The sequence below is a fragment of the Pyxicephalus adspersus genome, chromosome 6, assembly GCF_032062135.1.
Source record: "Pyxicephalus adspersus chromosome 6, UCB_Pads_2.0, whole genome shotgun sequence".
Taxonomy (NCBI): domain Eukaryota; kingdom Metazoa; phylum Chordata; class Amphibia; order Anura; family Pyxicephalidae; genus Pyxicephalus; species Pyxicephalus adspersus.
Genome location: NC_092863.1, coordinates 7,036,607 through 7,094,466, shown reverse-complemented (window position 1 = coordinate 7,094,466; position 57,860 = coordinate 7,036,607). Strand labels below are relative to the sequence as shown.

The window sequence follows — 57,860 nt, the reverse complement described above, 5'->3', positions numbered from 1 at the left end:
CCCCCTCCTCCGCAGTGTCTTGGGAGAAAGGGGATCCCCCATCAGAGATCTCCCCGCGGCAGCCGAAGGGAGCCACAACAAGGAGGCTGAAGAGCCGCATGCGGCTCCGGAGCCGCAGGTTGCAGACCCCTGTCCTAGACTCAGCATGCACAGAGATCCAGGGCGCAGGACCTACTAGACTTGGTATGCGAGGAGATCCAGGGGGAAGGACCTACTATACTTGGTATGCAGAGCAAACCAGGGTGCAGAACCTACTAGATTCAGTATGAAAAGGGATCCAGGGCGCAGGACCTACTAGACTCGGTTTGTGGAGGGATCCAGGGTGCAGGACCTACTAGACTCAGTATGCGAGGAGATCCAGGGAGCAGGACCTACTATACTCGGTATGTGGAGGGATCCAGGGGGCAGGACCTACTAGATTCGGTATGAAAAGGGTCTCAGGGCACAGGACCTACTAGACTTGGCATGCGAAGAGATCCAGGACGCAGGACTAGACTCGGTTTGTGGAGGGATCCAGGGCACAGCACCTACTAGACTCAGTATGTGAGGAGATCCAGGGAGCAGGACCTACTATACTCGGTATGCAGAGCAAACCAGGGTGCAGAACCTACTAGATTCGTTATGAAAAGGAATCCAGGGCGCAGGACCTACTAGACTCGGAATACAAAGGGATCCAGGGTGCAGGACCTACTAAATTCTGTTTGTGGAGGGAATCAGGGCACAGCACCTACTATACTCGGTATGTGGAAGGATCCAGGGGGCAGGACCTACTATACTCGGTATGCAGAGCACACCAGGGTGCAGAACCTACTAGATTCGGTATAAAAAAGAAATCCAGGTCGCAGGACCTACTAGATTCGGTTTTGTGGAGGGATCAAGGGTGCAGGACCTACTAGACCTGGTATGCGGACTGAACCAGGGTGCAGAATCTATTAGAATCAGTTTTTGAAGGGGTCCAGGGCTTTTCAGCTGTAAAAGTATTTTTTTTTTACTGAAAGTTCTTCTTTAGGCAAAACTAATAAAGCCTTTTAGCTCGTCTCTCAGGCATCCAATGTGCCTAAAACATTTTCTGCTGCATGAAGGCCAACTTCAGCTAAAATGGTGTTCCCTAGAAGCTGCTGTAAGTTGCACAGAACAACCATTGCTCATCTCCGGCTTCTGATTCACCATCAGATCTGATCAGAGTTTACTGCGTATGTTCACCCTGTTTTAATAAGAAATTATTGAGTAGCACTGCGGTGGTGTAATATACCGTAAACTCTGGAAGAACTGGAAATAAAGTGCAGATTTCACAGGCGAGAAAGATATAAGGATATAAAGGTGAACTTTTGCTTTAAATGAAGCCTTTGCGTACGGCGAGGGCTAAGTCAATACCATCAGCGTGTGATTAATCAGCTAAGGCTGGAACATTGTTCTTTTATGATCAATTTCTTCAAACCTTGCTCTAACAGCCAATGGCGCTTCACCCGCTGGGGAATGCGGGTAACTTGGACGCATTGCAGTAATGAAACACAATAGGGTAATGTATCTGTGATGGTAATGGTCGAAGAGGGGGAGGAGGAATCTGATTAAAGACTAAGGCACAGAGAAAGGATTGTTACCAGTGTAAGTGCGCAGGCCTGTAACCGAAGGAATCGTAGGAACATTTTCCATATCCACTTTAATTCCTGTCAATGAACCTACATGCTGGAAGGCTATGCTTAAAGCTGACCTCCAGCCTTTCGTTCAGTATAGCACACAGGCTCCTCTCGTGTACCTAAATGTCATACTCACCATATCAGCCCATTTTTAACATAGGGGAATCCTTAAAATAATTTTCAGGTCTTGGGGAACCCCTAATATAATAGCTTTATCTACAGCTTACAGTACATTAGTGTTGGGATCAGTAGGAAGACACAATAGGAAGAATGTCACCCTTGTAAGATCAATGGTGTCACTTAAACTCACCCAAGAGGTGCAAACTCATTGCCCAAGGAACTCCCAGCAACCTCTGGAGGAACCCTGGTTGAGAATTGCATTGCATTGTACACTACAAGTTTCTTGCTTGTGGCATTGAGGGTTTTATAAACCTGCCCCCATCATTCTTCCAGCTGATAAATGATCCCATGCCCTTTCTGAATAGGTTCTGAACTGGCAGTCCAGTCCTCTTCACCCTGGAACTGGAATGTGGGTAAGCCCTCCTATGTCATGATGTACAATCCTGGTTCTGCCTCTAATGTAATGACATCAGAGAGTTGGGCAGCAACTGGACCTGGGAAGTAAGGCAGATTTGGGGGTAAAGATATGAAAAATGGAAAGAAAATATGGAGTAATTGCCCTGTATATAGAAAAACAGCGCTGGCCAGAATGGGGGCAATTCTAACAATTTTGGAACTGCTCAGAGACTTTCTGATGCCTGACAGATTACAAAGTCATTTTAAGACACACTGAGCAACAGTGGCAAATGAAGGTAAAACTATAAAAATAGAGACTGATATTACAATATTTGTCTGAATAAATATATATTCTTATGACATCAGCTGGGCTTTCAATTACATTGCAAACAAATATATGGGAATGGGGATGGAGTGTTTGTTCTCAGCATCCATCTATCTTTATCCATGAACTTTTTCACTAATGTATGAGGATTGCTGTAAAGTTCAAGTCACAGAAGATGCAGCTGCAAGAATAATAGGAGTGCAGGATCTCCAATATATTTAATCTGCAGCTGCAGTCCATTGTCACCACTACTTTGCTGCTCTCTAGTTTTACCGGTTGTTAGAGACACATCCTGAAACTGGAGCAGACTCCAGAGGACCAGCGGGAAGCAGAAGATGGAGCATTTGAGCGTTAGGTTTCAATTACAAGGCTGCAATATTCTCAGGTGACAATGTTGAGGTCAGAGTATGGGTTATATCCTGAAAATGATGCTGCAAACATCTCCCAAACCGTCGTTTTTAAAGGGCGACTAATTCCAGAATGCCTTTTCGGTGCCCAAGGTGGATCAACGGCTTGCTGCCACACAAGCTTAGCTGTCTAAAATAATTTCTTTATTTGTAAACTCTATTGTGAACTATTTTCTAATTGCTTACCCCATAAGAGCAATGGTTTCCTATACACTGCATTGCAGATGGTTAACTGGCCATGAAACAGCTGTAGGAGAAATAAATGGCTCCATAATATTTGGCCATATTGGTGGTTCTGAATGCAACCTACCCACCATCCTACCCAACCATAATCCCCAAAAATCCTGAAGCCTGGGGAACCAAAATCTTTTACCCAGTTGGAAGATATACCACTAACCTTTGCCAATCTTTTATGCAATTAGCATATGTTTTGTTTTTTTACATTGTGACCGTGAAGTTACAGCGATTAAGCAAAATCAGGTTTTGCACATGTACAAATTACAGAAAAATGTTCAGTGCATTTTTCAATGACTTATTTTTTTTTATAAAGCATAATTACAGTATAAATTAAATGCTGCCACTTGCTGTTGCTACACATGTTTAATCCATGTTTCTATTATTTAACGTCCCCCTGGGCTTGACGAGTGAATAAACAGGAGCCAGATGATTTATATTCTCCAAAGGCAAATTAGGTTGATGCATGGGCTTGTTTATAAAGATTCATTCTTTTACAACAAACAGCTTGGTTAATTCCTGTGTTTGCTGCACTAAAAGTTCCAGCAAGTCCGTCAATTAAATAATCAAATAGGGGGTTTTGGATAGGGTAAGATTTTGGATAGAGTAGGAAATGTTTACAAGTTATCATATTGCTTTTTGCAGTGTCTTGTTCTGGAGATGCAACAAAAGTGGGAATGCTGTCTGAAACATATGTCTACAATGAAACATGTACCATATATTTCTGTTACGGTGACACTGCCGCCTTCTGATTCAGAGCTGCTTTTTTTAATATTTGGAAGAGGGGGACAGGCTGCATTCAGGAGAATTGTGCACATGTACCCAATCAACATTAGCATAATAGGCCCTTAACAGAATTCTTTTGGTTCTGCAGTTGTGATTGAGATATCATATATAGATCTGTTAAATATAAACTAGTGCATCTGATTACAGGGAATATTTTATTTCCATAGAGTAAATCTCATTAGCTATCCCAGTGCCTGGTTAATTTCTAAGTCCATTTGTGGAATCTATTTCCATTAAGAGGTACAGAGCAACTCCAGCCAATAACTAACACCAATTAATAAACTTTTATGTCAGGCCAGGAAACAATGCTAAAGTTGATAAAACTTAAGTTAGCTAAAATGTTCTTCGAGAAGGGACGGCAGCTTCCTTTTTATATGTTTCTTTGCTCAGTAACCTCCCTTTTATGCTGCAGCGTTCAGGATAAATACAAGGGCTAAAACACAATGATCTATATTTTCATCTGATAAGTTTATTATCTTGCAAGGTGGCCAAGTGCAAAACATAAATCCCAAGCTCCAATGTCTTTAGGCAATGTACATATATATATATATGTATATATATATATATATTGCATAAAGGGAGTATAATTTTAAGTACAAAAGGGCCTTTGTGACTTTTAAAGCTTTACTACCTTTTCACATTCTTCCACCTGTTATGTTGCATGGTATTCTGCAATGTGTTCACCAGAATGGACAAAAAAATGATATGGATATGTTTGCCATCGGAGCACACTGTAATTTAATATAGCACATTGCTATGTGTGCTGCAACCCTTGGGAATCAGCGTTGGAGTGCCACCATAATTCCTTAATACATGCATGATGTGTTGTGTTGCAGTAACATGTACGCCCCTTGCCGGAAAGCAATAAAATGGATGCAGTGGGCCTGATTTATTAAAGCTCTCCAAGGCTGGAGAGGATACACTTTCAGCAGTGAAGCTGGGTGATCCAGCAAAACTGGAATGGATCTCATCCAGGATTGAAAATATTTGTTAACAAATAGCAAATGACTCTTAAGAAATCCATTCCAGGTTTGCTGGATCACCCAGCTTCACTGATAAAAGTATATCTCCTCCAGCCTTGGAGAGCTTTTTTTAAATCAAGCCCAGTGTGCGCAACGCAGCTTGCTGGTTCTCTGGATTTTATAAGACCATCACAGCTAAACAGAACAATTTGGACCCCTTTATTTTCACAATGACCATGAACAGCAGACTAGCAGTGTTCTAGCATTGTTTCTTTTTTTTCTGCACTTCATAAATTATAATCATTTCACGGTACCAATTTGTATCTGTTTAATATTGTGTGAATATTACGCAGCATACACAGGACACTTTATAAATAAATCATCACAAGCAGAAGCGGCTATGGAGTGACATTTCTTGGAAGTCACGTGCTGTTTCCGTCTCACTCAAGAAGCGGCAAAATGTCAGGATGCCTATTTGCCCCAGCATTAGGGCCCCCAGTTAATTGCGTTATTCAGTCATACGCCTGTGAGAGACTAGAGATGGAAAAGGTCAGAGAAAATTGCACAGATCGTCCAGAACCATTACATGTTTATTACATATTTAACGGAACGATACAGGAGGGCACCCCGACTGGCACAGCCAGTGGCACCCCCAGATTCATCCACGTACAGAACAATGCACCTGCATAGCAAGGAGAGAATACGACAGCCCTTAGAATCACATAAGTGCAGTTTAGTAGTTGCAGGAGAAGATAGAGACGGGATCTGCTTCAGGATTAGGGTAATTATAAGGGGACCCTTTGGATATGTAGTTAGAGAAGGGCTGTGATCCTTAAAAGGTCAGCTAAAAATGCATGGAGAAATGGATATGGGCAAGGTAAATCACCACCTGACCCTCTAGAGGAACCCTACAATAAATAAAAATAAAAGGGGGGACACAAACGCATGGATTCTGATTCATCGCCTTTCTCCAGGAGATATAGGTGGATAACTGAATATGTGAGCATCAATCAAAACAATTTTGTGGGTCAAGAAATCTCAACTAACCTAGCCCCAGCCTCACCATATAGGCTCGCTGTTAATGCCAACTGTCTTTGCATGTCAAAACAATAGTCCTAAATCATATAATAGTATTTTTTCCCAGGCCAGTAACTACAGTCAGGAAAATCAGTCACAACGTCCTATAACTACAGTCGAGATGATTATACTAACATAGTCATTAAAGCCAATTATGGCAATTACAGTCACGCAGCCTTTTGGCAACAGTCAAAACAGTCATTCAGCCCTGCAACAGCTATACTGTACAAATATTAGAGCCACACACATAACAGTCATAAAATTCTACAGTTGTGATCAGGCACAATACAATCACTCAGTCCTGTAACTGAAGTCACACAAAGTACAGTTACACGCTCCAGGAACTACAGTCAGAATCAGTACAAAAATCCTATAAATACCAAATGTCTTAAAATACTACTGTCACATAGCCCTTTGACAAATGTTGGGGAGTTGTAGCACAGTCCTGTAATTTTAGAAAAAACCAGTCTAGGTATACAGTACAGTAATTGAATCGGTACAGCCCTCCGACTCAAGTTAGGCACCCTATGGTCACACAAACCCATAACTGTGTCAGGTTCAGTACAGGCACACGGGTCTATTACTTTAATTAGATTTGCTTTAGTCACTGGGGGATTGAAACTACAGTCAGACTTACACCACCATTGCCACCCAAATTTACAACCACAGCCAGGCTCAGTTGAGGATAGTACAGTCGCCAAGCCTCTGTAGTCACGCTCAGTATGGACCACAAATTATAGATAGGATCAGTACAGTCACATAAATTAAAACTACAGTCAGGATAGCTACAGCTTTGAACTCTTGTAAGAACAACCAGTACAACTACACAGCCAAAAAACTACAGTCAGTGCGATGTCAACAAAGTCACACAGTCCTAAAACTACTGTTAGTTATACTGACAGTACAGTCACAAGGCTATTTATCTGTGGTCAAACCAGTGTAGTCAGGGTAAATATAGTACAGTCAAAACTCCTGCAACTACAGTCTCACTTAGCACAGGAAAAGCACTATCGCATATTCCTTGAAAAAAAGGAATCACACCACACAAACCTTCAGTGACAGGTTGAGTAAAGTCAGACAGTCCCATGACTACAGTTAGAATTAGAACAGCCTCAGAGCCCTTTATGTGGGCTCAGTAGGACCCACAAATGTCAGTCGAGTTGGCAAAGTAACATAGTATAGCAAACAAAAACCTACAGTCTTATTAGTACAGGAAAAATTGAGTCATAAAACTACAGTCAGAGTAGGTTCAGTCCTATAGTCCTATAACTACTGTAATAAAGCCCTTTGACTATGTGATGGCTGTAGTCGGGCTTACACCATAACTGCCACAAAGTCCAAGAACTACAGTCAGGCTCACAGTCCTGTAAATGCAGTTAGAATTATTACAGTCGTTTATTTGGATCCAGACTCAGAATTGTCCACAGGGTCAGAATAGGCACATAGCATTAAAACTTTTCTACAGCTAGAAAGTCCTAAAAGTACAGTCATCATTAGTACAGGTAAAAAATAATCACACAGCACTAACTCTACATTCTCAATAAAAGGTCTGTAAAGCTATACAGTCCTTAAATCTCAAAAACAATGACCACACAGACCTAATGCTACAATCACACAGCCCTTTGACAACAGACTAAGGAAATTCACCTAGTGTAGTCCTATAACTACAGTTACCATTCAGATTAGCAGTGGGTATGTAAATCTATTTTAAAACTCATTTGATTTAATATAATGCCTCTTGGATCTCAATGGGCTGTATTATCCAACTCCCTGGAGATCTGACACATTTCCATGCAAAAATATCTGTAAATCGGTCATTTGGTTATGTTAGAAATCACACTAATTGTTGGGGTCTCTGGAAGTTTTCCAGCTTCTACTAAAGTGCATTTATGGCAGCAGGGCACGTGTGCAGCATACATTTCCACCCCCACAGACCCAACATGCGTGGGGAGTGCAACCATGGCACCAGACCCAAAATCTTACAATCTTCCCACCTAAAGCGAATAGTAAAAAAAGTGCTTTGTTAAGATGTACAAGTCAGTTCTCCGAACTTTTAAAAGTTCACAATAATAGTGTAGAGATCGGTTCTGTGCGGACACATTCACCAGTTAGGTTTTGTTTCAATCTGGACTGTCAGATGCGCTTGTTATACTGCAGCTAGGCGACTGTTATTCTTGTGCAATGACTGGTCTGCAATAAAACAAATTTCATGGCTTGTTTTGGCTCTGGATTTTGTTTGAACCTTAATGCAATAAAATATTTTGCACCAACTTTACCACACCAACAAAGTTAATTTAAAATTATCAGTCATTATCAGGACCTGCTAGGATATACTTCTTTAGCTTGAGATGGACAACTCAATGAATGATGGTATAGAAGAAGGAGTTATTTGGTGTAGTTACATAAACATTAGGCTGTCCCGTCCCCACCACCACCAAATAGCCCTTGAATTAATTTAAAGCCCAATCAATCTTTCCATTTAATGCAGCAAAATGCATTACAGATGCATCAAAGCAATCTGTTTTCAAAGTCCATTTCCTTTGGAAAGCAGCCACAGCCTAAGAAGAAAAGCCTGTCCCCTGCTAGCATGTTGCAGAGAAGGGTCCTTGCTTTCTGTGTGTATGCAGAGGTCTGCAATGTTCCCTGACGAGTCAGAGCTTCTCAACATGAGCTTTGCTGATTGCAGGCCCTTAGATCTAACTCAGTAGCGGATGCATTTTAAGCAGTTCCTAAACACGACTTGATATCAGCCTTTTGTAGCCCCTGTACCCCCAACTGGGAGCCAATAATGTTTACTGCAGTGCAAAGAGTATGCTGAGTGACAGAGGTGAACTTAGCAGTCTACTACTTCTCATTTCACTGTTCATTAGGGTGAGGAGGGTGAAATATTTTGGTAAAATTTTATGATATAAAAACGTTAGGACTGAATGGACAGGAATATAATCTATAAGCTCTTTCCCTGGAATTCTGCTTCAAAAAGGATGTTGAAAAAAAGTCCTGAACTCAAAATTAGGAAAATTAGCTTAATTTTGGTGCAAACAGGACGAAAAACATTTCCTTACGCATACTGGCCAACCCAACGGCAGCAACCATGGTCTCCACGGTAGGATTAATTGCCCGCTGACGTGTGGGTAATTTGAGACCCCGCAGGAATTGGCACAGAGCATTGGTCCTCGTTAGGAGCTGGCACTGTACAGGCCGAGGAAACGTGGTCTATCAATTTAAAGAATGAACTTTTAATTAGGCCCTTGGCCTAATTATGATTAATAAGGGATTATTATCGCAGCACATAGACCTGCTACCGCCGAAAGTCTACAGATGTCTGTCTCAATGGCAGAGAGGAAATGACTACATGGTCTCTTGACAAGGAGAGCAGGCGGGAGAGAGAATGACTCTAGAAAACTAATCGGTGCAAGGTAATAAGGGTCGAGGTAATGGGGAGCAGCAATAAGGTTCTGTCTCACTGTCAGCACTGTTTCCGGCCTTAATTAGCAAGAACAACATTATCTGGCTCATCTGCCATGCAGTGCAGTTGAGAAATCTGACATCCGTCTCCTAAAACCAGATAAAATTAGCATCTACCCAGATGTTCAGGGGTCAGCACCTACTCAACGGCTGTTTGCGACGGTGACTTAATTAACAGCTGTCGACTTATAGAGCGATTCCCCAAGTAAAAATAAATCAATGGAATGCAAGTGCTATCTAACAAACAGTGCTGCCATGCTAAAATCAGAAAATCTTCCTGCCTTGCAATGACAATGGTCATGGGACTAATGAAAAGGGTGATTGTCCTCGAGTTTTGTATTAGATACACTTTATTCTACTAAAAAACGATTTATCTGTGGGTGAATTGTCCCTTTAAATAAAACAATAAATGTCAATGGCTACAGAAGCTGCCATAATTGCGAAAAAGCAGCAGCAATCTCTGAGCTAGAACTGCTGTCAATCAGGACAAAGTTGTTCTTCCCAATGGAGTCCCAGAGCTCCAGAAAATGCATTTAACGATGGCAAGGGAAGGGAAGCCCTTCCAAATATGGGGCAGCTTTCCTCATGAAGACGATCCAATTTCAGTGAAAGTACTTAGATTGAATTTGCCAAGCAGAAATTGTCAGCTAATGGTATTAGGGAGATATGCCGTACGGTTTATTAAAATCGGCATTCATACTAAAAAAAAAAGGGAATATTACTGTCTCCATACATGCTGTAATTTCCTGTGCTCACCCTGAGGAGTGTGACAACACTCATCAAACTAGCTTTTGTTCTCCGGTCTATCCCTAAGCTGTGCATTGCCTAAACTAAAACCTGATCTCTTAAATCTGAATTAATGTTATTTCTAAAATCCTTGCAATATTGTCTCTGCAGCTTTCATTAAATAATACCTGTCCTTGTTTACAGAGGGTGTTATAGGGTGATAAAATTGTCTCCCTTTAACGCTCCTGAGTTGTCACCTTGTCACACAGGCTTTTAATGGAAGCTTCTTAACATGCATGGCACGGGTCTTTGTTCTCACCACCAGAAAAACCTGCCCAGACAAATGCCATGTACCTAATGATGGGATGACAGGTAATGGCTGCATATTGCCTGCAGAAGATCAGAAGTATTAAGTTAAACAAACGTGGGGCAATTGTAACAAACACAACCCTTATTGCACGAAGGGGCTCACATACTTTTCCAATGATCTCCCTGCAAAGTCCCCCTGTTGCACCAAAGCTTGAACTTTGTTAAATGCAGCTCGATGAGGCTGATGTATCAGACCTGTGCAGAGTGACCTCTGCATCCACAAAAAGATTAAAAATCTTTCTCTGCACTCACTTTGATTTGGTATTCCTGAGCTAATTTAAGCTAAAACATCACTTGAGCTTCTATGCCACCCCTTTTCTGGCAAAGGACTTATTTAAATCTCCGTCACTGCACATTTTACACCAGCCATCTCTTTATTTCATGATAATAAACTGTACCTTTTTTAATACGTCAAATCTTAACAGAGCCTACTGAGCATGCACAGGCCTGAATCTAGAGCGTGCCTTGAAGGTGAGCGACCTTCACTTCTCGTTTGTAACCACGCTAAAGTCTAGACGCAGGATTTTACCGCTGTGCATAATCCGCTGAACTGCTGCGGGAAAAGGGCGGAAGGCAGAAAAGGGAACAGGACGTGTTGAAAAGATTAATGGCTTCTGTGGATTTTACACATGAAGCATCAGTAATTCTATTAACAAGAAAACAGCATAATTGCATTCATTTGTTCTGCATAACATTAGCTTGATACATGTGCTTGATAATTGGAGCGAAATTATTCCAGCGAGAGCACATCACTTTAAAGCATTATTGTGGAAAAGGGTGACCTTGGTGGGTGAATAGAATGGAAGTTCTAAGCGCAGGCATGGAATTATCTGGGTGTAAAAACCCATCTGTACATAAAGTGTATATAATAAAACATTGATTATGAATGTGGCAATCATATACACTAAAGTGCTGTGAACATTGCAGATCTGCTTGAAGTTACCTTCATCCATTCTAGCCCAGCTTCTTCAAGGTTCCCTCACTTTATATCTGCCATGTGTGAGATAATAAATGAGCCTCTCTAATTAATTTAGCTGTTCCTCTATCTGACAATGAGAAAGGCATGCACTGGAAGGCACCACCTTGCACACATGAGGCATATTAATCACAATTTTGAAGCTTTAGGCTTAGTTCCATCAATGGCTGTGCACTGTAAATTTTTAAGATCCATTACCATTCACGTTGGCATTAATTGCACAGAAAAGCTGTGCATGTTAGTCTTTTAAATGAGCAGTGCAAAGCTGTGCTGCACTATCCTGGTAAGGTGCAATTGGAGTGCCATTAAGAATGATTTAATGTAGACGCAGGCTGTAGTAATGCATGCGTGAACACAGACGGTTATCACAACACACTGGTGACCCTACAGCAAGACCCATTGCTATAGAATTATTCCACACTCGGGATCTGTTTTTATACGTCTTAAGAGACACTCATAGATCTGCCAGAAATATACTTTGCTTTTAAGTTTAGTTATGGATTTAAAACCAATTTTTGTCAACTAATTGGTGTCAGCGCTGCTCAGTTCCTTTGCTAAATTGGCTACAACCCAACTACTCTCATGATTACAACATGGATACTGATCATTCTGCAGTTCCAATACCTGGGGGTCTATTTGAAAAGGGACACAGGGCGGCTTTGGATTTCTAACATAGTAAGTATTTTTTGGACTTAGATAGGTCAAAATGCTTTCAAAAGAATACATAACGGACCAAAGGTATCAAATCGAAGAGATTTAAATATACTTGAAAGAAATGCATCCATTCATATTAAAGTGACTGTGCTGTGCTCCCTGGTCTCCTCCTACACTGCAGGAACCTTTACTTATGTATCAGGCCTTCTGGGTATAGAGAAAGATTTAAGTGGCGTTATCTGGGTATCTGGGTATATGTGGTTTAGGGATTCATGTGGGAACGCTCTGAGAACTCAGAACTTTTTTATATTTCCTACAACAAAACAGTTTCTTTCTTTCTAGCTGCCAAGGTAAGTTAGACCATATTACATAGGCACTAATTGGTTGCTGGGAGGAAAATGCAGACTATCCTTTAGTCAGGCACTTTAGCATTGCAGCCACTAAATTCATTGACGGAGGAGGCAGTGGAGAAAAACGCAGCTAAAGCCTCCCCTAAAGAAATATATTATTATTATATTAGTATATGCAGTAACTATGCACTTTAACACAAGCAGTGTTTTAGGTGGCATATGAAAATAAGCTTGGTCTACGTTAAAGAACCCTCAAACTTTCACACTAATCTAATTCTTATAGGACATTCAACTTCATCATGATCAAGATTATTAAGAATTATATTAGGTAAGGTACAATGGCTGTGTGCAAAGCAAAATAAACCAGAGCAGCCAAACTGACATAAGTAGAAAATGTATAGAAGAAAAAATAAAAGTTAGCTCACTTTGCACAAGTCAGGTGTAAAGTGTGCTAACCTACGTTAGCCAGCTAGCTTTCATCTTTATATTAGAGTAAGTCCATGTAGTAACATTGGTGGGTGGTGTTGGTCTTTAATATTTTAGCAAGCCATTAAGGTTTCATTCACCATCCAGAGCCAACATAGCACCCCAGAATATAGCCCTCGCTGCAGTGGCAAGCACAATGACAGTATAGATCAGAGAAAATCTTCACAGGTGAGTGACAGAACCCAGAACCTTCCAGTGCAGGGCAGACATTCAGCAGGTCGGGAATACAGGAAACACATGAGACAAGAGCCTGCATCCCACAAAGCAGCATGTTACAGTCACAGAACACTGGAGCAAGCAGAAAAGATCTGTACAGAAGTAGGAAGGTCACAAAAATTCCAGTAGGAGCCACGGACGTCTAAAGCCGACCAATGAGGTACCTCCGTATTAAGGTCCTTCCGTCCAATCCCTTCTTCATATGAGACTCTAAAATTGTCCAATTAATTAGAAAACACATGTAGTTTGCAGTAAGGCACTACTGCACGAAGATTGCACTGTTCCCCTTAAGATAAAGACAATATATTATTCAAACTTTTAAAACAACATTTCCAGTGAAAATAAATGTTTGCCATCCTTTTTGACTTTATCTCAATAATTCTCAGAGCTAGAAACTATGATTGACAAAAAATAAACATTTAGAACATTACTAGGTAAAACTGGGTTGCTCATGGGTGGGGTTAGGCTGCTAGTGGGCAGAGTTTAAAAGTCAATTTCATTATGGAATGGCTGTAATCAATATTAGGTATACAGGATGTAGAATTCAGCACCAATGTGTTGCCAAACTTATTAAAGGGACAAGACATCCTAATATTGAAACCCTTTATGGTATTTTAGAGGATATCTATCATAAAGTAAATACTTGGACCAGCCGGATTTGCCAGCCATCATGCGGATTCTGATTACGCAGCAACTGAATTCAGATTTTCTGATCTACATCAAGGCCAGTGATTTAGAATGCATTGATGCAATAGGTCAAAAAATACACCTAAGTAACTTGGAGTTTCAGACCTAAATCCTAGGTTAGATCTACCTTATAAAGGTGGATTTGGTAAATCTATAGGAGCTTGTACAGAGATTGTGCAATCAGACTGCAACAAGTACAGCCAGTTTCAGTGTTGGGTGAGTACTATTACAATGGAAGGAAAATGAGCACAATGAGTGTTTTGAATCCACTGGAGTAAATCGTGCCAGGGGAGCAGAACTGTAACCAGGCTATAGACCAGTGTTTCTTAACCAGGGTTCCTCCAGAGGTTGCTAGAGGTTCCTTGAGAAAAGAGCAATTTGTAACTCTTTATGTGACACCAATAAAGTTTTTGGCTGGGTTGGCTTTGGCTATCTGTATAGGTGACATTCTTCCCACTGGCCAGCAATCTACGAAGCATTCTTCTCACTGACCACAACACTAATGTACTGTAAGGTGTGGAAATAATATTTATTGAAGGGGTTCCCTAATTAGCTGGAAGTTATTTCAAGTGTTTTCCCATGTTAAAAAGGTCAAGAAAGGCTGATTTAGACATTAAACTATTTACCTATTTTTAACAAGCAGTGAAGAAGCTTTGCTGTATATTAAGTCTGCTCTTGAGTCTCTCCCCTCTTGTGGCACGTTTGCTTTGTGATAGCATTGCAGACTGGAAAGTTCCCCGGCTGCAAGCTCACTGCTGGTGGAAACCAAATGAACTAATAGGGAAAAGCAAAAGTTAGTTTTTTTTTTTCTTGGTGATTTGAGGATGAGTTACTCCATTACAACTGCAGCTAAAATGGTTAGCAAGAGCTTGTGTTAAAACATTTTACTGCTTGTTGAGAATCTGCAAATTGGAATATGTCTATATATTGTTATATGCCTGGCCACAGTTCTTTTAGGTGTTGCAATTGTACAAAATGTTCTGGTGATCAGTGAAGCTATATTTCTGAATATTCATTTACAGAAAGCTTCCTCTACCTCTAGATGGAAGGGTATGAAATAAAACAAAATGGCGTCAGTGCTCGCCATGCAACCTTTTTAGTGAGCCTGTGTTTCTAAAACTAAAGTTAATTTTTCTGGGCAAAATATTTGCAGTCATGTGGCTCGAATACATCTTCTCATCCAGTCAGCCCTTTAGCAAGGGTCCGAGGGGCTTTTTAACTTATATTTAGGAAAACATGGACCTTTGAAGAGCTCAATCAATGCTAATGTGTGACCAGTGCACTTAGTACACATTGTGACAAAAACACTTAAGTACTATGATTGAGATGAGTAGTGATTGGCAGGCATTTTTATGACCGATGTAATGAGTTTCTGTCACACTTATGGCAATACACTCAAGAGCTCTTGGTTTAGCTTAGAAGGTTTTTCTACCCTACCAATAAGATCTATTATTCTTGGATAGAGTGGAGGGGGATGAAACTAAATTCCCTTTATTAGGAAAATGTATCTTCATTTTTCGTCTTGTAGATCAGACAAGGAAAAGGAGATTTTTCCAATGTATATGAAATTCTCATTTAGACAGCTGTTGTGAAAGATTGGTGTTCTAGTGTCATACTTTTACATTATAAGGTCCATCAACTGCTAACCCCATTGTCCAATAGGACTGTTCTAGTGGCCACTCAAGCCAATTTGAATGACATGTGGAGGAATTTTGGCATTAGGTGCACTTAAGTCAATTCTGGCTAATATAGATATTAGCAAGTATGTTTCATTGTCTGTTCTTTAGTATTCTTAAAAAATGGATATACATTATTTTTAGAAACATGGAATCTTGCAAACTTTCTTCTATTTTAGCTACCGTCCAGATATGCTTTTGTGTGTATTGCCAGTTGTACTTATGCAAGCCTTATTGCCAGTGTCCAGTGATTTCCAGTTCCAAAGGTTAAACTGAAAGGTTGGTTGGCATAGCCCTGACTGAGCCATTTATCATTTGCAGTTCTAGTCAACCACAAGCACCGACTAAAATCTATTATCCCCAGCTGACTGTGAAAATGATATCTTTGCTATGCATTCTTTTCACATGTTAAGAATTTGTGGATTCCCACATCAAATGCATCTTCTACATTCCAAATCACTAAACCCCTAGTCCATTACCAATCAAAATGGTGGCTGTCCCTAGTGGCAAAGCTTTCAGTCATACTGTAAAATGGTCATGTGCCCCTTTAACTTTGCCCGATCACTTTTATGGCATTCACATCTGATGCTGTATTCTGGTCCAAACACCAACTCATAGGACAGGGATGCATTGATAACCACCCAATCTGTCTTTCAGGACAAATCATATCCTCTTCGCATTTGATGGGTTCAGTTTTGTTCACGTAGGCCAAAATGTTGGCCGATGCAAGTTTCTCTAAATCTGTGTTACCTCCTTGTCCTTGACATTACATTTTACACATTTCCCCCTAAAAGTCACTTTTTGCCTTTGGCTGCTAAATTTGATTCCTCACTTGCTGGAGCAAAGCTTAGCATATCCCCAGTGAAGAAAGGCTTTTTCTTTTCTTTTTGAGGCTTGAAAAACATGTGCGTGTGAATATATATTTATAAATATATAATATATATCTATATACACAGTATATACATGACTGGGTCTCTTTATGTACAGGTCAGAAGGCTTTCAAGGAGTGGTGACGCCAGGGAGATTAAAAAGGGTTTCTTTTCTGGTCAGCCAAATGGACATTGGGCAGGACCAAATGTGGTCCGATCATAAAGAACAGACAGGACAGACCTGTTTGATGGTTTTCAGACTCAATGACAAAAAAAGGAAAGACAGGCTTCTCGTAGAACTGTACATATATCGACTTTTCATTGTCCTCTGTGTCTGTTGAACAGTAGCCGGAAAATACAAATTTGAGGCTCATAGTCTTGTTCAGATTTCATAATGTTTTTAGGCATGTTCCATTTGCGGAACATAAAAAAATAAAAATTAGGACTGATTTTACTTACTGCCTTTACTTCTGACCGTTTAAGGTGAGTGAACTCCTTAAAGTAACAACATCAACGAGATGTAACAAGACGTTGTTGAATTGAAATTTGCAAGGGAGCTTCGTTATCTGTGAAAAGGCGGTTTTGAGTGGCACCAGAATGTGTGTTTGAGGCTTTTAATACTAGCCACAACCAATCAATCTCACATTTTTGAAAAGCTTTAAGGCTTCCAATCATGGACCTCTTGTGTGCATGTGGCTGCAGCAGAAAAAGTTTGCCAGAAAGTCCCAGGAGAGTTCCTAGGCTGGCAAGCAATTTTACGTTTTTTGTCAATCCTGAATAATTTATCTTCCTGTCTATATTAGATAACTCCATGTGCACTAGTTAAAAAAATATAAATGCACACATGGACAAATAGATATTTTCCCATAGATGATCAAGTCATTCCTTGATGGGATAGTTCAGCCACTAAATGTTTGACTCCTGTTAAGCAAATAGGTTTGGGACTGTATACAAATTTTCCTGTACAAATGCAATTTACTTGTGGGGCATGAATAGAAACTGCACTTCATGAGGAAACTCAGATAGCTTTCAATGAAGGAGTGGACCTCTTGTTGGGTCTCTAGTAACTTGAGATGGCAGAAACCTGTTCATATCTTCAACCTGTAAAGGAGTTGGTAAGTTGTATATTGAACAACCAATGGAATTCAGCAGTAATTTCCATTGTGCGCATAAATTCCTGCAATTAATGAGGTGTCCCTTTTGACACCCCTATCATCTTGGTCACAAAGCAGTTATTTGCGTCAGTTCTGCTTGTGGGTTAGTCCCTACTTGGTCTCCTTCGCCGCCCATCATAGGCAGCTCCATGCCTAGTCATGCTGGATTATTCGGACCATCTGAGTTCTTGCAGGCATAGGCAACATCTTTGGCAATGCTGCACATGCGGTTGGACATTTGCAGCTCAGGGCGGAAGGCGGAGGGGAAGCAGAACTTCTTGAAGCAGGCCTTGAAGTTCTCATCTAAGAAGGCATAGAGAACTGGATTAAGGCTGCTGTTGGTGTAGCCAAGGGCAATGCAGAAGAGGAGGATGGCAACCTTGACATCACTGTCGGGCTTAGCTCCAAGGTTCTGCACCAACACGAAGATCTGGATGGGGGTCCAGCAGATAATAAACACAGCAACGACCACCAACACCAGACGTGTGATCCTTCTTAGGTTCCGGTCCTTCTCCCTTGACCCAGACAGAACACGAACTTTCTTCAGTCGTCTGATCATCAGGCTGTAGCAGATAGTGATAATCAGGACAGGAATGACGAAAGAAAACATGAACACACACGTGCCGAAGACTGGTTCCCAATAATGTTCAGGATCAGGCAATTGAACCATACACTCAATACCTGCAAGAAGAAAAAAAAAGAACAAAGATTATTAAAGGGTTTTCTTTTTGCACACATTCTTCCAATTTGATTTTGTAAAAGTAACACATTTCCTCCTAAACTGGTAGTCTGATGCAGTCACACAAAATGTGCCATTTCTATGTGTTTGCTATCTGGGACAACAAGTTGATCATGCTGAGCTGTCTGTGTCACTTTTTGTGCTGGTAACACACTATCTTGGCAAAAAAGGTAAAAGAAACCCTCAACAGGCCGTCAAAAAGTACCAAAACTGACACTGGTTTGAACCATTTTCCATTCACCAGGCACCCCAGGCAAAGAACAGGCTGTCATGGCAATATTTTTTTGGGGCTTCAAAAGCCTGGCAAAATGGTTCCTATTTATTATTCCTATTATTCCTATCCTATATATTTTTAATTTTCTTGGAAAAAACAGAAAACTGCTTGTATAAGACATTTGCAAAAGCCTAAAATTGCTTGCAGTGTTTTCAAGCAGCACCAATTAAAGTCTATGAAGGCATATAGCATCCAAAAAAAAGAGCGGCAACGTTTCCGCCTACTACTGCCTGTCAAATAATGGATAAGAAACATACCCATATTAACCAATTCTTTTAGGTTGTAGAGCATATGAATCTACTTTGTGCAGGCAGAGATTTTATGAGATTCTTGTATGTGAGCGGCTGAAACCTTATTTTTCGGTGGACTGACCCTTTTTATATCTAACATACACTTAACATGATAGTAGTGACCCTTCTGAATTGTTAGAAAATACCGATTCCTTTTCAGAAACACATCAAATGATGTTTGGTTATATAAACTGCCTAGCTACATAGAACTTGCAAATAATCCAATCACATCAGGAGCAGGAAAATTATAGGTTCATTCCTACACCGCCACACAAACACAATGTATCTAACGTGTCACTATAATTTGCTTCTTTAGAAATAGTGTTTCGGTACAGAGTCCCAGAGCTTGCTTGATTTATACGCTCAAGAGAACGCAATATCCTTTTGCAATTCTACCAGAACCTCACACATTCCAAACCACCTTTTATTTATTGGTCTGCGTTGTGACAGCCTGATATGTACGCAAGACAAAACACGCTGCGGAGTTCAATAAGGCAGCGTGGAAAATGCACGAACCATGGAGTAAGCAAGCACACAAGGATTGTGAAATGATAGCTTTCTGTAGCGTGTAGATTACAATGATTGGCCACCAAAAGGGCATGGCCTTCATTACTCACATTCTTTTCTTTCAATGCTTCCTACACAAGTCTTTTTAATCCATTCATATTCATTAATTACATGCTTTCATAATTTTTTATGTATACTTTATACAGAATATTAGTCATTCTTCTTATATGTCCATGAGATCTCTCGGTCATAATTCCAAAACCTGTTCCTGTCCATGTTGTTGTTTTGTAGGTCCATGTCTACTTGTGTTCAGGTCATCTTTTTGCATTCGCTATAATAAAAATGATGGCTGGAACCCCTCATTATGCAAACAGGAATCAAATCAATGAAGAAACCAAGAACCAAGGGGAGGAATTAGTAAGTGGGACATGTCACTTCTTGCAATGGTTACCAGAAAGTGAACAGGAAATTAACAAAGCCATCTTGCTAACGAAAAAGAATTAGCCAGGTCACCAATTTGTCTTGCAGAGCACGGTAAATCTTGGCAATTACAACAGCTCCCATAAATCTATTTTGACCAAGTTTTTAACAGTTTGCCAGTTGATCAATTAAATTTACACAGGCTTCATCTCCTGCAAAATAATTGTGCTTTGCTGCTCCTTCCTGCCAGTGTAAGTCTACCAGTTGAAGCTGACGAAAACTAATCCATGTCACAAATATGATGGACATTTCATCTCGGTAGATTTTGATCATGGATTCCAGGAAAGGCACGCAACCATAAGCCTGCGTTATGAAGATATTTTTAAGAAAATGTGAGAAGGTGAAGGCAGCATTAAAATAGAGGCTGAACATTACAATAATAACTCAAAATATCTGCTCAACCATAGCGGCCCTGCCAGAACTCCAAGGCAGAATAAGCTAGACATTAATTCTAAGGTAATTAAGCCCATCGTTACTTATTCCCTTGTAAAAGGCAGTGCCGCTGGCGATCAGCAGTGATATATAACTTTAATAACATTCCCCAGTAGTAGCAGGTAAAAACCCCCAGAGAAGGAAAGGCTGAGGCGAAGGCTGAGAAAATGGGAAAGAGCCAAAGAAAGAAAGGTCGGTAATCAGGAGAAAATGCTGAGACAGGTTACCAGGCTTGATCTGTCTGGGCAATTACCGGTACAAAAAGGACAGCTCAGCGGTGGAAGAGAGGAAAAAGGTGGCTTTTAATACGAGTCCTCCCTCCTCACTCCTCCCTTGAGTTGTTGTGTTGATCACAGCAGGATACAGCTTTACAACAACCATGACTTAATCAGATCTTATTTCTCTAGAGAGACCCTCCGCCTTTCCATCTCTTTCCCACCAAAGGCTGCTGAGACCGAAGACAAGTTTCTTTGATTAATGACCAACCTTCCACAACATTAGATGCATAGTAGGAACCTGTAAAAGAAGCAAGAAATGATTTCCTATCTTTATTGGAACCATGAAGGTTGAACCTTGTAATGATTAAAAATGAAAATCTAGGCTGGCCAGTAAAAAAAAAATGTGGTTAATGCACCCTTGTCTTTCCACAATGCAGGACATATTGCTTGTTTAGTTTTGGGGGTCCTATTAGAGAACAATACTAACCTTAAGGACTGTCCCAACGTGCATTACTGGGAATGGCACCCTGAACCTTGTAGTATGGCAATGCACCATTGTGTATTGTGATACCCTGCACCACTTCTGTTGGGTTAGGGAGTCCATTCAAATCAATTAGCTGCTTTCCAACACACATTATGGGCAACACAATGTACAATAATATGAGTGTATCAAATGCAAATGTAATGGGATCTAATTCCAATTACTGCAGGCTCCTCCACTGATTTTAATTGTATTTGCTGGTCCTCTAAAGCCCAGCTTTTTCTCTGGTTGCCACCACTTTGATCATCAACATTGTGATCAACTACCACTGGGTTTTCACTGTATGTAAAGACCTCCAGGGCCCATCCATGGCAGGAGAGAAGAGGAGAGGAGTGCCAGCTGCAGTATAAAAAGCCCCCAAAAATTGTCTTTTTTTCTCTTAGTGAAAGATCAGAGCAGTCCAAACAGTCTTCAATGTGCAATCTCTACCCAGTTTTGGAATCGGTAAGATCTACTGCCATGTTAAGGTGTATGTTTTTGAACATTGACTTATTTTCCCAGGGTAAAAGGAAGGAGGAGAGGACCAATCAGAACAGATCTGATGACATTCGCTATGGGTCAGATCTGACATCTGCAGTCTGCTGAATCCAGGTTAGAGAGCAATGAGGACAAGGTCCAAACAAGCCTCACAGAATGACAGGTGAGTTCCAATGCCATTCATTAGGCTTTTTTTTATATGGCATCTCTCCCAGTAAACTGTGAAAGTGATCTGGTAACTTAAACGCAGCCACATCTGTCCCTGTCACTGTAATATCACACAGCTTCCAGAGTTATCTATAATTCATGTCCTCTGCACACCCTGCGGGGTGATAGCTTGTAGGCAGTAATGGAAGAATACTAATGACAAAAGCTGCAGCTAGTGGGGACCCTGAATGCCATTTATAAAATGTCTAGGAAAAGATAGTAATTGTCGTATGGGAAATAAAATCACCCTGCCAAAGTGTCCTTTTATATATTCCAACGCAAAATCAAAGATTTTATATATCAGCTTACTAAACCTGCATTTATTCACTGGTGATCTTGATGGTAACGCATTTCCTTTTGCACAATGACAATACTTACTGTATAATAAAAGAGCAGCATTGTCACCCTGATTTGAACTACAATCATCTTCTCCTCTCCACATCTTCATTTCATAAAGATGCTTTGTATTTTATAAATAGCTGCTTGAGATTTCAGCTTAGCACCTAAAGTTAGATGCAAAACACACTAGGAGTGAGCTTGGCACTTTGGTTAAGGATGGTTTTGCCATCAGATTCCTCAGGAAGAAAGTTGGTGACCCATTGGAGCAGTGATCGCCAACCTTTCGGACCTCAGGGCCCACTAAATCTACAGAATCCGGACCGGAATCCGCAAAGCGCTGGGTGGCACTTAAAGGGGAAGAAACTTCCCACAGAGTGACGTCATGATGCCAGAACCCACCCACTCTCCCATCATAGGCTCAGACCTGCTTGCTAAACATCCTGGGGGGACAGTAGCGCAGGGCTGTGGAGGCAACAAAAGTTGTGTCCTTAGCCCTGCGCTACTGGCCCCCCAGGATGTTTAGCAAGCAGGTCTGAGCCTGCAATGGGAGAGTGGGCAGGTTATGTCCATACGGGGGACAGGGCGGCGAACCACCAACATTTTCTCCACCGGTTGGCAACTGCTGTTTTAGAGCACAGGTATCAAACCCAAGGCTGGTGGTGACTGTCCCGCATCCAAATGCCTCACATTTGCAGGCAGAATGACCCGGTCCCGGAAAGCTAGGTAGAAACATAGAGGGCCACACAAGTGCCTACCCACGCTGCAGGCAGAAGGACCCCAGTTGCTTGTTCACACTGCCAAGACCCAGCACTAAGCACGACTGTGCCAGAGTCCCAATTCTGCTGCCAGTAGTATGCTGCTACTGCTCCAGGTATGGTTAGCAATGTCTCCAGACTCCGGCCTCCACCTCAGCACACTCAGTGGCTCCATTCCTCTCATAGACAGGCCAGGATAGGTCAGGTACACCAACCTCAGAAAAAGCTGCTAAGAACAAAAAAGCAATCACTCCCTAAATGTCCAACAGGAGGAAAGTTGATGCAGAAGGGAGACGATTTAATGAAAGATGGGAAAGCGAATATATGTTCATGCTTCACGAAGACAAGCGTGTTCTTTTTTTCAGAACATGATTAATGCACGAGGATGGCGTGTGATATGGTGTCTCAGGGTGAGGAGGGAAGTATACTTCTACTAAGACTTTGTATCCTAATAAAAATTTCAACGCATGACTTCGCTTGTGTTTTAGATTTCTGACCTTTATGTGATTTGAGTTTGACACCCCTGCTTTCGAGTCTACCTTGAACCAAAATATCCCTTGGGGTTGAACTAAACCTCAGAGTGTGTGTGCATTGGCTATTGTTTGGGTCAGAACTACTACAAGCTTTGAAGAAGATCAAATGTACAGCAAAAATAGGACAACTGCAGATCAAATAGACCTGTGAATAGAAATAAGCCGCATCTCCGCCTGATTTTCAATACATTTGCTACATTTGCTTAACTAACCATGATTATTCCCAATTGTTTTCTCAAGATGGATCTTTCATTTTTCAAAAGTCTTCTAATTACATATTTGCTCGTCATCGATAACATCCTTTCCAGGAAATAAACCTAAATGAATTCTTGGCTATTTAGTTCCTGGTAAGGATGAACTCATATGTTCAAAATCATAAAGGAAATTTTAAGGGGAAGTCCCTGTAAGTTGATTTCCTAATTCATCTGCAGGTGAACCCTTCTGGAGCATGTACTTTAAAGTGGAACAGTTTCAGGGGGCTGCCTTCTCCTTCTTTTCTTCTCTTCTTGGACATATTCTTCAGTCATCTTCATTGGCCGGCACAGGATGACATAACTCCCACACAAGTTTCAGGGGTAACCGAGATCTGCATTTGCAGCTCAGTTTTTTGACAGACACCTGGAGCAATCAGACAGGTAGATGGCAGAAAGGACATTTCCTGTCTGCAATAATGATCTGCTTGTTCTTACATTTTTAATGGCGATTCACCAGGTTAAAAATAAGAAGGTCCAAATCCCTGACAGCCCCTGACTGCAACTGCATGGAAAGGTCACTCAGGGCGTTGCCATGTGGAACAAACTGAACCGCACGAATATGCAGCATGTACTACTTTTTTCACAGCACAAACAAGATTATTGCTGTGAACTGGGCATACTGGAAAATTTTTAATGTGATGTGTTCTTGCAACAGCAAAATGCAACCCAGCATTTTTGGTGTAAAAGTATCCTCAGGGCCAGTATCTATGGGAATTTGGCAAGTTTTGCATTCCAATACAAATCCTTGGGGATGCAAAGCCCTTTAAAGCGGGTTAAATGCAGGTCAGAAGAAGGTTAACTGCAGGTCAAATTCCCAACTGATGCCATCAACACAGGCCTTTACAAACAACCTCCCAGGATATAAAAAGGAGTTAAATGTCTTTAGGGTGGGGGTCTATCTATTATACACTCAGTGAATGCTTTAATTAGGTACTCGGTACAGAATAAATTTGTGCCATTTGTGGAAAAAAAAACAACATTCGTTTTTTCTTCCCGGCAAACCGGCAAAACCAAGTACAGAGTTACGCTAATGCCAAAATAATCATCCGCAGGAAAACACGAGTGCTACTTTTATATCAAATTTCATTATATCAGTAATTCCCATCTGCGGCGGGCAGACCAGACTGTTTTGTGTGAAAAACATGCCAGGCTTGGCTAGACAGCCTCACGTCACACAAGAACAGTTTTTAAAGAGGACCTGCCGAATTAAGTGTTTGTAACACCAGATGGAACCTTTCATAATGGATTTAGTGTAAATAAATGTCTTTCGCTGAAATTAAATTGCAGCTGATATACAGAAAATTTTTTTATTCTATCTATATTTACCAAAACAATTGTGTCATGAAATAATTTGCATTTAAAGATTGGCTACTGACCTTCACTGTCCATCTCTGCTGAGCCCATGACCATAACAGGAATACCAATGAAGGAGGCCAGAATCCAGATGCAGACGTTGACCACTTTGGCCTTGTGCGGGGTGCGAATGTCAAGCGCCTTCACCGGGTGGCAGATGGCGATATAACGGTCGACACTCATCATGGTCAGGGTGAACGTGCTGGTAAACATATTGTAGTAATCGATGGCAATGGCAATTTTACACAAGGCATTTCCAAAGGGCCAGATACCCATGATGATGTCAGTGCCCTGAAATGGCAGGGTCATCAGGACCAGTGCGTCGGCCAGAGCCAAGTTAAAGATGTAGATGTTGGTGGCGGTTTTCATCTTTGTGTATCTGGGGGAAAAAAAAAAGGGGTACAATACAATGCATTACTAAATATAATAATAATATACTAATATAATCACTGAGAATGTAGCCTATTCATTACCTGGAGAACAGTGACATCACTGAGAATACAGCCTATCCATTTACTGGAGACCAGTGACATCACGAGAATGCAGCCTATCCATTTATTGGAGACCAGTGACATCACTGAATGTAGCCTATTCATTACCTGGAGAACAGTGACATCACTGAGAATACAGCCTATCCATTTACTGGAGACCAGTGACATCACGAGAATGCAGCCTATCCATTTATTGGAGACCAGTGACATCACTGAGAATGTAGCCTATCCGTTAACTGGAGACCAGTGACATCACTGAGAATGCAGCCTATCCATTTATTGGAGACCAGTGACATCACTGAGAATGTAGCCTATCCAGCCTATCCGTTAACTGGAGACCAGTGACATCACTGAGAATGCAGCCTATCCATTTATTGGAGACCAGTGACATCACTGAGAATGTAGCCTATCCATTTTCTGGGACCAGTGACATCATTGAGAATGCAGCCTATCCATTCACTATAAACTGGTGACATCAATAACAATGCAACATACTAGAGACTGTTGACATAACCTTAACTAGTTTGGGGTATTTGTTTAACTGTTTTAACTATTTAAATATAGCTTTACAAATAATATATATATATATATATATATATATATATATATATATATATATATACATTTATTTGGAGCATTCCCAAAGTACAATGGGGTAACTAAAGAAGCAATAGAGCAGTAGATTTCCTTTTCAAGTTCATTCCTTTTGAATAAAACTATATTACTATGGCATGGAGTATATCACTCCCATGATTTATTTTAATATTCATCATTCATCTTGAGCTACTGTTCTCTGTAAACTACGAACTATCGTAAGTTAAAAAGAGCTTACAGTTCCACGTGCAGACTGGGTAAAACATTACACATTTACCTGATAGGAAAGAATAATTCTTTTTACATTTTTACCTCTGAATATACCATAAACGAAAACATGCACGAAAACCACTAAACATTCCTCCTAAAATAGGCATTTCTTAATCCCGTGCATTCATTGCAGACCCGCTTCTATAATTTTCTCCTCTGTGGTTAGAAATAACAAAGAACAGAGTTCCTGGTGAGCTTAGTGCACAATATTTTGCTGTGCCAGGAGCACAGGAAAGCAAACAACTTGATCAAGGTCAAAAAGAGCCACCTATGAAGCCTTCCAATGTCAACCTTAACCGCAAGGCCACATTATTTACGCCACTCTTTAACAGGATATAATAAATTCAGAAGTGCCCAGCATTGGATGTCTCGTACAAAGATCGTTTTCCCGAAAAGGTGATACAAGGTAATACAATAGGGAGCGGAAAACACGCAGGAATAGTTATCAGAATATTTTAAGTATGAGCCAAAACATTAACCGCGCTGCCAGATTCTTTGCTTCGGGATTAGGTTGATCTGCCTTGGCAGAGGAGTCTGCCTCCTCTAGATAGGATTCTGCAGTAAAGCTTTGCATTTGATGAGCTTACTGTAGCATAGAGCTATGTCTGGAGAACGGAGGCTGGCACCTTTGTGGGTAGATCCGTGCCCCTCATTAGAAGGCGACATAAAGACCGGACCTGGATTGGTATTGTTTAGGATGGAGAAATATAGGGATTCTGATTCCAAAAATGGCTGTAAGATGTACTGTCGGTGCCATCCCAGAGCAACCAATTACATTCAGCCAGTCAATCTCCAGCTTTCCCTTTCCAAGGAAGGTTTGCTTTTGACTGGGTGTTTTAGAACAGCATGGCCATTTCAAAGAATTTCGAGAGATCAGCTTCAGGCAAACAGCACAACACACAGAATAAATATGCTTTGTGAAGAAGTTGTATATACAGCATTCCATAACATATGGAACTATATACACAAAACTGTTGGATTCCAAACCCTGCACACGAGGGAGTCAATAGCTTTTCAGAAAAGGCAGCTCTACGGGGTAGTCACACTTCCTTGCCTCTCAATGCTTTTTCTGCCAACAATGAACATCTGACTATGCCCTCCCTAAGCTCACTTGCTTCTGTAAAGCCAGGTAAGCATTTTGCATCACACCTCTCAACTTGGCAGGTGCTCCCTTGCAAGCCTGATTCCACCTTTTACTTTGCACTTGATAAAGTGAAACTATTGTACAAACCAGTTCTTCTGGATGTGGAACTTTCCAGTCTCTAAAAACCTGCAAGGGTTAATTTTATATTTTCTGGCAGAAGGCACAAGAAATTTTACCATGGGGCAAATGACTTATTGGAGCCTATAGGAAATCAGCAATGGAGATTTTTCACACTTTAAAGAGTTCCAAAGCAATGATATGGTTGGAATAACAGTGGCTCAGTGATCTGCACTCCTGCCATGAAGGTTCAAATCTTGGCCAGGACTCAATTTACATGTAGACTGTATGTTCTGCCTGTGTTTGTATCAGTTTCCTCTTACATACTACAATTCAACCGGATTTTATAAAGACTGGTGAAGATAGATTCCATGATAGCCTGGGGTATCCAGGAAACCTGGAATGGATTTCTGAAAAATAATTTGCTATTAATTGGCAAAGGTTTTCTATTCTTGATCAGATTTTTATCTTTAGGAAATCAGGCCTATCAGGTCAATTGGTGGGACATTAGGCGAGTCACATGAACTTCCATATCTCTAAGTACTGGGTACGGTACAGAACTCCTGCCCAACAGAAGATCCACCGACATGAGGTAACCTGGTGGCTTGGTGTTCCATAACAATACACGGATAAAAATAAAAAGGTTTCCAAAGCTTAAACTATTTATTTTATTGTGGCGGGTGTGGAGTTCTTGTCTGGTTTTACCTGCTGTCTCTTTTACCCCTCGTAAAACTTACCTTTCCTATCTGTCCTGGTGATCGAATTAAAATGAGGAAAGTTCAAAAAATATTGTAAGCAGAAATAAATTATTGGATTAAACACAGGAGTTTTTTCTTTGTGATTTCTTTGTGTTATTAATTTGTGAGAATTACTTTATGATCCCCTAAATAATTATACAGAAATGTACAGGTCAATGTTAAAAAATCTCTACACAAAAATATAGAACGCACAACTATCTCCCCCTAAGCTAGTGATTTCAGTGGTTATCCTTCTATGATTTCCCAGGAGCAGTTTTAGCCCCAGGGCTGTGAATTATTAAAATGAGGAGGGGAAGAGGGACCGCCGAGGGGAGAAGATGTGAGGCGGCGGATCACACCGACACGATGATCTTCCCTACTGAGCAAAATGCCACACTGACATGATGGAACAAGGAGAATAGAGGATTGGAGCTGCAGAGAATCAAAACAGTTCCTGGGAAGCGTTAGATGGGGGGATACATTCATCATCCTGTGAAAGGACAGCGAAAACTAACGCGCAGCTTGACTTCACATAAAAGGATGACAATGGCTCAAAATGCATACTGGAAAAAACTTCCAGCCGCTCTTTAAGAATAAAGAGACCAGTCGCCATGAAAAGTACACATGGAACAAAGGTTTTATCTGGGCATTGCTGTACTGCTCCCAATTCCTTTTTTATGTGCTAGTTATCTGGGAACCCTATATCCCTATATAGAATACAGGAGAAAAATTCCAAAACACACCCCCTACGGATTCCTTGTGTCTTACAGCCAACGGAAGTGTTATATCAAACCAAAAACATCTTTTTTAAGTTTGTAAAGAATCACAATGCCAGAAAAGATATATAGAGGGGTTACAAAGTAGCAAAGCCCATCCTATTGACCTTGTGAGATGTTCTTTGCAAGCTAGTGCAATTTCTAGAAAAAGAACAGAACCTTTTCAACAAATGTTCTGGATATATGTGCAGGAATTGTGGTCCATAGAAGGGGAAGGGGATAATTAAAGAAAAGCCTGAAATAAGAAAACAACTGCAGCCACCTGACCTAAGGACCACAATATAATTCATTTTTGTTCTTTTTAGGTTTGGATACATTTTAAGGGTGAAATAAAATGGGTCCATTTAGAGACTATACAGCGTGAAAAAGAAAGGAATCCTATAAACCACAAACAATAACACAAAGGCTTCTAATTAGCTCGTTGGAGTCTGCAGAAAATTCAGACGAGAACACAGCTGGTCCATCACCAAGTCCTAAATGGGAGAGGCGACAAGGCGGAACGGAGTGTGTTATTAGTCAATACTTGTTTCTGCAATCAATATGGAATGACCAGACATAATCATGCCAATAGCTTGTATTGTCTGCCACCTTTTACATGCTAATTTGTATCTAGAAACTTCGCTAAGATTTGGCTGCAAGCTGGATTTTACAGGGGCTTTTAAGGGAACCTGTGCATCGGCAATGCAGGAAAAAAGCAACAGGTGCTCCTAACTGCCTGCTCACCCCCCTGTATATACTAATCTATCCTTTCTTTTACCACTGCTTCATTTATCTGACAAATATGGGGGTGACCTTCCCATTCCTTGCCCAATTCAGCTGCCAAGTTCCAAGCTGGCATGTAAGAGGGTGATAGAATACCAGAGCATTTTCTCCTACAATGGATAGGGAAAAAAAGATCAATATGTTCAGATGAGGGGTGGCTCCTCTACTCCCATGATCACTCAGACTGTATATGATAGATTTGGGACATATATACTGGGTTGTCAGTCCTAAAACAGCACATGTGGACCATATTCTGCCCTTTAAATCATTGTGGGGTGAGGATAGGATGAGCTACAGGACCATGTGAGCTAAATTGCCCTCTTGATGCGATTTTCCTAATCACTCCGCACCTGATCGAGTACTAAAAAATATCTGGGCACTCCAATCCCTTTAACGGTTCCGGGTTTGCATCAGAAGTTAGCCATGTGTACAAGGCCTACAGGATAATACTCCTAAAAACCAGTAAAAGAATATTTGCTATCCCTCTTCCTATAGATTGTCTTATTCTAAAGACGACAAATAAAGCCAGCAAAGAAGCAAATGTTTCAGCGTGTACAGAGCACATCGTTTTTGTTTTCCAGCAATGTAGAAGTGATTCATGGCATGGCCGGGTAAATCACCGGCTGATTCATCAAACGATTGGCTGTAAAGGCAGAACTGGTTCACAGGAATCTCTGACAAGCGGCACTGAACGATGGCAGACTGGAAAATGTCACGAATAACCTATATTCTACGCTTCTGTTTTTGTGTTGGACAGATTGCAATTATCTCATCCTTGGAATGCCTGCAGCATTCCACTTAGCTCGCCACAAAACAACATGGAGTCTGTTTGGCCAAACTGAGCATCAGAAAAGAAGAAAAGAAACTGTCCCAAGCAGTTTTAGTGGGAGGTCTGTGTATATCTTTTAAAATAGATGTAAAACTACCTGACATTTGCTTTGCTAAAACACTATTTATTTTTTACCTAAAATTCTTGTTTTCACCCATTTATCAGCCTTTATTCCAAATCAGAACAACTAATCTCCTGCAACTGCATCCTGCCTACATGCAATCCAGCAATGGCTGTGTGGCATTTCACAGTGCAGGTTACCCATTGGTGATACTGTGTGCTGATTTGTAGTCTCCATTTGTCTCCACTCGCCATTTGTAGTCTCCATTGGCTGCCGTTGAACAGGGTGTCAATGCAGGAACACCATTTGCGACCTGTGTTAACAAGACCCTTTAGGGTAGGATCACCAGCCATTCATTTAATGAAAGCAGACGATGCAAGAGATTGAAAATGACTATTCCAATTAGATTTTATTGTTTAGGTATATCTATTCTAAGTCTACCTAAAGCTAACAGGACGGTCTGGGATGTATAGGAACACCAGAACTGTACAGGTCACTTACATGGCGTCCTACATATTCAATTCTGACCGTCTTAAAGGAACACATTATCCAGTCTTAAAGAAAACCCCTAATACAACTATCCCATACTAGGCCAACCCCATATTGTTTTAGGATATCTGAACCATATATAAAGGTTGTATCCCATTATGCATGCACCATTCGTGCAAAACACATCAAAATCCTAATTCATGCTCCTGCGAGTGGCTTGCTGCTTTTTTTGCAAAAAGCTTGAAATATCCAGACAGGGGAGCGCAGACAGGATAAGGTTAATAAGTTGTTTTGGAAGTGTTCAGAAAGTCAGTTTGGGGATGGGTAAGGAGGTGAAGGTCAGGGTGGGGTTAAGGTGATAAAAAGGTCAGGAAGAGGAAGGGATGAGGTCATTAGATCAGATAGGGTGCCGGAGGGGTGTGTGTTAATAGGTACAAATTGCAGTGGGTTGGGGGCCCATCTTTGGTGTAGAGTCTCCATGGTTGGTAAAAGTTGTGGTTTTGAATGTATATATGGTGGTAGTCTAAGTTTAAATAGAAGTTATATCAATCCCAAACTGGGAAAATTGGCGGCTGGGAGCAGACTACAAGAAGAACGGGTGACTTTGAGGGCCAGCAACCAGATACAGTTTAGGGTGAGAGTGTAATGTGGGGACTGTTAAGTTACTGTTAATTTAGGATTATATCTTAGTCTTTTGTTGAATTTTCTGTTTTGTAATAGTATTGTTATTTAAGAACAATCAGAATGTTGTAATAAAAGAGCCATTTACCCAAAAAATATGGTGTGTATATTTCATATCAGTTTATTTTATTTCCAGTCATATCAGGTCCCATCCCCTGATCTGTCCTTAGGTGTACTTCAAAGAGCATTTAATTTATGGTAGTGTTTTGATGTATCTCTTTGGTTGCTGGGGATAAGATCTTTTTATGGTAGAATTACTGCAGTTGGACCCTCCTCCAGCAGCGAGTGTGAATTTGCAGTCAAGTGGTCTTCCTTTATCTAAAGAGCAGGATCAGCTAAGAATCTGCATAACAGGCTTGGAATGCAACAAAATGAGCATAACACAACCAATGGCCCAACCATCCAGCCTATGTTGGTTATACCCAATGCAGAAAGCTGCAGCAAGCCACACCACTGGTATGACCCATCCACAGAGGTCTGCATGTTGTTCATGGGATTTATCTGGGGCTCAGCACATGCACTACACTGATATGCAGCAAAAGGAAATCTGACCTTCAGGTGCCGCAGAAACCCAACCTCAAGGAGCAGGGTACCCTTCAGGATACAAGTGTTGTCTAAGTACTGCTTTGGTTGCCTAACAACAAATGATGCTATCCAATGCAAGCAGAAAGCAAGAGGTGTTGAGAAGTCAGCGACTTCCAGTATGCAGCAATGGAATGGGATAAAGTAATTACATACAGCCAGCAAATAAGCTGTGTTGATGTTCAGTAATGGTCTAAAAGGCAGGCAGACAATAAGACGGATACCATTGTGAAGGTTTCCTTTCAAAACAGAATTCCTGGTAAGAGTAATACATATATAAAAGCTGCTCTACCTGTCATAAGATTTGTACATCTGCCTATGCAGTTCTAAGAGATCTGTAATACTCGACAACCTTGTCTGGCTGAGAAAGAGACCTTTTTTAAGGAATACTTGCAGGTCTTCTCCCTCCCACGGCCTATGATTGGATAAAGAAGGAGCAGCAGAGCTTGTTTATCTATCATCCTCTGCCTTTTCCTTTATAAAATGATTACAGAGTTGTACTATGAATTTGATATTCATATGCAAAGCTGGGGTATGGACCTGTTTGTTAAGAGGTGTCCTTTAACTTCTGACAGTTATAAAAATTAAATTTTATTAAACATTAAATTAAATCTCCCAGCATGCTTTGTCAACGAGCAAGCGCAGAATCACCTAAATCCTTGGTGAAACAATGACAAAAGTATATGATAGGAATCCGGTGTCAGAAAAGCTCATTTATCTCCAAGAGTCACCGCTTTGCCGCTACACTCTAATCTTTGTGATCAAAATTTCAGAGAACGATGCAAGTAACCCTCTCTGGATATCTGAATAGAACACGATGCACCGAGCGATTGGCTTAAAGTAAGCCTGTGCTTTGCTCGGGTCACATTTGTGCTTGTCTCGGGGGAAAATCTAGCATGTTTATCATGGTGCTTTGATGTTATTCATCATTTCCCCCTAGCTTATTGATGAACAACCAATCCGAAACGAACGTGTGCCTGTAGGGGGGAGCAAAATGGGATGCCAATTGGCAAAGTGTACATCTTAATGCTCACCTGAAATATTTGCCCCAGGCCCAGGCCAGCAGTATAAGGCCTTACCCCATACGAGGCTAACCAGTAGTAGCCAGCTCTCTTTTTCACTTTGCATGATTCTTTGTGATCGCCTACACCTACACATCTAGTGAAGACAAGTGGCCCAAGGGACTATGACAAAGCCTTGACATTACCATTTATTAGAGATGTCTTCGTGGTCATCTACTGTGACTGACACGTGTAGTCATCAGTTGCGAGTGGCTCAGCCCGTGTGGGGACGCCATGTACGATGTTGTCAGACAAGCTGTCCTGGGGCTGCCAGTGCTGCAGTGTCTGTGATACGGTTATTCCGGTGTGTTAAGCACCGTCTTGTCAGTGACTAACGGAGAACGCAAGACACCGGCAGCTATTCCCACATTGTTGTATCTCAAGAGTACAAGCAGAGATTGTTGGAATTCAAGAACTTTAGGCAAGCATATATAAACATACTTATGTGCTGCTACACAAAGCATTGAATACATCATTTACACAAACACATACCAGGATGGAACCATTTTGGCCTCCAAAACTGCTGTAATTCTTCATGGTACAGATTTACAGATTTAACAAGGTGCTGGAAACATTCCACAGGGATTTTAGTCCATATTGACTTTATATAATCATGCAGTTGCTGCAGATTTTTTAGCTGCACATCCATAATGCAAATCTTCTGTTCAGCCATATCCCGAAGGTGCTTTATTGGATTGGGATCTGGTGGCTGTGGAGGCCATTTGGGTGTCATGTTCAAGCAACCAGTTTAAGATGATTTGAGCTTTGTATGATGTGATATTCTGGTGGCCACCAGAAGAAGGGTACACTGCGCTCATATACTGATGGACTTGGCCAGCAATAAACAGGGTAAACTGTGGAATTTAAATGCTCATTTGTTATTAGGGCCCAACGTGTGCCAAGAAAATACCCCCCCACACATTATACCACCACTATCTACCGTGGATAGAAGGCAGGATGGATTCATGCTTTGGTGTTTTTGATGCCACATTTTGACTCTACCACCCAAATGTGTCAGGGCAGACTTTGTGACTCATAAGATCGGGCAACATTTTTGCAATCTTCTGTTGCCCAAGTTTGGTGAGCTAATGCAAACTGATGCCTCAGGTGCCTGATCTTAGTTGACAGATGTGGCACCTGGCATGGTCTCTATTGCAAGGTTCCACATCTTGTTCATACAGAGATGCTCTTCTCCAGATCTCGAATGTAACGAGTGGTTGCCTTTCTATCAACTCCAATGAGTCTGGCCATTCTCCTCGGACCCCTGGCATCAACAAGGCACCTTCACAAAGAACTGCTACTGGTTGGATAGTTTTACTTTCTTCGGTATATTCCCTGTAAACCAGAAGGATGGTTATGCGTGGCAATTTTATCATATCAGCAGTTTCTAAAATACTCAGACCAGCCTGCCTGGCACCAAGAACCATGCCATGTTGGCAGTGACTTAAATCATGTTTCTTTTGGATTCTGATGCTAGGTTTCACCTTTAGTCTTGAAAATGTCTACATGCCGAAATGCATCGAATTACATCTTCAACTTAATATGCAATTTTAGTTACCTTTTTATCTTTTTGCATTTTTTTAAATTAGTCGTTTTTTGTAATTTGTGATGAAACAACTGTTATAAAACTGAAATAAACTGTTTACTTTCAGACTGTCTCTCCCTGCCTGAAACACAACACAATGCCCTGTGAAGATACAAGAAGACAGTGGGATATATGCATGAGTATGTTGGGGACACTGAACTATTGAACTATCATTTTAGAAGTCACTGTCCCAAATTCATTGTTTTCCTTCTTTTTAATCATTTAAAATATATACAAAAGAAATAGCAATAGGAAGACAATACCAGCACGTATGCCCCCAAAAATAAAGAATTACTTCTATACTATTATGAAATGGTAAAGTTATGGCTGAACTAACAGGGTCATTAAATAATTGTGATAATAGATCTAGTCATTATAATGCAATCAAAAGACACCCTGTTAACAATATGGCAAAGACACAAAGGATGTCAGGATGACCCACTAAAACCCATTCCCCTGTAGGTGACCCTAACAATGGGGTATCCTACTTTAACAAGACTGATCCTCTAGTTTCCCCTTTATAAACCCTTTGATGTAAGCCAGCTTTGTTTATTCTGTCTCAGTCCTTCACGGATTCTTCCACCTAAAGTTCTACTTCCAGAACAATACACCCCATGACACACAGATCTATTGAGTTGTGTGCCGTGCTGTGTACGTTCTCTACAAGGATAACACTGTTCAGAAAAAAGAAAATTTCAAATGAGACAAAAGGAAGAGTCTGATAGCAGAAAGAAGCAGAGGCAGGGTGCAAGAGAATCAACAGGGACATGAAGGGAGGTCAGAGACTCGAAGTGGATTGTGGTGGAACCAATCAAACATTTGTATGCATGAGTGCTTTGTTCAAAACCAGATAAAAAGAAGTCTGCAGAGGAACAAAAAGTTCTCCGTCAGGTGTGATATGAAGTGGTCCTTTCATTAACTCTCCTCTGCGCCTCTACGGGTTGCAGGACTCAAGCAGCGGGGCATGCAGGGAGCTCAGCGTTGCTAATTAATCTGTACAAACCATTATCGATCTACACCGTGCTTAGTCAATATCTGGATTACATTAGAGAGTATCAGGGGGCCTAAAGATGTGCTTCCAATTCCTAAGTATCCTGTATTTTAAGATTCAACCAATGGGCCTTTGGCAAAAGTAGCGACCTACGAAACAGTGTACAGGAGACCAAGCATTTCCATCGCACTTAAGTGTCCATCTCCACTTCCTCGGCAGCTGTCCTTCTTTTACATTTGATACATTAAATGTATCTCTATTTTCTATTTGTTTTTCTATTATTCCTAGAAACAACTAAAAATAAGCTATTCCACTAACCTTGCTATTTAATTGACAAATTAGAATATTATCATTTCAGCAGCATTTTCTAAGCTGCCTCTAGCTCTGGTCAGTGCAAAGATCCACAGAAGAGGCGGGATTAATGTGAATTGAGAAGCACTGATTGGCTGCCTCTGCCTCACACACATCCTTAGCCCCACCCTGGAGGAGACCTAAAGCCACGATGCCAACGTAACTATTATCAGTAGTATTCCCATTGGGAGGGGTGTAAATAAATACAATTTTTACCCTGTAAATGTTGATTTTTCCCATTGACAGACATCTCAATATTCATAACGAAAATATGTTTATTGCTTGAACAATTATTCCCTTTAAAATTAGAACCCATGAACTTTCATTCTTTTGCCTTTGTTCTGCCGTTCTTTTTCCCTGATGTTGACTAGGGATGTCAAAGAGTAGCTAGACATACACAACCCGACTGGACAATCTTTTATGCCAATACTAGCACTTGCCAATCGCAGAGATGAGAAGCCATATACTAATAATATAATAATTCAATCAACTAATTGATTGCATTGCATACAAATCAAAGGCTTAAAATGCGGTGCCAACAATAAAAATAACTGATAATCATTTTACCAAGGTGTGTTTATTGGGTGGTGTAAAAATGTACCAATCACTGCTCATCAATCAGACGTCAGTCTGTGCTAATTATCAGGGGATAAATTGATCCAATATGTTGAGTCACTAGTCAATTATATTGACAAGGAAACTTTTTATGCTTGTTTATATTTTAATTGACCATTAATTGCCCAGCCTAGTGTGGGTATGAGGGTAAGGGGTATGTGGGTAAGAGTATATTAAATCCATGATTCAATAATCTCTCCTACTTTGTAAAGTCATTACAGTTCTCACAGCAATAACAAGTAAAAGGTCCCCTCACCCCTAAAACATTGGGTCACGCTCCTATTTTTTTCAATTATTTCTTTTCCGCTATCCTGGAGTATTTATTTCCTGTTTTATGCATCCTATGTTGATTGTTTATTACCCACATAACTGATGGATTTTGTACAGCGGATGATCCTTGTTTGGATTTTGCTGATTACAACACATTTTATCAGCCTTTATCAACATTTTTATCATGGGGAAACCCCTAAAATATCTTTCAGGGAGAACCCTGCTATATTTACTATATCCACAGTGTCCATTAGTGTGGAGGTCAATGGGAAGAATTCCTCTTTTATTGATGGCGAAGAGAAGAATGTCACCCAAAATATAGTTGGTGTCAGTTATTCCGACCTGAGAGGTACAAATTTTTCATTGCTCAATGAACCCCAACAACCTCTGGAGGAACCCTGGCTGAGAAATACTGCCTTATATTAATATAATAACACATTGCCTGATATTTATATTACACACAATCTTAATAAAGAGCAGATATTGGTCGGTGGTGTGCTTACTCTCTGCATTCAATTATAAAACACACATGTATAGATAAAATAAGGCTTCAAATAGCAAGTGAATGCATTCCAAGATAAAAATGAGATCAGTTCAGAAGGCTGGCTTTGCCCTAAATGTGAAATGTTGAAATATGACAGTAGTGTCCCTTCAGATGATTTTCAGAGGTTTGCCTTAACACTCAGAGATATTATTTCCGACCTGTGCCCCCACCACCTCCCAAGCCAGGATAAATCCAATTACTTTCTCATGCATGTGAAGCACATTTTTAATGCAAATACACCAGAAATATAAAGTTCAATCAATACCAACATTAGCTCTGAAAACCCTGACAGCTGTGTAACCCCCTCAGTTAATTAGAATGTAAGCTCATGGGAACAGGTTAGCCTGTAATTATATTTGACTTTTAAACATTTAGCACAGGGAATATGATTGTTAGTTGTTCTAGGGTGTCGATAGAATTTGATGGAAATGATTCCGTGATTTCTGTACAGTGCTCTATAAATACCAATAAATGTATTTATAGACACAACACAGGGAATTAAGCCAGGGGAACCCCTTTAAAGGGTGCAGTACTACCTCCTCACTAAAAGGCATTACTGGAATCCAAAGCCTCATTCAAATGTATTGTAATGTACAAATATTTCTATGTTAGGTAAAAAAGGAATAACGCTAAACAATTCATAAATGATTGTCATAAAGCCAATTTGAATTGTATTTAAAATAGATTTTCTGTAACTGATAAAAAAATGTATACGTCTCCTTTTTACAACTATGGCAATGCCTCTCTGTGTACAGAACACTCCCAGAATTCCCGCTGCTCAATGTTTTGCAAGAGCTTAAGGTCAAATAAAAGGATTTTCTGCCATTGCTTTACAATAGTTTTAAGCATAGTTCTGAGACTACAAGAATGTAAGGAGGATGCTAACCTAAAGAAGCACAATAAAAATCTACTGCAACATTGATTAAAATAATACCTGGTGATCCTGCCTCACCATTGCTCGGTCCCAGTCTCCCAGCTGTGCCATTGCATTTTCAACCCATCATCTGGCCATTTTTAACATACAATACCATCAGGAACCTCCCCATGAGAATTGCCATGTGTCCATTAAGTGGTGCAAATAAAGAAGTTGCTGCAAAGACTATGCCAGGGAAGCACATATATGTAATAAAGGGTAAAATCATATTTTTATGTTGACATTATGTGTGTGGCTAAAGGTGCTGTCTGGCAGGGTTGTGTAAATCTCAGGCCAGTTTGATAGCATTACAAATGTTGCTATTTTATTTAATACACCCTTGGAGATTATCCTATTATAGCCAAGATGAGTACCTAAACCTTTTTGATGTGCCCTACATGGCAGAAACAAAAGATGAAGCAATGTGAGTCAGGGCTCTCCTGCATCACATGGTTCTTTTAGTTTAACGCTTGGAACTTGCTGCAAGAGAACATCAATATGAGGATGTCTCATTATTGTCCAATCAGTCGCCTGGGGGCAGATTGATGACCAAGAAATATTCCTTAACCCCAGTGGAAAAAAATTAGGTAATGAGTGCAGAATTATAAGTCTTTTCACAAGAAAATCAGCTTGCATGTTTGTTTTTTAATGTTTGCCCAGAAAAGGAAAAGCCTTAACCTTAGCATCTTCATGTGAAAACCAACAGAAGCCTGATCATGTGATTGCAATGCTAATGATAAACTTCCCTGGATTGATGGATTGACTGGTGCATATGTTGAAGTCATAACATTAGTACTCAAAAAGACAAAAATACAGCTTTTTTCAAAAAACCTGGAGCCCAGAGCATTCCAATGATATACTGGCAGACAGTTAGCGGTGAAGCCGGTAAATCAGTTGGTATGATTTATGTAGGTCACTGGGTAAGATTTGTTTTGATATCAAACAATGTTTTTCTGGCACTTTGACTCAAAAAGTGATTTATCGCAGTGGGGGCGATTCCTGAGTCATCCCATCCATGTGATCTTTATTCCGGCTGCCAACAGACTGTCTCTTGGAAGTGGGAGCTCCTACATTTTGGCATATAATAAAACAGGTGTTATTTAAAGGAACACCCCATTCAATGAAACCTTCCCTTGAAATATGCTTGCACGCCTGCTAAGCAGCTTTTGTGTTTAAACTGTGCACGGCTGCCTTGCTGACTAAATCGCAAGAATGATTGGTTCTCTTTTCTTCTAAACGTGTATGTGCTATTCTGCTGGGCCAGTTTTGTGATTCACATACCCCTGCCATACTATAAATGGAAGTTGGTGCCTTCCTTTATGTCGACTAGACTTAAAGCAGACTGTAAAATGCCCATTGCCCAGCAAAACCCACATTATACGCTTTTCCCTTGCTGCCTTTCTGTTGCACCCCCTGTGCCAACGTTTTTGGGGGATGTCTCTTCTCAATGACAATGGTTCTTCATGAGATCTCTAATGGGTTCCAAAAGCTGTCAAGATGATGGGGTCCTCACCATTTCATTGTGGAACCTGCTGCCTGTTGGGATATGTGACATGGATATCCAGGAGGATGCAAGGTAAATGTCTGTCAATCAAACCATGGGAAGAATAAAAGGAAGAGAAGGCAGAAGAGGACGCTTAGCAGCAAAAGGTTAGACAAGTAATAAAGCAAAGAAAACAAAGACCATGGCCTCCATCAGAAAAGTCTGGGCCCCATACTAAGTAAACTTCCCCCAAAGTTTAAAATTTACATGCTTTTTGCATTTTTTGATCTGGCCCTGGTATGGAAATACCCCTGGTATCCCCCTCAATAACAGCCCTGGACATTTCACAAAGAACCTGAAAACACAGACAGTGTTTTTTATACCAGCACATGATTAGTTTTATTTTATTTTTGAAATGGAAAGCCCCTTTAATTATCTGCATAGTCTGCACCCACCATCAAAGCAAGCTGCCCTTGTGACACAAACAAAATGTGGAAATTAGTCACCTCCAGTAAGTAAAAACCATCACGTTGCATTCTATTTTCTCGGCTGTCCCGCTGCCATCACACTGGGTGCGAGGGAAAAAAATATAATGAATCTAGCTGTAATTACAGGCAATTTTTCCAAACATTGCATTGATGAATCACCCCGGCATACAAAACTGAGGTGATCTGGGTTGGAGAAGCAGTTGCTGAACTACATTCTGCAGATAAATTAATGAGAGATGGAACAAGTTGGTAAAAACATGGCCGATGTGGGCCAACCAATACCCAGTAATGAAAAGAGAAATACTTTTTGCAAAAATGGATTTGCCCTTAAAGTAGAAAATATTCCGGATATTTACACCTCATTTTATATCATTTGCTGCAAGAACAAGCCCAGGATAGTTGAAAATGGCTATCTTAACCCACTGCACCCTTAAAAGCCACCACAAAAACTTTTTTTGTAGTTTTGGGTGGACAGGAGAAAGGTAAAATCCCCTGACCTTGTCATGCTTCGTGTGCCCCATGGTTTGATGATTGCCTCCCTATAATCTCTCCAAAAAACTAATTTCAGTTGTGTTCCACTATTCCAATCACACTTTTTTGAAGATATGTTATAGCAGAACAAGGTCCCAGTGGACCACATGACTTTGTGCAAATCCTTACAAATCTTTTAACTCCAGAAATTGTATATATATATAGTCAGTGACTGACATGAGCAATAGTGAACCCCCGTGCAGAAATAACTTAGAGCCCCCCATCACCACCGATCTGACCTGGGTATGGAAGGTTTGGGGCCCTGCAGCAGCACACTTTGCTTCTCCCTATATGTATATATATATAGCTCATGCCTGTATGTTCACCACATTGAAAGGAGTCGTCTTTTAATTACAAAATCAGCACACCTGGCTGCAGATGTCGCCATTGCAAAAATAATTGCAGCGCTCGTCGTCCCGTCCCATCGCTATGTCACTAAAACGTATCATTCAGCATGGCTCGGTTCCAAGAAAACAACTCTGATTGACATCTGTGTTGCTATTTATACGTACATCATAAGCCCGCCGCCTATCATAAACACTTTAAAGATGAATAATTAATGACATTTTTTCTTTACAGTTTGTTGGCAAAAAGAAGAATTGTGTATTATCAGTTGCGGTAGATCTGCTTAAAGGGAACCAGTCATGATGCAGTCAATGCCAGAAAATTAATGTTTGATCTTATAGGGTCAGTCAAATTAAAACTGGTATTTAAGATAAAGGAGGAGCCTGGTGGGTTTAGCCAGTCCCTGCCTCCATTAAAGCCTACCTGTTTTGGGTGTCCCCAACAAACTTTCTGTGCCTCTGCTCCTTCTGGTATATTTTCCATAGTTTAAAGTACATACAAAATCCATTAGGGATAGAGAGAGCCCCTTATATAGGGCACAGTAGCGGTGTAGACCCTGGAAAATAGCGGAGGGATAGTGAAAGCCCCTCATAATGCCAACAGCAGGGGTGCAGATCCAGGAGTTCAGCACAGGGATAGGGGGATCCCCTATAATGGGCACAGCAGGTGTAAAGACCCAGGAACTCTGCACAGGGATTCCAGGTACCCCCTCATCATGTGAACATGAAGAGTAAAGATCTAAGAACACACAGAAGGTATGCAAACCTGGAAACAGGACAGAGAAGGTTGAAGCCCCTTATAATGGGCACATCAGGTGTGTAGATCAGGTAAGTTAGCAAAGGGATGGTGAAAGCCCATTGGGCACAGCAGGTGTATAGAACTAGGAACTCAGCACAGGTATGCTGGGCACCCCCTCATAATACCATGAGGCGTAAAGATTTAAAAACTCAACTCAAGGTTGGGGGAAGGCCTTCAATGGGTGCAGATTTAGGAACTCAATGAAGGGATAGTGCTAATCCCTCATAATCGACACAGAAGGTGTGCAGACATTGGAACCCATCACAGAGAAGGTCGGAGTTTTTCATAATGGACACAGAAGATATAAAGAAATTTGGGAATGTGTGAATTTTTGGTTTTACCCAAGGCTCACAAAACTTTCCTCTAAGGTCCATTTGTTTTTTTAATTGACTCTTATGTGAAAAATGTATGAATCTTGGTGGAAATCAAAATCGCTCAATAGACCCCTTTATTATAGGAACCATTTTTTCTTACTTTTTCCTGCAGCCTTTTTGCTGGCACGTCCTGTCCTGCACTCCAGCATTGGTTGCATGGTATTTCTCAGCAGATGATGATAACAGAAAGCCAAGCTTGCATAATTTGCATTGAAAACCATTTCCACCGGAAGCCCAGGGTGACAACTCCGAAGCACAACTGGGATACAGGGACAGAGCTCGTCACCCTTTAACAAGAACAAAACCCTTCATGGCAGGACCACCAAGGATTATACCAAAAGCTGCTGATTTAAAAAGAAATGACACTGGAGATATTAGAGATTGGATATACATCAACCTTAACTTCTCTTTTACCTAAAATTAAGGAGACATGTACAAAGTATCCGTATCGGAAGAACTAAACCCAGCACCCACTCCCCCTTCTTCCTTCCCAGCTCTATACTTACGGTTAAATCACAGGTGCTCTTTAATGGCTTATTCTATATTCCGATGACTTGTATGGCATGTTGTGCTAGAAAATTGGGCCGAGCTTATATATATATTAACCCACCCAGTTCCCCGCCGCAGGACGCCTGTCCTACCACATCTACATAATAATATATATTTTACAGCTAGCAAGCAATTTCATGCACTCCTTTTCTCCCCCCTCCACCTTTATTTTCTGTTACTATAGTAACTGGCCACTCTGACAAGTTATATTTCCCGCATTAATATATTACCTGTATCCGTACGCACCACTGCACATAAAAACTGCAATATGAGTAGAGCACAGGTAACGCGCGTAATACGCCGGCAAGGACAGCTAAGAAAAGATCAATGACCTTCCAGCACCACCCATCCCATGTTCTGAAACTGTTGATCCAGTAGAAAGCGCAATAAAAACCCCGTCAGGCAGGGAGTCCGTGTATGATCCTTATAATATTCACAGCTATGGTAAAGAGACCCTGTCACCAATGTTGCTAGTAAAAAGAACAGAAAATATCATTTTTTTCAATGCTTACTTCTGTGAATTGTTCTTTATATTTACTTAGAACTTGCTGCCAAATCCGACTTCTGCAGAGACAATTTACTAGTGCAGCTTCCTTCTTCTTTGCACATATTAGTTTTCTCCTTCTCTGTGTGTCCAATTACTGTCTGTGCTGGCCCAGCATCTCTGCCCCTTCACTCCCTACACAACTTTTATGTAGCTGCTGGAGGAGAAGCAAAGGGGTATACTGTAGAGCATTCTTCCCAGAACTTTTTAACATGGGGGAAGCTTTGAAATAACTTTCAGGTCTTCAGAGAACCCCTGCTATATTTACTATATCCCCAGTATATTAGCATGGTGGTCATTGGAAAGAATGTCTCTTACATTACTGGCCATTGGGAAGAATAGCCAGAATGACCATTGGTGTCACCTAAACTGACCTGTGAGATGCAAATTTCTTATAAAGGAACCCCTGAGGAAAACATGGTTGAGAAAAAATGCTATAGAGTATTACTTGTATGACAGAGCCTCCAGGGGCAGCCGACATCCAAGATGGCAGCACCCAGCAGAAGTCACCCTGGGCTTCCCTACACAGTTATTGTCCCACTTACATTTCTGACTTGGTAAAAAAATACTCCCCCAGACGCTATCTCCGCTCCTCCAATGACCTCCTAATGTCTTCTTCACTCATAACCTCATCACACGCACAGCTCTAGGACTTCTCTAGAGCTTGCTCCTACTTTCTGCTCATTTAAAAGAGCACTCAAAACCCATTTTTTCAAACTTGCCTACCCATCTTCTTCTGTATTTTGAAACCACCACTACTTCCCACCACTACATATCTCCCCTCCTATTGTGTGTAAATTCCCCCACTTACTAGATTGTAAGCTCTTCGGGGCAGGGTTCTCTCCTCCCGTATCACTGTCTGTATTAGTTTGTCATTTGCAACACCTATTTAATGTACAGCGCTGCGTAATATGTTGGCGCTATGTAAATCCTGTTTATTATTATTAATAATAATATTAATAATATTATTAATGAGGCTTTCACATGTCTACATATGGAGGCTTCTATAGGTAATTTAAATATGTTTACCACACATATAATTTTATGGGCAGATTGTTGTGAGAATAAATAATGACAGGGTCTCTTGAGTCCAAAGCATTCTCTTATGATATGCACAGCCAGATCTTTCAGCACACAAAAAAAAGTATTGCTGCAATGTTTGATAAGTTAAAACACACACACTGCCTCATTTTAAAAAGAAGCAAGTATAATGGCATGGTGACAAACCTGTGGACCCCCAGAAGGCTGCCAGGAGCCCTTATGCCCTACAGTATTGGCTGCATGCTTTAAGAGGAACTGTTGGAAACTAATGCCTACCTAAAACACAGCTGATGTATATCCTCTTGTCTGTTGCTTCCTGGAGGTCATCTGTGATCTATCTGCCCAGCCACGTGGCAAAGGTGATGCCCGAATGCCAACCATTCTCACCTACTTTTGTCTTTTTAAAAGGAAAATACAGTGTGTCTTTGGCAAGGACTCGTCTTTACTCATTGCTTCAGTGTTTGAGACTTTCAGAACTTGGGACGCTTCCTCTTTCATGGTTGTGTTGTAGAGGTTTTCAGAATACCCACTAGAGCAGCCATCCTCACCCAAGGTTCCTCCAGAGCAATGCTTCTCGATCTTTCTAACATATGGGAACCCTTTATAATAACTTTCAGGTTTTCAAAGACCCCTTTTATGATAAATATATCAACAGCTCATTGTATATTAGTGTGGGGGTCAGTAGGAAGAGTTCTCCTTACATTGCTAGCCAATGGGAAGAATGTCACCCTTATAGATTGCCAAAAAGATCAATGGTGTCAATGGTAATCAACCTAAAAAGCACAAATTGTTCATTGCTCAATGAACCCCTAGCATCCTCTGGAGGAACTGATCTAACCATTCTTACTGCCCTTTTCCTGCCCTTCTGTTTGAGAAGCATTGCTCCATTCGTTGCATGAAAATATGCAAATAGTAGATTTAGCTTTACATGACCATGCACCCAACAGCGTCTGGCCTTCTCTTTTCTCTGAGATGAAACTTATCATCAGTTCTAAGAACCACTTTTTAAACACATGCAGATTGGCTCATTTCTATTTCATACAGAAGATAATTCTGTATCTAATTTGCTTGTAAATAAAAGAACTAACAGATTAGCAGCTGCAGAAAATTTTGATCAATGTCCCCAGTATTGCACATGAGAAGCAGCAAAGAGGCAGAACCATTGCGTATCTATCGCTAAAATGCATGAATCCGATCCTGCATAGGGCAAATAAGACTGACCTTACCATACAAATATACCTATTCACGTGTTCAATAACATTCATCCATATTATTATTCACATGAGGCTCATCTCTTTATAACGTTCTTGTCCATTGGCGAATACTTGCAAGGTTATTAATAACAAATAAGGACTGGCCTCTGATCTGCATAGCAACTACTTTAGGATACATTTTTTCCCAAATCCCTAAAATCCATAAAATTTACTGAAATTGTAATAGAAATGTGATGAAATAGGTTCCAGTGGTCACATCAGTGCTGGTCATATGACCAAAAGCCTAAGTGGTTGGTCACATGACCAAAAGCCTAGGTGGTTGGTCACATGACCAAAAGCCTATGGTTGGTCACATGACCAAAAGCCTAGGTGGTTGGTCACATGACCAAAAGCCTAGGTGGTTGGTCACATGATCTCTGTCATAGAAGAGGGTCAAAGTGAATCACATGACCCAAGCTTTTGGTTATGTGATCAACACTGCTGGGAGCTCAGAGCAGCATTTTCTTCAGGGAAGGTAACCATTACTATCTATTTTTTGAATCCATTACAGCAAAACATTTATACAAGGACCACCTCCAGGCTTTTTGACTATGAACACCTTTTGAGAATTTCCAAACCAGGACCCCTTACCTGATGATGACATACATGACGGCACAGTTACCCACAAGCCCCACCACGCAGACGATGAGGTACACCACCACAATGGTGACCTGGACGCCGAATGGGAGGAAGCGGTCACCGGTGCTGTTGAACAGGCTGTCATTAAAGCTGCCGTTGAGAAGGAGCTCGCGGAGAAGGTCTGCTTGGAAGAATGGGTCAGAAAAAGGCAGGGCCATCTTTGTTTCTGGAAGACAAGACAAGGCAATATTAGGTAAAGGCAGCGTAAAGAAACCCGGTCATGAGAGAACCAAGGAAGATGCTGCTATTTTTTTTAAAAATATGAAATACCTGGCTGGCTTATTGCTTGGGATTTATAGGTAAGGGGAACTGAAAGCCAACAAAGCAGTACAGAGTCAATAGGTATATGGCTGCTTTTTTGGGAACTGGTCAGTGACCTTTAAAAGTATACAGGAGTTGATTGATTTGCTAGGACAAGATGGCATTTCACAGAGAACATCTTGCACACTTCCTAATTCACGCAAAATGATTCACGCATTCCTGCAATTCGTCTTTTGCACGTGGCTGCCCTGCTAACTAAATCCTGTGTTTGCTGATATTCTCATTTGCTCACTAGCCCAGCCCGGATGCTAACAAAATGCAGTGTTATCTTTGGTCCTGGCACTGCCTTCTGACTGAGCCTCACCTGAACAAAAGGAAGGCTGCAATACTGATCAGACTCATGTGACAAGAGGCTGCACACCCATAATCATAACACAAATACTTGAAAAGTCTATTTACAATCTTTTACATAAAACCCAGCAGTGTTTAACCCAGAATATTTTCTAAACTGGGTGGTAAGAAACTGTAGGTGGGTGGCAGGGTGGGTATTGTGACCCAACTCTTCAGTAACCAGCCAAAAACAGCTGGGTGGTCACCGAAAAGTGCCGGGTGGTGCGCCCAGCTAAAAGGGGCTGGGGAGAAAGTAACAGTAAGCACTATCCTACTTTATTTTACCCGTCACCTGACCTTGACCTTCAAAATAGAACTTTTTTGAAAAAGGTTTTCATTGACAGATTTGGTTTCCAATCACATACAAGAACATAAAATAACATCTTTAGCACCTCATTTATGTTGTCTGATTAAAACAATACAGGGAGTTCCCAGGGTAGACAAGATAGGGGCTGTACGTTTGTTCTTAAGTTGAATTTGTACGTAAGTCAGAACAGGTACATTATTTTAATGAATGCAATTAGGACAGATGTTTGTCTCAACTTATTATTAGGCAGCATGGTGTCAGTTACTGTATAAACCCCTCACTGTGAGTTAATCACATACAAAGCAAAAAAAAACTTCATGGAGCCTAGACATTTATGAACTTCTGGAGCAAGCTGTGCTTCGATAATAAAAAAGAAACAACTGCAAAATTTGTCTTGGTCTTTAAAGAGTTACAAGAGGCTACAGAAAGAGCTCACCCCCTAAGATCACCCACAACATCAGCTAAGTTTAGCAAAAGTTTTCTTCTGCAAGCCAGTATGTCTAATGTCCTTAACTTGGGGACTACCTGTATTTAATTAAAATGTCCTTAGGCTAATTTTTGACAGATTGGGACCATGGTTGCACCTATGACAGACTGCAGCGGCTCATTGAGGGGCTTCAATCTTAAATGGGCTGCTGCTGGTGTGTTAGAATTGTGGTCATACACCCCGCTGTTGCACACTGCTCCAACAATCAGCGCTCTCACTTCCTGAGCAGTGTTGTTGAGTGGAGCAGTGTGCAGGGGCCGTGTCAGACTTTGGGGAACTGCATTTTGTGTGAGAGCAACAGTCCAACTTACCAACAAGCAGTCATTTCAAGGTACAACTTACCAACATGTCATCCCTGCAAGGTACAAGTTACCAACGTGTCATCACTGCAAGGAACACAACTTAGCAGCATGCTGTCACTACAGAGTACTTTAAAATCAAACTTAAGTTCTACTTTTAAAACTGTTCGATCAGGCAGGTCAATGTTGCAGAATGGGACAGGTGATGTCCCTTCTGCAATAATCCCTCCTTCCTGACTGATCGCTCTATGAAACTGACGAAAAAGCTGAAGATGCCAGGATACCCTGCAATCATGGCTTCCCCCGAGCATTCCAGGACTGAATAAAGGTGCAAGGAGTTACGTCACCCCAGTCCAGCCAATCAAGACGGCTGAAGGATGAGTGAAGAAGGAAGAAGATGGCGGCACCCTGCGAGGGAAGGAGGATAGGCGAGGCTAGTGGGGTTTAGTTCCACTTTAATCCTTGAAACACTGAAATAACTAGAACCCAGCACACATTGTTGACATTTTTGCTCTCGACTGTCGAAAATCCCATAACACTGCACATATGTGCAAGATATGCTGCATTCAGAATTCTGATTACATTGAATCAAATTTTTAAAGGACATGATTTTTAATTAATATTTACCAACATATCTAACCAATCCACATTCAAAAGAAAACCAAAAAAATGGTGACTTTCGAGTGGTTGGCTGTTTATTTCGCTTCTGATTCAGAAGGTTTATTCAGAACTGGTTGCCTAATTAAAAAACAAAAACAAATGAAAAGTAAAATTGTCCTGTTTGTATCTGACCTAAAAACATTTGTTGCTGACTGCGTTATAGTAATCAATACAAGAGGGTTGAATTGGGCTTTACAAGAACACACAGCAGAATCATGAGATGCATTCAGGTCTCGCTCTGCCAGGCAGTACCATTGTGTTTCTCTTTCTTGCTGATTGTTTAATGCATTTAGCATAAACGATGCAATAAACCATCCTACCTGGGAAAGTGCTGGGTCATAAAGTAAACTGTCACTAAGCAGCCAGAAGATCCATTTTTCCCCACTCCTATTTTCCGAACTGCTTTATGCCCAGAAAGATTAAAGGGCCACAGCACATAAAAACCGAATAGTTAAAGATCATCTCGGCTGTGACTGTACAAAGCTAACATGAGCAGCTGGAAAGAACGACATGTGCATGATATTATCATTGGGAGGGGATACTTCCTAGTGAACCAGTGGCTTCTTTATAATTCAGTCTTGCTTAAATTTTAATTTGAGGTAGATTGGAAGGATACAAATGTGTGCATGTGACAATAAGAAACATGCTGATAGGATGAGGGAGCAGAGAGATGTGCTCATTAGTCGGCTGCTTCTCCTGTACCTGTCCAGTCACAGGCTGGGAATAGGATGGAATCTGCACGAGTTTTAACACTGTGACTATAAAAAGAAAATCCCAGCCATTGTAAAGGAAAAGGCATATAAAAGCATTATAAAATTTTTACAGGGCAGGTCATCGCTACCAGGATGCAAAACATTACAGCCTGGGTACTCTATTCCAAAGCCTTCAGCCTGGATTCTAGCACTGGCTGACACTGGAAAGAGTTCTGCATATATTAATATTCTTGGATGGGTGGATGTCAGTCTGGAGGTGTGGAATGTTCAACACCAGTTGAACCTGCCAGAAATCTCCTCAACTAATAACTTCCTGTGCTCTCTACCTGTGCTTTGCTCTTTGCTCTTGAATCCCAGGTCTCTCTGCCGGACTACAGAACCCAGAACAAAACTGGCCGCAACAAAACTAGTCCCATTGGTTTGTGAGGGCTAAGCTCTTCTCTGTATACCCTTATATTGTACACAGTGCTACACCACTGCCTTTCCATCATGGGAATTGTTAAAGCAATTGCCTCTAGTTTATTGAAATGAGTCTGTTGGGGGAAATTTACCTCCACTTTCTATCCTGCAAATAAAACAGGAAGTTAGAGGAACTCTTCTAATCCTAAAGAGTTGTCTCTTTCGAAAATGTGTCCCTTTTGGATATTTCCTCACCTCTTGCTCTGGTGACTACATAATCCCTGAAGAGTTGGAGATGACTGATTAGGACCAGATTAGATGAGTCCGGCTGCTTGCAAATCCTCTGTAAATTGCAGGTGTCATTACTACAAAAATCATTAGCAAACACACAAAAATCAGGTTGCAGCTGCTTCTTACAACGGAGGACTTTATTAACTAACCCTAAAGCTAACCCTGCCCTAACACCTGCTAGCCTGAGATGTAAAACTACCCAACTTCTATAGGTTACCATGTTGGTGGGTTTGCCTACCTGCCCAAGTCACACAACTTCAATTAGTTTGTGTGGTTCTAGGTATAGAGAAATCCCTTTGACCCAAGTAGACCATTCCCTAGATGAAGTTTTCTTTTCTGCTTCCTCAGGTAATCAGCACTTCACTTGGACTCTCCATCACTGGATGAATTTGGTTACCGGCACCTACTAAAGTCTCCATAATGCTTTATTATTTCATGCCACCCGAAATAGCACAGCACCAGAGAATATGTTAGCATCATTGCAAGACATGTTAGTGACCTTCAAGGGACCAGAAACACTGCAGCTGTACAAAACCTCCACCTTGTGACCCTTTGTGATCAAAGGTGAATATGGTTTACCTAACCCTGGAATGTCACTGCCGCTTTCACACAGTGTGTTAACCTTTCTCCACATGGAGGGGGTTCATTGTGACGGCTGAGCACTGAAAACGTGACGTCATATATGTGCCCATGCTGAGACCCTATAATAAGTATGCGGTGCCATAGGTGCAGATGCTTTGCTGTCTCATGTTTGTCTACATGAGAATGGAATGAAAACACAGTCTGCTGTCCCTAAATCTCCAACAAAAATCACAGCCAGACAGTTGAAGTGGCCTTCGATATTAAAGATTTTACAACTCCCTTTCACCTCTACATATTCGTCTTCTCTTGTATAACCTGTCGCAGGCATTCACCTGGGCAACATACAGCAACCTTGAGTCTAATGATGCAGACAAGACGTTGCCTGAAACACAATCTGCAGACACTCCGCTGAACCCGTCGCATTCACGCTGCCTATACAGACCCTACAAGGCTAAACAAGACATAGAAAGGCAAATAAATGCAATGCAGAATATCAGCTCAACCAATTAGAAATATTCTTTCATATGTTTCTCCCTCTGTCACCTGAAGAAAGGTTGCATTTCATTGGTGCTTCTGAAGCTATTGCATTCCACACATCATCCTTGCTCTGCTTAATAAACATCCCTAATTTTGGTATCAATTGTATAGCCTGCAATATCTCCATTGTTTTGTGCAGAAACAGAATAGCTTGTAAAGTGTATGTTGCGTCTGCTGAAGGGTAAAAACTGCAAGCAACCTGTGGCTTTGCAGCACTACAAGTCCCAGAATGACTAGGGCGGCAAAAATAAATATGGTATGCAAAATTGTAGATTAAGAAGCAAATGGGAAAGCAAGTAGGGTTTTTTTTTAGCAGTTGTAGAACTATAAATCCCAGAATGCCTAAGTAGTGCTGTAACAGCAGCTGAGCCACAGTTTGGCTCCTCTGCAGTAATATTGTACCCGGCCATTCCAACCTGTAGCCAAGAGCATCTACCCTCACTATGCATGCATTACACCCCCTATAGCAGGAACACTTAAGGTCAACACTGCAAAGCCATATAAGTGACTGTTGCTGTAAGTGGCTTCCTATGCAGCTCCCAAAAGTTGGGAGACAGTTGAGTTGTTTGGGGTGGAGATGGGGGGGTTGTCAATGCTGCAGAGTATCTTGTCCACACTGCAGTCACCAGACATTGCACTGCACCAGCTCATAGCAACAGGGCACTTGGTACAAGCTGAAAGACTGCAGAGCATCCCCCCTATCAGCCATGGCTAGCAAGGCCTTGGGAGGGAGAAGGTAGGGGGGTGGTGGAGGGGTACCCCAGGATAACACAACCTCAGAGGTGACGCAGCTATCATTGGGGAGGAGGATGGGACTTACCCTGATACACTCAGGATGCTGCAAGTGGTGCTGATGCTGCTGTTGGTGATGCTGGCTGCTGATTCCACCTTTCCCAGTACAGAGACAGCTGCAGAGCCCTGGCCAGGGAGGGAAAGAGAGGGGGAGACAATCACATCGATACTCTGGAGGGGTGCAGAGACACAGGGAGGGAGGGAGAGCTGGCTGCAGAGAGCAGGGCTGGGATTCTGCATTAACTCACTGTGCTGTACAGACAATGGGAGGGGAGGAAAGCACCAGCTCAGCCTCAGACCTGGGCTGAAGGGGAGGAGAAGAGACACACATCTCACACACACACACACACACTTGTTAAATGAAGGTGTGAAAAGGTCTGTTCACCAAGGGCCCCCCACCTTCCAAGAGTGGCCCTTATGGCCAGCAATGCTGAGGTCAGGTACACTGTTGCTGCCCTTGAAGGGTTAACACTCCTCATGCAGAGATTTCCCTTCCAAGGGCAGATGGGAATATTGGTTTAGCTTCTTGGAAATCAATACCCAGCCAAAGGGTTAATGCAAACTTTCACCCCCACCTTCAAGGGCATCTAGATTGTTCTGCCTACATTTTTCCAGTTGGGTTTGTACATGGACACAAATTTGTTAATGTTGCCAACATAGTTGGGTTAATATTACAGGATAAGGTGATTCGAGCACATTTACAAAGATTGCTTTGGTTTCAAGTAGTTAATCAATACAGAAAGGTTTGCTCATTAAGAACAAATCTAGTGTACAGTAAAGGGTTAACACTGATGAAGTTGGATTCATCAGCCAACAAAGCAGGATCAGTCTGACACCCTTAATTATTTAAACTTTGTCTGAGGTCAAAAGAAAAGGTTTTTATTCCTGCGATCCTGTGCGTCTGTCTGCAGGGAGCGCAGCTTTTTTCCCAGTAGCTTCAACACAGATATGAGGCAGCTATCAGCAGTCAGCAATCTGCATGCGGCTGCCCAGCCGGTGCGCAGAGACATCGCTGACGTCTATTCTCATCACAGCTGGCTGTACGCATTGGCTGTGGCACGTTCCGCAAACACATTCCAGTTGTGGCCAGCACCATTTAGAATGCGATTCCCAAATTTGCAGCAGCCAATGTGTATCGGAACCTTGGACAGTCATCACAAATGTCCATATTGTATAAGTGACCCTTGTCTAATACAACACAGGAGCAGCCCCCCAAAAGTTGATTTATGTAGGTGCAAAATAGTTTGCTTACCTTGTCGGCTTGTTCAAGAGTTGACTTTTCCTAAATTTTTTTGCCACTTTTAGATTTTATGGTTTGTAACTTTTTTCTTTTATTCTGTTGGGAATTAAGAAAAAGAAAAAAAAAGGATTAATATATTACCAGGACAACAGCAGGGTCAGGTAATACAATCCTCTGACCTTCACAAGCTATGAAAATTCATGCAAGTTTTCCAGCACATATATGACGACACATTCTGCATTGTCTTTTTTTATAGGGTTCTTGCGTTGGGTACCCCAATGCACCTTGCCGGGGCTTTTCAACATAGTGAGTCTTCAGAGAAACACCATGCACAGATATGAACCATATTAGTTTATTACAGATGAAGCTTATTCTGCCTTTTTATTTTGCCTTTCTTGATTCCTCCTCTCCAACTTTCATCCACACGTTAATGAGGATCAGCAGAGTGCTGTACATAGCTTCCTGAAAATGTCCCAACACCCTCTCTCCATTCTTTCTTCAGACCCCCCAACTATAAAGCAAGAACTGGGTTGCCCTTGGAAGAAGAAAGTGAGTATGAAAATGCTTTGATGGATGGGTGTCATTCTGAGGAGTAGTTGTTCATAGACGGGCTGTAGTCATATACTTACAACCCAGCTAATGCCCACATGTGATGCTGGGCATCCATGAATGAAAGAAGGAAATCGGGCATGGAGTGGGCATTCCTAGGAAGGCTGTATTTTCATGCAGACCAGCCTTAAACTGAGGAATTATCTTTCCTAGTCAGACTGCATTGCATGCTTACTACTCTACATAATGCCTATATGTGATGCCAAGCCTCCATGATGGAAAGAAATAAAATCCAACAATTTCAGGGACAATCAATGTGGAGGTCTAGGCCTTCCTAGTCAAGCTGTATTTGCATGCGGACACTTATTAACAGCCACATACGTTGTTGAGCCTCTCCGATTGATGGAGTTAATGTTCAATAAATTAAAGTAGCGGGTCGGTGACAGTAAGTCAGGGTAGGAATAGATTTAATGATCTTGATATGTTCTGTAGCTAGAAGATAAAGAAGGGTCTAAATGAATTGCTGCAGATTCAAAAGCCCAATGCTCAGTTTGTTTAGTGAAATCAGAGAAAGCAATTTCTGTACTGGATAGAAGCCTGCACAACTATGCAAGGCTAAGGTTAAGTCTTTACATTAACATTAATGGGCTGTCTAAGTACAACATGCACAATAAAACTTGGCATTAGCGCATTTTCTGAAAGGGCCCTCAATTATAAAAAAAATTGTTTTCCCACGTCTTTTGCATGATGTAATAATCCCTGTCTGCCAGTCATATAAGAGGAACTAGATGCTTTTCCAAAAAGCACATGGGCTTCATTGACTATAACACAATAAGAACCACAGTGTTTAGAAGCACTGCCTCTATAGCAGCGGTCGCCAACCTTTCAGACCTCACGGACTACTAAATTTATAATAATAAAACCCATTGACCATTAATATGAATTTTTTAAAAAGATAAATACATTTGTAAAATAATAATTTTCCTAATGGTGCCTGATGAGGACTGTGGAGGCTCTGATTCATTGATCAGGGCTCACGGTTAAGTGAAGTATTACTATTGTTACTATTATCATTAGTAATATATTTGGTATTACTAAAGAAATCTAAAATATTTGTCTGCTTTTTCTTACTCATTATGGGTTTATTTCATTTGAATCTAAGACCAAACAAGAAATAATAGTTATCAAAGTCAAACTATTTGATGGCATTAAATATAACAGTTAAAAATAATACACAGTTAGGTCATACTTACCTATTTATTATTTCTCTATTTCTGAGAAATAAACAAATAAAATAAAACAATCAGATGAGAATCGGTATTGGCAGAGCGGGGTGACTGTTGTAATGGGGGAAACAATACTGAAGCGTACGGCCCGGCAATGGTTGCCTCATACAACTTAATACTACACTGACGTCACGCTGCGCTTCCCTTGTTTTTTTTTCGTCTCTAGTACAGTTGTGTGAATTTAGTGCAATATACAGGTGAAAAATGTCATTAAGAATATAAGAATTTATTAGAATATTATTTTGTTTTATTACTAATAATACAAAAAAAATTGAAAATAATGTCCAGGTTTTTCTGTGGACCACCAAAATTTTCTAGCAGACCACTGGTTGGCAACCACTGCTCTATAGCCAGTATAGTGGCATTGAGGCACATTGGGTCAATAAAGAAAGAAAAGGATGGAATCGCAGGATGCCCAAAGTATAAATAAACTTAGTTTTAACATAAACTGTAAACATTTACCTGTCTGTGGATTCTACCAAAAATCTTGTGGGCTTGTTACTTCCTTTGCTCCTTTCCCCATGGTATGGCATCGGTTGAGGAGAGTTCTGTAGTCCTAATTAGTGGCAAGCACTTCCTTCATAGATACAATGCAGGGAGTGAGAGTAGTCACATGAGCATGGGAAGTGTGTTACAAGCAGGATCTATTGGTTATATAAAAGGAAACAAACATAAATTAGGATATAATAATTTATAATAATAAAAAGGAATGCAGCTACCACATCTATAGTTGCTAAAGATTCAAGTTTTGATGGGTTTAGATACAGTTCAGTCCCCCAATGTGGGTTAAGTACAGGCTTTTTAAGATGTGTTTCCCTTTTCTATGGATGAAGCATTTTTTGACACGTGTGAGAACAATCAAATATGGCTATTCTGATTAGTTTACACAAGTTTATAACTGAAGAAAGATAGGATTTACCAAAATGAACAATCCGGGATAGGAGCTTCCTAATTACAAACTGACCATTGATATGAGAAGTACAGTTAACTTCTCTTCTAGAAATCATTTTGCATACAATAACACCCATTTGGCGGTTTTGTCAAAAGCTCAGAAATGCTATCATGGGTTTTTTCCATAAAGAGGATAGATGTTGCTTTCCTAGGTGACGACTCAGTTGGTCACAAGTTTAAACAATTCTGAGATGGATCGGGAGATTACATGCATTGGAAAACTACTCATTTTTACTTATTGCTACCCAAACACTGCAGTGGTAATATTCAGGACCTGCGGGGGACTCCTGCTGATGAATTTTTTTACAATCTGCCCCAAAAATAAATATATTGAACACCAACCTGCCATTACCAAACCAACCCAGTTTTTGTCAATCTTTTTAACATGAAGGAACCCTTGAAATAACTTTCAGGTCACTGGGGAACCCCTCCCATAATTATTATATCCACAGCTCACAGTATATTAGTGTGGAGGTCAGTGAGAAGAATGTCTCTTACATTGCTGGCCAGTAGGAAGAATGTCACACTTACAGATAGCCAAAAAGAATATTGATGTCATTTAATCTTGGGGCCAGTCATTGGGGTCACCTAAACTGACTTGAAAGGCACAAAGTGCTCATTGCTGAAGGAACCCCTGGCAACCTCTGGAGGAACCCTGGTTGGGAAACACCGATCTAATCTCTGCCCCTTGCTTGCTCACAATAAACACCATGCTTTGTCTATGCAGAATAAAGCAGCGGGTTCATTTTTATTGTCGCTCCAAAATATCTGGTACTTTCCGGGCATGGGGAGCCCAGGCACTGGTACTCGGTGATTGCCCAGCCAGGCATGGTGCTCCCACGTGCTGGGGGGGGGGGGGTACATTTCCCAACCCTTCGTCACATTCTGGAGCCTACATAGAGCTGACGTTATACCAGGAGCTGCACATGTCCATCTGCTAAGGGCCACCAATAAACCATTCACCTTTGCATTCACCATATCTAAAAGCGGTTTTTCCATTCAAGCATGAAAGGCTGGGGCCTAACAATAAGAGAGGGTCGGGATTACTATTGATTTTTTAAGGCGACAAGGAAGGGGCACGTCTGAAAGACTTACCTGGTACTTACCAGCAACATAAGGTTTGAGTTCTCTTCAAGGTATCCAATATTCATTGTTAGGGCTCAGAGCAGGTGTATTACCCATCATTGCCGCTGTTTCTGATCCCAGGCAACCTAGGGAAAGGGGATAAAGTCATTTTTTAACATTTGGTTTTTAACCCCTTCCCTGTGACCTGAAGAATGTAACACCAGAAATAACA

At 41.0% G+C, this 57,860-nt stretch overlaps 1 protein-coding gene across 1 annotated transcript; it reads right to left on the bottom strand.

Annotated features, from left to right (window-relative positions):
* Positions 1-5,445: 5,445 nt before the first annotated feature.
* OPRL1 (opioid related nociceptin receptor 1) lies at positions 5,446-52,720 on the bottom strand. The gene is made up of 4 exons (XM_072414383.1): positions 52,566-52,720; positions 46,772-46,985; positions 24,995-25,350; positions 5,446-18,253 (listed from the first exon to the last, which is right to left on the bottom strand). Exons 2-4 carry the CDS (start codon positions 46,975-46,977, stop codon positions 17,730-17,732), a joined length of 1,086 nt encoding a protein of 361 aa, XP_072270484.1. The 5' UTR covers positions 46,978-46,985; positions 52,566-52,720; the 3' UTR covers positions 5,446-17,729.
* Positions 52,721-57,860: the final 5,140 nt, after the last annotated feature.

Bases quoted from the DNA above. Each gene is read 5' to 3' on its own strand.
- OPRL1 (XM_072414383.1), bottom strand. From the start codon at position 46,977: ATGGCCCTGCCTTTTTCTGACCCATTCTTCCAAGCAGACCTTCTCCGC. The intron at 25,351-46,771 runs GTAAGGGGTCCT...TTTTTCCCCCAG, and splicing joins GTCATGTATGTCATCATCAG to ATACACAAAGATGAAAACCG. The intron at 18,254-24,994 runs GTCAGTAGCCAA...TTCTTCTTGCAG, and splicing joins AGCAGAGATGGACAGTGAAG to GTATTGAGTGTATGGTTCAA.